This window comes from Pinus tabuliformis, chromosome Q, assembly GCF_031772625.1.
Source record: "Pinus tabuliformis cultivar Carrire ecotype Pingquan chromosome Q, CPIR1, whole genome shotgun sequence".
NCBI classification, from domain to species: Eukaryota; Viridiplantae; Streptophyta; class Pinopsida; order Pinales; family Pinaceae; genus Pinus; species Pinus tabuliformis.
Window position 1 is genome coordinate 468160266 of NC_142296.1, and position 72089 is coordinate 468232354.

Below are 72089 nucleotides of genomic sequence, written 5' to 3' on the forward strand. Positions count from 1 at the left end.
CAAAACTTGTTGAGAAGTTGTCTCCCCATAAGAATAACGCTCAATTTCCACCAACTCTATCATTAGTTCCATATAACATGTGTACCTTTGTGGTTTATTACTCTGCCTAAATATGATGCTGGGAGCCTCAACCTACTCTTGAGCCTCTTGGATTAGCCCCTTGACCCACTTGACCTTCTTCCTCCCTATGGCGGCTAGATCTCACTGATATATTTTCTCTCAGCCTGGTTTATCCTCCTCATCCTACTGCAATACCCTCTTTCCACTTGACTCTGGTTATGGCTGACTTTGAGGTGTTGGTTTTGCCTCCTATTTGAGAGTGAGTAGCTCCTCCTCAGGTACTGGAATCTACTCACGCTCTAAGGAAACTCTCAGAGCCTGATCCTCCTGGAATCTCACATCTCTCTTGAGAAATGTTTTCCTAGATCCTGGAAGATACACCTTGTATGCCTTAGATGTCTCACTATACCCCAGAAAGATACCCTTCTCTGATGTGGCATACAACTTCTTCCTGTCATCTTTGGATACATGAGAGTAGAACTTTGTGCCAATGATTCAAAAGTGTGACACATCAGGCTTCTTTCCTGTGAAGACCTCCTCTGGGTGTAGCTCATCCAAGCACCTTGTGTTGACTCCTTTTCTATAGAAATATTGTTGTGTTGCATGCTTCTTCCCATAATAACCTAAGCAGATCTTGATTATGCAACATAGCTTTAATTGTTCTAGAAATACTCTTGTTCTTCCTCTCAACCACTCCATTTTGTTAAGGGTTATGAGGTGCTATCAACTCTCTCCTAATACCTTCCTTGGCACAAAATCCCTTTAAGGAATTGGAGATATATTCTCCACCATTGTTACTTCTCACTGCCTTGATTTTCTTCCTAGTTTGCTTCTCTACCAAGGCCTTAAACTCCATGAACCTATCTAAGACCTCATTTTTATTTTTCATAAAATATATCCAAGTTTTCCGAGAAAAATCATCAATGAAAGTAACATAATACCTATTTCTCATTAGTGATGGAGAAGAGAAGGGCCCACACACATTTGAATGCACCAACTCCAAAATACGTTTGGCCCTACTGTCCTGACCATGGAAGGAAGATTTGGCATACTTTCCAAGTGTGTAGCCCTTGCACACTCCACTCTTGTCAAGGCCTCCCGTTGGTAATCCTATGGAAATTTGCTAAAGAATATTTAGCATCCTATGATGCAAGTGTCCCATGTGCTTGTGACAAAATTCACCTACATTTGCACATCATGCCTTGTTGCTCAAGGTTGCACTAGTATCTACATGCAACTTGTAGATATTTTTCACCCTTACACCTATCTGCTTCTTACATCTAGAAGCCAAGTGCTGGAGGTAAGCCTTACCTCTACTGAAGGTGACATCATATCCTTTATCCTCAAGGATAGCTACTAAAACCAAGTTCTTCTTCAACCCTAGAACATAGAGAAAATATTTGAGATGAAGAGTATTACTAGACTCCCTTTCAAAGCTGACAATACCAATTCCCTTAGTAACATAATTTCCATTATCTCTAAGCTCGATATTTACCTGCATATCCTTCTCATCCAGCTAGTTGAAATACTCTCGATTTCCAGTGATATGGAAAGAGGCTCCTGAATCAATATACCACGTACTACTCCCTACTGAGCTTTCCATGCAAGCTATCAATGAGAATTCCTTCTCAAATTGAGAGGCAAACTCATCTACCTCAGCTGATGCAACTACATGCTCCTTATTCGACCCCTTCTTCTTTTGATTAGGACACTTGGAAGCATAGTGTCCAAAAGTATGGCAATGGAAGCATTTGATATTACTCGAATCTATCTTCTTCTTGTCACCCTTTTGATTGTATTCGCCCTTCCTTTTCCTTTCTTGCATTTGACTTTACCTGCAAGAACAAGATTATCTTCCTCCTTCTTGACCTTGGAACCCTTGCCATTATTTCTAGAAGTCTCAACTAGCATGAGCCTTAGCTCCTTCTAGATGAAGTCACTCCATAGGTGTTGCCAATTCGATAACTTATCTCATCCTGTAATACTCTGAAAAAAGTGTATGCCAATATTTGCAAAACCCATTCAGATCCACATGCACTAGCTCTGTGTCTATAGAATTCTCTCCAATAGCTACTATCTCATCACAAGCTTCTTGAACTCTGGTGAGATAGGAAGTGGAACTCTCACCCTTATGCATCTTGATTGTCCTCAGATTCTCTTTGAGGACCATCTTTTGATTCTTGGAAGAATTCTAGTAGAGCTAGACTAAGGCATCCCACATTTCCTTAGCTATATTTTTTACTGCAACATGAGGGATGACATGATCCCGAATTCCATCCAGGATCATCCCCTTGGCCTTGGCCATCTGCTTTTTGAAAGCCTCAACTCATCTAGATATGAAGGTTCTCCAACACCTTTCTCAGTGAATTCCTTTAGCCCAAACTCGCCCGACAAGAACAAAATGTGGACCTTCCAAACATCAAAATTTGAGGAGCCATCCAATCTATCCCACTCTCTCAATCCCAATCCTGTGTGAGTTGTCATATTGCAAACTTGAAGACTCTTATGCTAATGGATTCTTGTTCAGAGCTCTGATACCATGTAGATTTTCAACAAAATTATGATAAGATGTTATGAACAATTTGAAAACAAATTTTATTTTCACACGGACACAAGATTTCCCTACCAAATAACAACAAAATATAACATAAATAATTTCACAAAATTCTCACAACAAAACATAATATTTTTCTAGGGAACCCAACACGGAAAACCCTAGCTTGCTTCAAAATTTTATTAAGGAAAATTGAGCAACATATCTGTTAGGTCCCTATAATACTAGTGTATTCCCTTATTATTATTGTAATTGTACCCCTTATTGTTATTGGTGTGCCCATGTTGTCCCCATATTGTTATTATTGTGCTCCATAGAAGCTCACTATTGTTATTGTTGTGCCCTTACATTATTATTGTTATGTCGGCTCTGATTATATTGTGACCCCTTAGACTCCTATATATAGAAAGGAGGTCTTGTCATTTGTATCATCCAAGAATTGTTCATTTGTGTAATGTAAAGGAGTTTTCCCCCTCGAAGAGGCTATGTTTTAAGTCGTTGATCTATCTCTTTCTTCTATTTTGTGAGTTGGTTGCATAACAATTGGTATCAGAGCTTTGGATTCTAGGGTTTCACTGCTTCAAACAGGTCATCGTGGAATTTTCACTATAACGTTTTTTTCTATGACGATTTAGAAGCAGAAATTAAAACCCATTTGAGACAAAATTGTGATAAACCACGGGACTGAATTTAAGATCTTGTCTCGCTATATTTTCAGAGATATGAACTGAGGACATTAGGGTTTTTACAGGCTCCTTAATTAGATCTCAAATAGGTCCCCTTGGGAAAATCATCGTAACTTTCTCTCTGAGAATCTGATTCAAATTTAGTAAGAAGTGATAGAAAGAATACTAACTGTAGTTTGTTGGGTATCGTTTTCATAGCCTAAGTTCGAAACAGTGACACGTGGCACATCATGCAAGTTCTCTCTATTAAACCAATCTATAATTAGTTCATCATAAGAGATTGGGCATAACTCTTTCTTCGGGAATCCAATTGCGATTTGAATTGTGGGGTTGGAAAGAAGACTCAGAGTTATATCACAGGCATAAATTTCAAAACTTGGAGATCCTAAATTATAGGGTTACAGTAATTTCAAGATCGAGATCATACAAAGTGAAAAAAAAAAGGTGTGTAGTTTGTTTTTTAAATCTGCATAAGCCTTGTTTGAGAAAGTAGTTTGAAGTGATTCTGTTAGGTCCCTATAATACTAGTGATTACCCCATTACTATTGTAGTTGTATCCCTTATTAATATTTTTTTGCTCCTATTGTCCCCATATTGTTATTAATGTGCCCCATAAAATCCCTCTATTGTTATTTTTGTGGCTTTATATTATTATTGTTAGGTCGGCCGGGTTATATTGTGACTCCTTAGACTCCTATATATAGAAAGGAGGTCTTGTCATTTGAATCATCAAAGAATTGTTCATTTGTGTGATGTAAAGGAGGTTTCCCCCTCAAAGAGGCTAAATTTTAAGGCGTTCAACTATCTTTTCTATATTTTTGTGAGCTAGTTTCATAACATTTGGTATCAGAGCATTGGATTACAGGGTTCCGTGGCTCCAAATAGGTCATCATGGAATTTTCGCTATAACTTTTTTTATACGATGTTTCAGAAGCTGAAAAAATCCCATTGGAGACGAAATCGCACTAAACCTCGGATCCGAATTTCAAAGCTTTTCGCACTATATTTGTGGAGATATGATTTGAGGAAGTTGGTCTTTTTGCAGATTCCTGAATTACATTACAAATAGGTGACTTTGGGAAAATTGTCATAACTTTCTCTCTGAGCATCGGATTGAAATTTCGTAAGAAGGTATAGAAATAGGATCGATTTTAGTTTCTTGTATATATTTTTTGGAGCCAAAGGTTGAAATAGTGACTCGTGGCACGTCGTACAAGTTCCCTCTACTAAACTAGTCTATAATTAGGTCACTGTGGGAGATTTGGTATAACTCTTCCCTGGAGAATCCAATTTGGATCAGACTAGTGGCATTGGAAAGAGGACGCAAAGGGCTACCATAGGTCGCAATTTCAGAACTGGATGATCTAAAATTACAAAGATACATCAGATTCAATATCAAGCTCCTACAAAGTGAAAAAAGGTGTGTAGTTTTTTTAAATTTTTGCATAAGCTTGGTTTGAAAAATTAGTTTGAAGGAATTAAAAGGGCATAGTAAAGCATTATTATCAATAATTGATGCCTCGAGGAAAGAAAATGCAAACACCTAGTAAGCAACCTGAAATCTCTAGCATGACTCATGAAGAAGAGGAAGAAATGCAACATGATATATCAAAATTATGAGACCAAGTGCAACAAGTGTCACTTGCACAAAAAGGAACAGAATCTAAGATGGATGGTTTAAAGAAAGATGTAGAAGCTAAGATGGATGGTTTAAAGAAAGGCGTAGAAGCTAAGATGGATTGTTTAAAGAAAGGCGTAGAAGCTAAGATGAATGACGTGGAAGCTAAGATGGACGATTTGAAGATAGATTTGAAGACAGACATGGAAGATTTGAAGATAGGCATGGAAGATTTGAAGACAGATTTAAAGACAAATTTAACAAAGTTTCTATAAGAAATGCTTACTAATGGTGAAAGGGTAGTAAAGGAAACTCATGACGAGAACAAAAGAAATGTTAATCATGATTTCATAGACTCTAATGTTGGATTAACGACCCACCATATTCCAAAAATCGATATGAGGAAGTTTGATGGCAAGGATCCGCAACATGGATATTACAGATGGAGCAATTTTTCAATCTCAATAATGTGCAAAACACACAAAAGGTACGTATTGCAACTTTATATTTGGAACCAAATCAGTTTGTATGGTATCAATGGCTTTGCTCTCATAAACAAATTATCACTTGGGCAATTTTTACGGAAGAATTGATAGCACATTATGAGGATACAAAAAGCAACACTTTTTTTAGCCAATTGATAAGTCTCAAACAAAAGGGTTCAATAATGGCATTGAGGAGTTGCAAAAATTGAACATAAGGGTAAGAAATATTCTAGAGGATCATATGATTGATGTGTTCATAGGGACTTTAAAGGTTAATATCCAACATGATGTTCGCCTTTGGGAACCTGATTCATTAGAGAAGGCATTCAGGTTAGCAAGAAAAATGGAAAGCAAAATTATGGCAACCAGGAAGCATACCACTCACAACTATAAAGATGGGAGTGTTATTGCCCCTAGTCTTCCACAACCTATAAGGTTGACACCACAAAGAGCAAAAGGGCTTTGTTACAGTTGTGATAGCAAATACACTAAAGGTCATAAGTGTGTTGAGATGAAATTATTCTACATAGATTGTGAAGAGGAAGAAGAAAAGGAGCAAGAAAGGTCAAAAGAAGAGGATATACTCCAGGAACAAAGCCTAGATAAAGAAGAAATGAATCTGACCATATCTTGTAATGCATTGGCTGGAATTACCACTCCTCAAACCATCAAGATAGAAGGACAAATCAAGAAGAAAAAGGTAATAGTGTTGATTGATTCAAGAAGTACCCACAATTTTATTCATTGTAAGATAGCAAAAGAATTGAATTGCTTCCTATATCTAGCACTAGAGTGTCAAGTGATGATTGCAAATGGAGGAATGATAAATTTCTCTAGAAAGTGCCATAATATCAAGCTATCCATGGGAGAATATGTATTGACTAGCCCAATGCTTTCCATTCCAATGGGAGGTGTTGATGTTGTACTATGAGTCTAATGGCTACAATCATTCGGTACAATAACTCTTAATTTTCAAGAACTTTTCATGAAATTTTCTGTAGAAGGAATGGAAGTTGAATTTAGGGGTATTGCAGGGAAACCAGGAAAGATAATCAGCTCTAACGATATGACAAAGCTTCTAAAAAAGTAACAAAGAGGTGTAATTGCACAATTATGTTCGCTAGATGTTTCCACATCTGAATCATCTATCTCTCCAGATCTCCAAAAAGCCTTGGACAATCATTCCAAGTTATTTGAGACTCCCAAAGGTCTCCCACCTATTCGTGATCATGATCATGCTATTCATCTTATTCCAAGAAGTTTTCCTCCAAACATCAGGCCGTATAGATATCCCTATGCCCAAAAGAGTGAAATTGAACGTATGGTTGCAGAAATGCTAGAGGATGGTATAATTCAACCTATTCAAAGTTCTTTCTCTGCTCCAGTAGTATTGGTGCACAAGAAGGATGGATCATGGCGCATGTGTCCAGATTATAGGGAGCTCAACAATCTCACTATTAAAGATAACTTTCCCATTACTGTCATTGATGAATTACTGAATGAATTGCATGGATCAATTTAGTTCACCAAGTTGTATCTTCGTTCAGGATATCATCAAATTAGAATGAAGACTAAAGACATTCCAAAAATAGCATTTAGAATCCATGAGGATCATTATGAATTTTTGGTCATGCCTTTTGGCCTTACCAATGCACCTTCTACATTTCAATGTTTGATGAATTCCATTTTCAAACCCTTCCTTAGAAAATTTGTGTTAGTATTTTTTGATGATATACTAATCTACAACAAGTCTTAGAAGGATCATGTTGAACATGTTGACAGGGTGCTACAACTATTGGAGGAGAAACAATTATATGCAAAAATATCCAAATGTTTCTTTGGAGTACAAGAGGTGGAATATCTGGGTCATATTGTATCTCATGAAGGAGTTAAGGTAGACCCTAGCAAAATTAAAGCAATTAAGGAATGGAAAATCCCCACATCCATAAAGCATTTGCAAGGATTTCTCAGGTTGACAGGGTATTATCACAAGTTTGTTAAGAATTATGGGAGAATAGTAGCACCTCTAACAACATTATTGAAGAAAGACGCTTTTTCATGGACTCCAGAAGCAACAAAGGCCTTCGAACATCTTAAAGAGGCAATGTGCCAAGCACCGGTCTTAGCTACACCAGACTTCATAAAAACCTTTATTGTGGAATGTGATGCTTCAGGAAATGGAATTGGTGTTGTTTTAATGCAAGACGAAAGACCCATTGCTTTTGAAAGTCATCCAATCAAGGGAAAGTTTTTACACAAAGCTATTTATGAGAAGGAAATGTTGGAAATACTACATGCACTTAAGAAATGGCGACCCTACCTAATGGGAAGGCACTTTAGAACAAAGATTATCCTTTGAAGAGCAACAAAAGTGGGTCACAAAGATGTTGGGTTATGACTTTGAAATCATCTACAAAAAGGGGAAGCAAAATGTGGTGGCAGATGCACTCTCAAGAAAGGATGAGGATGTGGAAGCATTGTTGTGCACCATTTCTATTATCCAACCAGATTGGATAAACGAAGCAAGGGAGGAATGGAAGAATGATGAAGAAGTGTGGGCACTTATTCGAAAGTTACAACAAGATTCTAGTACATCTGATACATTTAGCTGGCAAAATGATTCGTTATGGTACAAAGATCGCTTATACCTCTGTAAGAATTCCCAACTCAAACAAAAGATTCTTATGGAATTGCACACTTCTCCCTTAGGAGGGCACTCAGGATTTTTAAAAACTTACCGCAAGGTTAAGAAGGAATTTTTTTGGGATGGCCTTAAATTGGATATTCAAAGGTTTGTGGCAGAATGTTTGGTTTCCCAACAAAATAAAGTGGAAACAATTAAGACCCTGGGTCTATTACAACCTTTATCCATTCCAAGCCAACGTTGGGAGGAGGTTTCAATGGATTTTATCACAAGTTTACCCAAGTCTGAGGGAAAGAGTGTCATCATGGTGGTAGTTGACAGACTTACCAAGTATGCACACTTTTGTGCATTATCACATCCATTTAAAGCCAGTACATTTTCTACTACATTTATGGAAACAATTCAAAAGCTACATGGAAATCCAAAGATTATTGTAAGTGACAGAGATCCCATTTTCATTGGAAATTTTTGGACAGAATTATTTTCTTGTCTTGGTACTCAGTTAACTCATAGCTCATCTTATCATCCTCAATATGATGGGAAAACTGAGATAGTAAACAAATGTTTGGAAGGATATCTTCATTGCTTTGTATATGATAAACAAACACAATGGGTCAAATGGTTGCCTCTGGCTAAATGGTGGTATAACACTTCCTTCCATACAACAACAAAAATGACCCCATTTATGGTACTTTATGGATATCAGCCACCATCCATCTCATCATATTTAAGAGAAAATTATAAGGTTCAAGCAACGGAACATCACATCGAGCATCAACAACAAGCCCTCCAACTCTTAAAGGATAACCTCGTGTTGGCACATAGTAGAATGAAACAATAGGCAGATCAACATCGCAGCGAAAGAAGTTTTGATGTAGGTGATTGGGTATTCCTACGGCTACAACCATATAAACAAATGTCCCTCAAGCAAGCTAAGAAGGATAATAAATTATCACCAAAGTATTATGGTCCGAAAGGTGTTGCAAAAGATTAGTACGATGGCATACAAATTGGAGCTTCCTGCAGCTTCTCGAGTGCACCTAGTTTTCCATGTTTCATGTTTAAAGAAGGTGATAGGTGACAAGCTCCCAGTTCAAACAATATTGCCAGAACTTGATGAGGAAGGGAAAATTATATTGGAACCGGAAGCAGTCACAGAAACAAGAACTCGACAGCTACAAAATCGATCAATTTCGGAGTATCTCATCAAGTGGAAGAACTTATCTGCTGAAGATTCCACATGGGACGATGAGAATTTTATACAAAAGCATCCAGAACTACTCAATCGTTGAGGACAACACTTTTTTGAAGGAGAGGGGCATGTTATGTCCCTATAATACTAGTGATTACCCCATTAATATTGTAGTTGTATCCCTTATTAATATTGTTTTGTCCCTATTATCCCCATATTGTTATTATTGTGCCCTATAGAATCCCTCTATTGTTATTTTTGTGGCTTTATATTATTATTGTTAGCTCGGCTGGGTTATATTGTGACTCCTTAGACTCCTATATATAGAAAGGAGGTTTTGTCATTTGAATCATCGAAGAATTGTTCATTTGTGTAATGTAAAGGAGGTTGCCCCCTCGAAGAGGCTGAATTCTAAGGCGTTCAACTATCTTTTCTATCTTTTTGTGAGCTGATTTCTTAACAGATTCAAAGGGAATTGTGAAGAATAATTATCATTCATTGATGACTCGAAGAAAGAAAATGGAAACACCTAGTAAGAAACCTAAAATCTCTACTCTGACACATGAAGAAGAGGAAGAAATGCAACATGATATATCAAAATTATGAGACTAGGTGCAACAAATTTTGCTCTCACAAAAAGTAACTAAAGCTAAGATGGATGATAATGGAATGGAAGCTAATATGGATGGCATGGAAGCTAAGACGGATGGTATAGAAGTAGAACTTAAAGGAAACATGGAATATTTGAAGATAGATTTGACAAAGTTTCTACAATAAATGCTTACTAATGGCGAAAGTGTAGTAAAGAAAACTTGTGATGAGAACAAAAGAAATGTTAGCCATGCTTTCATAGAATATAATTTTGGATTGAAGACCCACCATGTTCCAAACATCGATATGAAGAAGTTTGATGGCAAGGATCCCATAACATGGATACTACAAATGGAGCAATATTTTTATCTCCATAATGTGCAAAGCACACAAAAGGTACGCATTGCAACTTTATATTTGGAACCCAATCAGTTTTTATGGTATCGATGACTTTTCTGTCATAAAAAAATTTTCACTTGGGAAATTTTTATGGAAGAAATGATAGCACATTATGAGGATACAAAAAGCAACACCTTTTTTAGCCAATTGATAAATCTCAAACAAAAGGGTTCAATCGTAGAGCACATTAAGGACTTTCAAAAATTGAATATAAGGGTAAAATATATTCCAGAGGAGCATCAGATTGATGTGTTCATAGGGAATTTAAAGGATAACATCCAACATGAGGTTCACCTTTTGGAACCTGATTCATTGAAGAAGGCATTCAGGTTGGCAAGAAAAATTGAAAGAAAAAATATGCCAACAAGGAATCCTACCACTCACAACTATGACGATGGAAGTGTTGTTGCCCCTAGCCTTCCACGACCTACCAGGTTGATATCACAACAAATGGAAGAAAAATGAGAAAAAGGGATTAGTTACAGTTGTGATAGAAAATACACTAAAGATCATAAGTGTGCTGAGAATAAATTATTTTACATATATTGTGAAGAGGAGGAAGAAGAAACATCAAAAGAAGAGGATACACACCAAGAAAAAATCCTAGAGAAAGAAGAAATGAATCCAACCATATCTTGTAATGCATTGGTCAGAATTACCACTCTTCAAACTATCAAGATAGAAGGACATGTCAAGGAGAAAAATGTAATAGTGTTGATTGATTCAGGCAATATCCATAATTCTATTCATTGTAAGATAGTCAAGGAATTGAATTTCTTCCTATATCCAGCACCAGAGTGTCAAGTGATGGTTGCAAATGGAGGAACCATAAATTTCTCTAGAAAGTGCCATAATATCAAGCTATCCATGGGAGAACATGTGTTGAATAGTCCAATGCTTTATTCCAATGGGTGGTGCTAATGTTGTAATATGAGTCGAATGGATACAATCTTTGGGTATGATAAATTTTAATTTTCAAGAACTTTTCTTGAAATTTGTTTTGGAGGGAAAGGAAGTTCAATTAAGGAGTATCACAGGGAAACCAGGAAAGATAATCAACTCTAACGGCATGAAAAAGCTTCTAAATAAAGAACAAGGAGGTGTAATTGCACAATTATGTTCACTAGAGGTTCCCACATTGGAATCATATATTTCTCCAGGTCTCCAAAAAGTCTTAGACAATCATTCTAGGGTATGTGAGACTCCCAAAGGCCTCCCACCTATTTGTGACCATGATAATGCTATTCATTTGATTGCAAGAAGTGTTCCTCCAAACATCAGGCCTTATGGATATCTCTATGCCCAAAAAAGTGAAATTGAACATATGGTTGCATAAATGCTAGAGGATGGTATAATTCAACCTAGTCAAAGTTCTTTCTCTACTTCATTGGTATTATCGCACAAGAAGGATGGATCATGGCGCATGTGTCCAGATTATAGGGAGCTCAACAAACTCACTATTAAAGATAAATTCCCCATTCTTGTCATTGATGAATTATTGGATGAATTGCATGGAGAAATTTACTTCACCAACTTAGACCTTCATTTAGGATATCATCAATTGATAATGAAGACTGAAGACATTCCGAAAAAAACATTTAGAACTCATGAGGGTCGTTATGATTTTTTGGTCATGCCTTTTGGCCTTACCAATGCACCTTCTACATTTCAAGGTTTTATGAATTCCATTTTCAAACCCTTCCTTAGAAAACTTGTGTTAGTATTTTTTGATGATATACTAATCTACATCAAGTCTTGGAAGGATCATGTTCAACATGTTGACAGAGTGCTCAAACTATTGGAGGAGAAACAATTATATGCAAAAACCTCCAAATGTTTCTTTGGAGTACAAGAGGTGGAATATTTGGGTCATATTGTATCTCATGAAGGTGTTAAGGTAGACACTAGCAAAATTAAAGCCATTACGGAATGGAAAATCCCCACATCCATAAAGCATTTGCGACGATTTCTCAGGTTGACATAGTATTATTGCAAGTTTGTTAAGAATTATGGGAGAATAGTGACACCTCTAACAACATTATTGAAGGAAGATGCATTTTTTTGGACTCCAGAAGCAACAAAGGCCTTTGAACATCTTAAAGAAGTAACGTGCCAAGCACCGGTCTTAGCTACGTCAGACTTCCCAAAAACCTTTATTGTGGAATTTGATGCCTCAGGAAATGGAATTGGTGTTGTTTTAATGTAAGAAGAAATACCCATTGCTTTTGAAAGTCGTGCAAACAAAGGAAAATATTACACAAAACTATTTATGAGAAGAAAATGTTGGCAATACTGCATGCACCTAAGAAATGGTGACCTTACCTAATGGGAAGACACTTCAAGGTAAAGACAGATCATGATAGGCTTAAATACTTTTTAGAACAAAGATTATCTTCAAAAGAGAAAGAAAAATGGGTCACAAGAGATGTTGGGTTATGACTTTGAAAGCATCTACAAAAAAGGTAAGCAAAATGTTGTTTTAGATGCACTCTCAAGAAAGGATGAGGATGTGGAAGCATTGCTTTGTGCCATTTCTATTATCCAACCAGATTGGATAAACAAAGCAAGGGATGAATGGAAAAATGACAAAGAAGTGTGGGCACTCATTCAAAAGTTGCAGCTGATCCTAGTACACTAATACATTTAGCTAGAAAAATGATTCGTTATCATACAAAGATCGCTTATACCTCTATAAGAATTTCCAACTCAAACAAATTATTCTTAGGGAATTTCACATATCTCCTTTAGGAGGGTATTCAATATTTTTTAAAAATTACGACAGGGTTAAGAAGGATTTTTTTGGGATGGCCTTATATATGATATCAAAAGTTTGTGGCAGAATGTTTGGTTTTACAACAAAATAAAGTTGAGACAATTAATACCCTAGGTCTATTACAACTTTTATCCATTCCAAGTCAACATTGGGAGGAGGTTTCAATGGATTTTATCACAGATTTACCCAAGTCTGAAGGAAATAGTGTCATCATGGTGGTAGTTGATAGACTTACCAAGTATGCACACTTTTGTGCATTATCTCATCCATTTAAATCTAGTACAATTGCTACTGCATTGATGGAAATAATTCAAAAGCTACATGGAAACCCAACAATTATTGTAAGTGACAAAGATCCTATTTTCACTCGAAATTTTTGGACAAAATTATTTTCTTGTCTGGGTACTCAGTTAGCTCATAGCTCATCTTATCATCCTCAATATCATGGGAAAACTGAGATAGTGAACAAATGTTTTGAAGGATATCTCTGTTGCTTTGTATATGATAAATAGACACAATGGGTCAAATGGTTTCCTCTCATTGAATTGTGGTATAACACTTCCTTCGATACTGTAGCAAAAATGACCCCATTTATGGCACTTTATGGATATCATCCACCATCCATCACATAATATTTAAGAGAAAATTCTAAGGTTCAAGCAGTGGAATATCACATTGAGCATCAACAAAAAGTTCTCCAACTCTTAAAGGATAAACTCACTTTAGCGCGGAATAGAATGAAGCAATAGGTAGATCAACATTGCAAAGAAAGAAGTTTTGATGTAGGTGGCTGGGTATCTATACGACTACAACCATACAAACAAATGTCCCTCAAGCAAGCAAAGAAGGATAATAAATTATCACCAAAGTATTATGGTCTGTACAAGGTGTTGAAAAACATTGGTACTATGACATACAAATTGGAACTTCCTGCATCTTCCCAAGTGCATCCAATTTTCTATGTTTCATGCTTAAAGAAGGTTATAGGTGACAAGCTCCCAGTTCAAATGATATTGCCAGAGCTTGACGAGGAAGGAAAAATCATATTGGAACCTGAAGCAGTCACAGAAACAAGAACTCGACAACTACGAAATCAATCAATTTCAGAGTATCTCATCAAGGGGAAGAAATTACCCGCTGAATATTCTACATGGGAGGATGAGAATTTTATACAGAAGCATCCAAAACTCAATCGTTGAGGACAAAATTTTTTTGAAGGAGAGGGTCATGTTAGGTCTCTATAATACTAGTATATTCCCTTATTATTATTGTCATTGTACCCCTTATTGTTATTGTTGCGCCCATGTTGTCGCCATATTATTATTATTGTGCCCCATAGAAGCCCACTATTGTTATTGTTGTTCCCTTACATTATTATTGTTATTTCGGCTTTGATTATATTGTGACCCCTTAGACTCCTATATATATAAAGGAGGTATTGTCATTTTTATCATCCAATAATTGTTCATTTGTGTAATGTAAAGGAGGTTTCCCCCTTGAAGAGGCTACGCTTTAAGTCATTGATCTATCTCTTTCTTCTATTTTGTGAGTTGGTTGCATAACAAGATCTGATACGCATACAAGATGGTTCCAATCTAAAAATACAATAATTTTCCTTCCTATCCTAGGTCTGAAACCTCTGCCTGATAGTTGACTTGCTTCCTCCTCCTATATGCACTAGAGTCTCTGATTTTCCAGCACAAAACCTTAGGAAATAATATCCTATTTCCTAGCACTAGCTGAGCTCCTATTAAATAGGGATTTACCCTATTTCTATGTGCACTCCAACGAGGAAATTGCCTTCCTCAATAATTTTTTCAAAGAACACTTGGCTCATTCCTCCACAAGATCTCTTGATAACAAACTCATGCTCAAGAATTGATTGATTAATTGTGTTCCTTTGATCAACTTATAAGCTTTTTGATTAGGCTATTGTTAATGAGTTTTCTAAATTAGGAGTTGAACTTGAACTTTTCTAATTAACAAAAGTCAACACACTTTAATTGGATCCTCCTAAAATTTAGGAGGCTAACTCCACTTGTTCATGCAGTTCCCAATTTAACTCACACTAGATGACACATAACTCATCCTCCACAAAGTTTCACTAGTCAAACATCTTCTTAAGCTTGTCCTGATCACTGGAACTCATACAAAACTAAGAATACCTCCAAATCAATTCCTTGAATCCAGATATAGATCAGGGAATCCATTCCTTCGATACTTTTCAACATTCATAGTACCATAAAAATTATGGAATCCATGTTAGTATCTTCTTTCCAAAATGCCACATTGCAAAATAAAATCATGTAGATTTGGCTCTTTCTACTCAGATATCCCAGTGACTACAACATGCATCAATGCATAAGAAACTTAAGCAAGTGGATTTGCAACAAAAAAAAAAAGATAAATCACACAGACAACTTCTTGTTTAATGGAATTTCTGTCATGGCAATAATAACCAAGGTAGTAAATAATAAGAACATGGTTTTGAATTTTGAAAAACATATAAATCTCATAATGCTTTATTTTTGTCGATTGAAAAACATATAAAGCTCAAATTGCTTTCTTTTTGTCCAATCAAATTTTTCACTATTTCCCCCATCCAAAATAGTTGCAAGCCAAACATTTTCTACTTACAGTGATTTGGCTTTTTTGTCCACTTAGATATCTAAATGCTAAAAGCTAGCTTTTTTGTCCATCTTCAAAACCTCTAGGACATCATTCTAGATTCCAACCCTAGAAATTCAAAAGTAATACAATAATCTATTCATGGGAGTATTATTGGATATTTATCATGTGTTGTTCTTTAATCCCTTTGGAGAAAGCCTAAAAGTTGGTTTTTGAGGCTCAATTTCATTGGAGCCTCCAAGAACAATTTGTCAGGGGCAAAATGTGGAGGGCCTAGTAGAAACCTATATTACATGGGAGTTCACTTGCCCCTCTCATTCTTGTGATGGATATGGTGTTGTAGGAGTGTGTGATTGACTTTGGAAGCTACACATCCAAGTGCTCCCAAGAATGTTCCTAACACTCATGGGAACACTCCCCATATGGTTGAAAGATTACTAATTATTTTCCTTTTTCTAAAAATATTGTGGACTATGTGAAGGCCCTAGTAGGCCCCAAACACTATGGAGGATGGTTTAGAGATTATAAAAAATCCAATCCATATTATTTGCATATTCCAATTGTCATCGACTCATTTCATTCATTTCTTATTAGGGTTTTGAGAATTTCTCATTGAAAGAAAAATCAAGAATAGATAGTAGAATTGTTTCTGTTTTAATTTTTAATTTTTATTTCATTACTTGTCATAGACTTCAACTCTATTTAGTTTTTCACTTTCCAGTATCTATTTTATAAATTAGGCACATGGCCTATCTTGTAAACATTATTGTATACATGTTATAACTCTTTGGTGGCGATGGCCTATTACATTTCATATCCTACACCTTCTAATCTGGTTCATAACTTTTATAATTTCTAGATGGATGATGTTATTTGGTTCAATTTCATTCCTATTCTACTTCATACTATTTCTTTTGAATTCATAACTTATAAATAGTTTAGCACTAATTCTTGAGACTTATACTAAATCCTTGATGTTCTAATCTACTGTGAATCACATTTCTAAGCACTTAATAATATTGTATTTCCTATTATTAGCATTAAAGTCTACATTGTCCCACAACTAATTTGGCATTCTATACATTTTTTTTGAAGGTGTTGGCACTAATTCTAGGAACTCTAGTTATCATAATATTCATTCCATTTGCACAACCATGGTGGATTATAAGGGGCTAACATGTTTTTTTCTTTTTCTTTCGGTAATTAGGGTGGGTGGGGTGGGGGCGATATCACCACCCTTGATTTATCAATGAGTTTGGTCCTATTGTACAAGCCCATTTTAATTGAAAATATATGCATTATAATATACAAAATGTAAATATATGTGTATAGAATGTCCCTAGGAATGCTTCACTCCCAAGTCCTTTTTGTAAAATATTTCTTTAAGAATCCTTCAAAGTTTGAAGGCCTCGTGGCTTTGCATGATTTGTAGATTTGAAAGTAAAGGATGATAAAGTCAGTATAGAGTTCATAGTCAAGTAATTGAGTTTCTTTGTCAATTCATGGATATTGATTACTATTGGTGGTTTTTGTGCCTATGTCTCGATAGCCTTGTGACCATTTGTTTCAAGTCATATATATTTTTTCTTAATTTTGATTATCTGGGCCTAAGGTCAAATAATTGAGATACATTGACATTATTCATGTATATTTTTTCTTGATTTTAGTTATCTGAGCCCAAGGTAGAATAATTGAGATGAATTGACCTTATTTTATGTTATGGTCTTCCTTCATTTTACATGAATACATTTGAATCACGATAGTGAGTAATTCTGTTTTGTTGCTACCTCATGCTATTTTCTTAGATTTAATTTTGTATTTTTTCTTAAATGAATTGTTCCCACAATTGTTGATTCTTGACCTGTTTGAGTGTTTTGAGTGCGAGAATCTTGAAAGAACCTTTGATAACACACTCTTGTGAAAAACCTATTTGGGAGAAATCTTTAGGGTATGAGGGAGTGTTACATGCCCCCATGGGAGGCACTCTTAGAAGTGCACTTCTCTATTGATTTTGGAATGAACATGAGGAAATTAAAGCACTCCCTAAGTGAGCCTAGAGGTTTCCTTGGGTGACTGAGAGTGATCTCACCATTAAAAAAATTCTCATGAACCATTCTTATGCTTAGTGAAATTGATTTTACAAAAGTTCACATTTGTAGGGTATTTTTCATGAGAGGCCTAAGGGAGGGTCTTAATATCCCTGCAACTCATGGCTATGGTTTATGGAGAACTTGGAGGGGAGTTTAAAAGATACCATAATCATTGTTGTTGAATGTATGAGAGACAAGCTCTGTGTATGCTCTTTCTTGTCATTTTTTTCCTTTGTGTTGAATGCTCTATTTTCATACTCTTCTAATTCCTTTTCCTTAATTGCATTGCATGTTTTTATCAAGATACATGTTGGGTATATGTTTTATTCTTACATATTTTAATGATGGTTCTTATTGGCAATACCAATGATGGGAATGGATTTGAGAATCTTCATGGTGAGGATGGCCCATTCTGTGGAGAGGGATTTTTGGCTTTGTGATATATTTAATTCCATCATAGAGGTTTTTGATATGTTGTTGACCATGGAATGGAGGAAACTTCTCCTAGAAGATGCTAGATTTCATTGCCATCCAAATGGCTCTAAGTGCAATTAGATGAAGAGATCTATGTTTTGATAGATTTATCTTCAAACCATTTCTTTTTACAGTCTAACTAGGATACCTCCTGCCAAGATTCTTGACCTCAAGCTACTGGAAGAATAGCCTTTGAGACCTCCTTAGTAAAGGATAGCTTCACGACTAAGATCAAGGATTGGAGAGAGTTGGGAAATCTACCTAGATCAAGGGGATAAAACAATATTTTTTTCCACCATTTTATGAATCATTGCAAGAACATTAACATTGTTTGGAAAATGCCAAAGGCAGATGGCATGATCGTTTTCTTCCATGACAATGCTCAGGGCACTTATCATTTCACAAATTTTTATGAAGAATAACAAAGGGTGACTATTGCAGAAGTGGTGCAAATGACGACACTTTTTGCCCAGTTTTGTCAATGTCCTTGGGCTTCTTTGATAAAGTGAGTCAAGGAAAAGTATCTCTTTGTCATGCTAGAAGTTGTTTGTATATCATTGATAAACATTTTTTGGTCTTTAAAGTAGGTATGGACATGGGAAAAAACAATTATGTTGAGATGTCTACATTGAAGTTCCTACTAAAATTGGCAGCAAACAAAGGGATACCTAAGATGGAGGTCTATGAGGATTCTAAGATGATCCAAAAATATATAAAAGGAAGCCACATGACAAGAACCTGAAACTAGAGCCAATTCTGGAACAGGTCAAGCTCATGGAACATAGTTTCTCTAGCATATCATTCCTTCACATTGATAGGGAACTTAATATATATGCAGATGAGCTTTCAAAGGGTGGTATGTAGTTGGTAGTCAACATTGAATATGTATTTTAGTATCAAAGTTACAAACCAGCTCACAAAAAGGTAGAAAAGATAGATCAACGCCTTAGAATTCAGCCTCTTCGAGGGGGAAACCTCCTTTACATTACATAAATGAAAAATTCTTGGATGATTCAAATGACAGGACCTCCTTTCTATATATAGGAGTCTAAGAGGTCATAATATAATCAGAGCCGACATAACAATAATAATGTAAGGGCACAATAATAACAATATGGGGACTACATGGGTACAACAATATTAATAAGGGATACAATCAAAGAGACATATTATAGGTTGAATCTTAGTTGGTAATTGAGGTCTAATTTTATTTCCCTAAAGAATCTATAGGAGACACACATTAACCTCTCATAAGGAAGACTATGGGGACTATTGCGTCAAATCAATGGCAATTAAGGGTTATAGAGGACCTTTAAGAAATGGTATTGAAGTTTCCGTGGACATTTTTGCTGAGGATTCAACGAAGGGTTTATCAAAGTAGTGAAAGAACTATTTCAAATAATCATCTTAATTTCTAATAAGAATTGAAGTATTTAGTTTCCCTAGGATTTCTGCTATGGTGAGATTGGCTTCAGTAAAGTTGTATGATTGGCCTCACTGTGTTTTAAGGACTCAAAAAATAATTAGGAATCTTTTGGGATCTAATTTGATATGACTGCTTGCATGCTTCAAAGTGAGTTACTAAAATTATTATTGGCATTAGTTTTGCAGGTCTTAGAGCTACAAGACAGTTCCATGAATTTGATGTTTTTTTGACCAGTTAAGTCAGTGGCATACTTTAGAGAGCCGGAGGTGTTATAGACATTTTTGTGCCTTACAGCATGGAGCATGAAATGTCAATAATCTGAGGGATCCAAAGTCCCTAAACATGTTGTTCTTACCCTTAGAGGAACAAGGTCAACAAACCACAGCACTGCAAATCAGTTCTCCACTGAAAAACACTCAAAAACAGGTCAATTTTGGATCAAAGCAGCTGCTCCACTAAGCATCTGCGCTGAATGACAAAAGCTCCATGGTGTACCTATGCTGCATAGCAAGTGCAACAAAGGCTACCTGTGCTGGGCGTACTTTGACATGTGGAGGAATCTTTTCTCAATGTGCCAGTGCCCAGGAAGCTTCCAAAATGACACTTGGATCAGAAGGTTCGCCTAATGATGAGTAAAGAGCTTCTAAAACTCCAAGTGGAAGGTAGAAACTCCGAGTGGACTCAAGGACTGAAGAACAACTGGAGTTGAAGAGGACAACAAGTCACACATCAAGCTGACTTATCTTCACTCCAAAACTCTATATAAGGATCTCATCCCATGGGATCTGGAGGCCGGAATTTTGTGCAAAGAATTGCTGTTGGTTTACAGTTGTGAGTATTGGGCGATTGCTTGAGGGAGGTGAAGAGGAGATTTCTTTCCGTCGGGAAGGTGATGCTGGATTGGACCTCTCACGGTTGTATCACCGCCTGAACCTTACTTCCTTATATTAATAAAGCATTTGAGGTTCTTCTATTCGCATGTTTTTCGATGGTGTATTGTTTTACTTGCGTATTTGATTTATGCTAATCCTTGAATCAATTATGAATGCATGCTTCTTGTAGTTTCCCATGCGGCAAATAGAGGAGATTGGATCGACCATTTGCGCAAGACATCGGTAAGTGGATCTCTTCCTTTCATCTCTTGCATGTCATAAAGAAGTAACTTTAGATAGCTTTGCTTCAGCTGTTGCTAAGGAACTATCACCCTTAGAGTGGGATAGGGTCATTCCGTGTTGGATACTTTTCCCCACAATAGACTGGCGACTCCGCTGGGGATCGAATCTTGTTGGTAGCTTGTGTTCCTTGCTATTCATTTCTTAAACAAAGGGAGTACCGAATCGAACTGCATTCGAGTCCTTCGAATGCAAAGTAGAGGGCAGCTACTCTAGCCCAGTGCTGGGCATGTTTATGATTTGAAGAGCTGGTCCACAAGGAATCTTTTTAGCTCTTTGTGATAGTGTTCATCTTCCTTTAATCATCCTCTAGTGTATACTTGACTGATAGCCTCTGATTTGGCCAAAAACCATTGATTTTTGAGCAAACTGTGACCCGGAATCTGAGAGAGACGAGAGTTGTCTCTTCAGTGCAGCTGCAGCAAAGACTACCTACGTTGCAACGCAGGTCCCGAAGGGGCTACCTGCGCTGCATGTCAGATTGACAGTGCAGCACCTGCGCTGATCCAGTTTTGCCTTGTGCAACTGGGATTCCCCACTGTCTGTTGCCCAGTTTTCAATATTGTTTTTGCAGCCTGTTGTCAACCTGTATACCCAGTTGAAACTACCTTTCTTTGCCTTCATTCCGCCTCAGTTGTATGAAGAAACCGTGATTGTTCTTATTGTATTTCTTGCTTTCATTCACAGTTTCCCGTAGCGAAAGTGAACTAGTCTTGCTATGACCTCTTGGATCTAGACCTGTGAGAAAGTGTCGTTGTGATTCTAAGAGCTAGTTTATTGTTGTTCATAGCTGCTTGAGCATTTGCTTTCGTTATATGGTTCGAATTTCAGTATTTCTTGTGTTGAAACGAGTGAATCTTAAGGTGTTCTTTTGATTATTGGACAAAAACTTGTTTGCTTTCTCTTGAAATTGAATTCGAAATTATACAACAGCTTTCTTTTTGTAATACATCAACATTAAGGAAGAAGAAAAGAAATACTTGCATTGTGCATGTGCATTTTGACAGTTTGCATGTCGATTTAGGAAAGTGCATCAGTGTGTGCTCTATGATCTGTTTGAAAAGATGATGTCTTTATTTTCCTTCAGTAGTTAAGATTTTCATAAGTTGAAAGAATTGAAAAAGCTTGCTTATCATTCTTAGACTGCATTTAGGAGTTGTATCATACATCACGTGGTGATCCATAAAGGCAAACTGCTAAGCAAGATCAACCTAAAAAGAACTGAATTTATCTAACAACGCTTTGAAACATAACGAAACACAGTAGAGGTCTAGGTAGAGACGTGAACCGGCGTCGTTAAACATAGTGACTGTCGATCTCTACGAAGGTGGGTGATTCCTCCTGAGGGACGATAGCACTAATACGGACTTGTGCCCCTGCGTACCGTCGCGTATATTGGGGGACCCCTATAGGAACAAAGCCTTTATCCATAGGAAGCCGTGTCGGCCGCCCTACTGATCGCGATGCAGTGAACACAGCATTCACGAAGATCGACCACTCGTACCGTAAAACGTATTCTGTGGTTTCACGAAAGGTTTGGCACACCCTCTGCCTAGAACTCCAGAGTAGTTTCTTTTGGCCTTTTTCAAACTCTATAACTGAAAAAGTCCATCCGAGCATTTGTCACTTCGGGCTCGTTAATACATCGAAGGAGACTAGAGTCATCTTTAGCTTTTTCTCGACTCTTAAAAAGTGAAAAAGCAAGTTGTGTCTTAAAAAGCGTCTAAAATTAATTCAATTCGAAAACACATTTTACCCTGTGCATTGTTGGTTGATCAAGTAATCCGCAATCGTGGAAGAAAGTCAATCGATGAACCGTCGTTCGCGGAGGCGTACGAGTCAACCGTCTTTGTCTCCGGAATCGAAAACAACCCGGGCAAAGCGATCTCGTTCAACTGGTTCCAAATCTCCTGTCAAAGTTAGAACAAGTGTTCCGACGACATCTGAGGTTCCGGTTACTCCAAACATTTCTGGAAACCCTGCCCCTATTGAAGAAGTTCAACAGCCCCAGAGGGACAGTAACACTGATCCTAGTCTGAGAGAAAATACTTGTGTTACTGAATCAGTTCCATCAGTGATCGGTTCAGAGAGTCTTGCTCCTCAAACAATTGTCGTCGTCGAAACAACCCCTTCTTTGGCACCAGAAATATTCTACGGACCTGACGGTCTTCCTCTTCCACCCGGTCTGATCGCAATAGAAGAAATTGTAGGAGATCCGCAAGCAGCTACTCCAACACATTTTGGAGCAGGGATCACTCTACTTCCTACTGCATCAGAAGCTAGCCTATCACCCAGAGAAGTTCCTGAAGAATCACTAGGAAATCTACTGGATAGACTCAAAATGTCTGAACAACCGTCAACATCTAGGACTGTGCCAAATGACACAGCGACAGCAGAACTCCTTACAGTCATTCCGACAATGTTCGCCGGCATACCATCTGTCCCTAACTCTCAATAGCTGGAGGGGGTCCCTTCGGGGGCCATGATGACAGTATGGTCTGTTCCTGTTTGTTCTCCCGGGATAATACCCGGTAACTCCTATGTTGGAACTCAACAAATTGATCCTTTCGGGAATCAGTTTGGGCAATCTGGTCCTCGAGGTGTAATAAATCCCCTCGGTTCCGGACCACCACCGTATGGGGGGCAATATGCCTTTTCGTTAACCCCTCCGGGAGGTTACCCATACGGGAGTTCACAACCGTATTTAGGTTATACTGGAATAACTACAAGTGGTTGGATACCTATGCTACCCCAGCAACCAAGAGTTGTGTACTCTATGCAACAACAGATGCCTGTGACGAACATCCCGACGACACCAACAATTGTGACTGTGTCGCAAGTTCAAACAATACTTGTTGCATGTCAACCTCAGTTTTCTCAGGTTGTAATGCAACAACCCTTTGACCCTGCAACCCAACCACAATCGCCGACTGGTGGGGCGACACAAGCACAAACGGGTACCCTTACCCCTCATCTTGGCCCAGTGGTAAGCATCGCACAACAACCAATGGTATCACAACCATGGTTGGTGCAGTATCAACAACCGCAGTTCCAGCAAGTGCACCAAGGTACCGAGCAGCAGATTTTTGCGAACAATGGACAACCGTACCTACAATACGGTCAAAACCAACCACTTTACAGTGGGGTAGTCCACCAACCGTATCAATCATACCAGCATCAAATACATTATGCCGGTATGCAAAGACCAACTGCTCAGGCGATCCCTTCGTATCCTGGGTACGCTTCGCCTAATCTGAGTCAACAGCTGCCATTCGTGGCAACTCTAGAGTTACCCGATTTACATCGGTTGACGAACGATCCGATTGCTTATGCCCCTTGGTGGCCAGCGATTCCTCACAGACTTCCCTCCGACATTCCTAAATTCAATGGAAATCCAGGTGAAGACCCGTCGAATCACGTCATGACCTTTCATCTATGGTGTTCATCGAACACTCTGAACGATGATTCGATAAGACTTCGCCTCTTCCAGAGGACATTGACAGGTCCGGCAGCTAAATGGTATATAGAATTGCCAAGAACCTCTTTCGACAATTTCAGCTCCTTAGCCACGACTTTCCTAACCCATTTTCAATTACCTATCAGGTATGAAACAGGAACCGAGATACTGACCAACTTCAAACAGACGACAGCTACTCACATATCTGATCATATACATGAGTGGCGTCGCCGTCATAGGATGGTGAAAACATACGTTCCTGATCAGCTATTAGCCGAATGGTTTATAAAGTCATTACTTCCGGCTATAACGGAAGATGTGGCCAAGGGGGGGGTCGTAACACAGGAGCAAGTGATTGCTCGTGCTCAATATTTAGACTTGGTATATACTCAGTCTGGCACGCTCTACGACAAAATACCTGATGCCCCCAGACCTGAATTTTCAATTCCTCCCCCTCCTAAATCGAATATTGACTCTCATGCCGGAGATGGCGTGATTGGCACTGCAAGCGCAAAGTCGAAAATGGCTTCACCTCAGAAAGCCCGTAAGACTTCAGATCGAAATGCCCATGAAGAGATTCTTGCTTCGGAAGTAAATGCCATATCAGCAGATAAAGGCAAAGAAACCAATCAACCAGGAAGCAAGAAGAAGCAAAACAAAGGGAAGAAGAAGCAACAGGATGATCCGTCACCTGAAAAAAATTCTTCGAACTCTCCTGAGAAAGGGAAAAAGAAATGGCCCTGTATGATATGTGACGAAGATCACAAGACATCAGAGTGTCTGTACAAAGTTGAGCTCAAGAGATTCTTTAAAAGTCCAAAGAACCCAGCTGTGTTGACAGATCCATTTCCCAATCCAGGTCAAAATATGGTTGATAGTGGAAATGCTTCCCCGTCGCAAGTGCTGATGTTATCGATCTCCAAGCAGCAGAATGATGCTTTGATTTCGACAAGGAACAAAGATTACGGGAATCCGCAACTGTCAAACGAAAAAGGTAAAGATCAACCTAGTAGTTCGACAACAACTTCGACAGAAGTTGTCCCACCCATAATGCCAGAATTAACGATAAAACCACCTAAGGGTGTAGTACACAAGTCGACTTGTAATCCTCGTGCCAGAGCGGCGCAACATTATAACATAGTAGAAGATTTGGCTCAATCGCCATCCGCTATGTCGACTCTAGAAGCACTACAAAATTGTCCATCCCAAAGGCAGGCATTGTTATCGGCAATAGGGGGGGTTGATCCTAAGGATTCCAATCTTGTGTCCTTTGATCACAAAGGGTACGACCCTCAGTTACCAGCTCAACTAGCTTTCCTTATTCAAGTGAAGGCCCTCAACAAAACTGTTCATAGAACAATTATTGACGAGGGGGCATCTACATGTATTATGTCGATGAGCTGCTGGAAAATGCTAGGGTCACCAACCTTGTCGAGATCTTCGACAACACTAAAGGCTTTCGACGGTAGGACATATACCCCCTACGGTATCTTAAGTAACTTGAAAGTTGAACTAGGTGGAAAAACAGTAGAGATTGATGTTGAAGTCATAGATGGGAATCTGGATTACAACATACTACTGGGAAGACCATGGATTTATGCCATGGCAGCTGTCGTGTCGACTTATTTTAGGAAGATCGCATTCCCGTTTGAAGGAGGGATTACGGTCGTCGACCAACAGAACTTCCTCCTTAATGGTTCACAAGTTACGGGAAGCATTCCCATGATCCATGAAAGCGACCATTCATTTCAAGATATAGGAGTAGGCCTGTTGAAAGACCCCACGATGATGGGGACTTTCTCGCTACCAAATCATATGTACATAGGAAATGTACCATTGGTGGCTACCTGCAACATGATATCTTCCACGAAGGTCGCAAAAGACAAAGTCATCATGGATCGGGCAATGGTCTTGCACCCGAGCCCAATCGAAATATTGTAGCAATCAATGTTTCAGGCATGGGAGGCGAGCCCAAATCAATGCTCGTGAAGCGTTTGGGTAGATAGGTCAGGAGAATGTGGTACCCCTTTGGATCCTTGGTCACGAGTGCATGCAAGTGACGAAGGAATCCTGCAATCAATGTGGATTGAGGGGGCACCATGGGATGATAACCACCATCGTTCCCTTCCTAAGGAAGATACTCAAGGCGACCTGTATCACCCCTCAGTATTTGAATTCCTAACGAATACTGTAAATACGGTGGACTCCGAGAGAAACCTATCCAATATAGAAGAAACTATAGCCATAAATATCTCGACCAAAACAGACATTGTAGAGAATATTTATGTCAGCAAAGGTTGTTCCCCTTCAGAACAAGAAATATATAAAGCTCTTTTCCGCGAATTTAGAGATGTCTTTGCTTGGTCATATGATGAAATGCCAGGCATCGACTCGAGTATCGTTGAACATGAAATTAAGATGTATCCTGATGTCAAACCAGTAAGACAACGGCTTCGGCAGGTACACCCCAAGAAGGCCGCTGCCATTAAAGCAGAAGTTGAGAAGCTTCTCCATGCTGGTTTCATCTACCCGGTTCCTCTAACCGATTGGGTATCGAATATTGTCCCTGTTATGAAAAAACAAGGAACAATACGAGTGTGCGTCGATTATAGGGATGTAAATCAAGCTTGTCCAAAGGACAACTACCCTACACCCTTCATCGACCAGATAATTGATGAATGCGCCGGATGTGAAATCTTTTCGTTTATGGACGGATTTTCCGGGTATAATCAAATTAATATCCGCCCACAGGACCAGTCAAAGACTGCATTTATTTGTCCGTGGGGCACCTTCACTTATCGAAAATTACCCTTTGGTTTAAAGAACGCAGGAGCGATGTTTCAGAGAGCAATGAATTATGCTTTCCATGACACCAAGAACATCGTTCAACCTTATCTTGACGATCTTCTGGCTCATTCGCAAAAGCGGACTGATCATCCACAGCATTTAAGAGCGATATTTCTACGTTGCCGACACTACAAGATAAGACTCAATCCGCACAAATGTGTGTTTTGCATCGGCTCTGGTCGTTTACTTGGCTTTATAGTCTCCAAGGATGGAATTCGTCTCGACCCTTGCAAGGTGCAGGCAATCATTAATTTGCCTCCACCTTCGAACTTGCTTCAGATTCAGAAACTCCAAGGGAAAGCAAACTTTCTGAGGAGGTTCATTCCAAATTACGCAGAACTTGCTAAAGGTTATACCCGTCTCCTGAAAAAGGATGTACCTTTCGTCTGGGACCAGGTTGCACAAGCTTCCTTTGATGCTTTGAAAGAAGCGCTAGTAAAAGCATCATTAATGTACGCCCCGGACTATCAAAGAGACTTCAACCTGTATCTGGCTGCAGTAGATACGACCATTGCAATGGTTTTAGTTCAAGAAGTCGACGGAATTGAACACCCTATATATTATTTAAGTAAAAACTTAAATGGTACAGAAAGTAAATATTCTCATGTTGAAAAGCTAGCACTTGCTGCTGTTCAAGCGATACAAAGATTTCGGCATTATGTCCTCTTCAGGAAGACCACCGTATTGTCAGATTGCAACCCCATGACTTATATACTGTCGCGACAGTTGCTTGGGGGCAAATATTCAAAGTGGATAGCTATCCTTCAAGAGTTTGATCTGGAATTTGTGAAATCCAAATCAAAGAAAGCTTTAGTTTTCGCAGAATTATTATGCGATCTCCCATCATCATCCAACGATGAAACATCCAAAGAATCGATCGTGGACGAAAGTTTGTTTCTGATATCAGCAAGTGATGAGTGGTATGGAGGTATAATAGTTTATCTCCAAACCCAAAAGTTTCGGCCAGACACCTCTCACTCAGAACAAAAACGCATTCGATACCAAGCAAAAGACTACATGATCGTCGGTGATACGCTTTACCGTCGTGGTGTCGATACGGTCCTGAGAAGGTGCCTAACCCATGAGGAGGCCGAAAAAGCCCTGAATGAATGTCATTCAGGCACCTGTGGGGGGCATCAATCTGGATATGCTACAGCACAAAGAATCTTACGAGCAGGATACTTCTGGCCAACCATGTTCAAAGATTGCATAACCGCAGTTAGAAGTTGCCATGCATGTCAGATTTTTGATAGCAAAACCAGAAGACCCCCCGCTCCTTTACATCCAATAATAGATGTGGGGCCTTTCGCCAAATGGGGCATCGATTTCATGCAATGTAACCCCACCTCGACCGGGGGGCATGGGTATATTATAGTCGCAGTTGACTATTTTAATCATGAAACACTGGTGAAACAACAGCCCTATTCTTTTTTAATCATGTAGTCGCTAGACTCGGCGTACCACAGGCCATAGTAACAGATCATGGATCGCATTTTCGCAATCACATGATGGTTGAATTAACTGCCAAACTAGGATTGTCTCACGACAGCTCTACTCCGTACTATCCGCAAGCTAACGGACAAGTTGAAGCGATCAACAAGGTCCTGAAGCACATGCTGCAAAGGATGGTGGGGGTTCACAAAAGAAGATGGCATTTGATCCTGTACTCGGCTTTGTGGGCCTACCGAACGTCGGTAAGGAATGCCACTGGGTTCACACTGTTCCAACTGGTATATGGCCTAGAAGCAATAATACCGATCCAGTGTGAAATTTCGTCCCTTAAACTTGCAATTGATCTCCTCCCCGGAACCTCGGAAGAAGAAGCTCGTTTTTGGGAATTAATCCAGTTGGATGAAACCCGTCGTGATGCCGCCTTGGCCAACGAAGCCCACAAGAAACGAGTCAAAGCGCAGTTCGACAAAAATGTCAAACCCCGTGTCTTCTCGGAAGGTGATTTGGTCTTGCTTTATGACCAAGAATCCGATAAATTGGGAGCTGGGAAATTCAAGTCCTTATGGATGGGCCCTTATATTGTTAAAAGTGTGTTAGCAAAAGGTGCCTACGAGTTGGTAGATTATGACGGAGTTCCACTGGCGCAACCCCGTAACGGGTTGTACCTTAAACGTTACTATGCCTAATAGTAACCTGTATGCTTTTGTTACATTTTTGTTTTCGCTAAAGCGTTTGTTCCGGTTTAAGCAATCCGCTTTTTACACTTATTGCAGATGTCAAATCCATTGGAACCGTGGGTTGGATATGCTGACGGAGCGAGTCGTAGTTCGAGGAACCTATCCTCTGCAGCATGGGCCATTTTTTACCCAAGCGGCGAGTTAGTGAGTTTCAGGGGAGTATGTATTGGTCAATCAAAAAATAATATCGCTGAGTATAGTGCGTTGATAGAGCTCCTCTCTGATGCCATCACCCATGGCATACGCCGGCTAGTCGTCAGGCTAGACTCACAGCTCGTGGTACTACAGCTCAATGGTACCTACTCTGTCCGAAATCCAGCTATTTATCGCAAGTTCCTAAGAGTTAAAATCTTGGAAAGACAGTTTGGATTTATCCAATATCAACACATTTCCAGAAACTTAAACACATTAACCGACTCATTAGCAAACTATGTGTTAGATAGACATTTGCAAAGTTGATAAAAAGAGAAGCATCATCGATGTTTCATACATGGATCACATAAAAACTGGAATAAACCCCGAAAATCAAAAATATATATAACTGTTTACAGTTTACATATAATGTTCTGTAATCAAGACAAAATCGGTCATACGACCCCAAAACTCAAAAATGGTTGGGGGGCACCCTAGCCTAGTGATGCTCATGATAACATGCCACAGCCTGTGCGATCATGCGCAGAAGATGAGACCATCATCTAGGAACACCAGCAGTATGTCGCTGCAATCGTAGAGGCAACTCATCGATCCGTACATCCGGAATCCCAAGGGTAAGACCCTCGACCTGTTCCTGCACAGCTGCAAGAGTCTCGGCCAAGTCAAGGTCACGGAGAATAGCTCTCCCAGGAGCCTCCCCTGCTGGGGCAGCGGCAGGAACTCTCGGACGGACTGCTGGACGGACGGGACCAACATCTGCATGCACACATGAGTTTGATTAGAGTCTTGATAGAGTAAAGCACAAGGACATTATAAATAAAAAATAGTAAACAGTGATAAGGTCAAAATATTTACCAAGATCACCCCACTGCTCGCCATCCGGTAGTACCAAATCCGGATCACCTCGGAAATCCATGCCAATATATGGATACTCAGAAAAAGCCATATCCTACCGCTCGAACCACCTAAAGAAGGCATCAGTAAAAGTAATCTGAGATTGACCTGCATGTCTAGCCATGTGGTCGACCCACCTCTGCATGCGTGGCTTAGTAGGAGATGGCAAGTCGAGAACAATGTACTGAGGTTGCATCAGGGGTATCTTCTCCAAAGCGAAGGCAGTCAAAACTGAACCGAAGCCAAAATTCTTCAGTTTCCCGTCCTTTACTTTGGTCAATTGGTTTTTCATCTGAACCAGTACTGCATCACACCAGTTAAAAACTTTCGGCTGAAGGCACTCCGGGGCGTGCTGCACATAAGACCTGTTGGCAACATGAGGGGATGCGCTGCCAGCCATCCTACAAATCGTGTACAGAATAGACTTGAGAGACCTGTCAGTGATATCACGGATAGAAACCTTGCCGTCTCTGCTCGGCTGGGATCCCTCCCTACAATACTGACGGATATAATCTTTCACGGAATCGCTCCCTCGGGCCGAACCGGACAAGGAAATGGGGGCACCCCGCCTTGACAACCCAGTCAAGAAGTAAATGTCCACTATGGTCAAAGGGATGGACTTGCCCCTAATCTGGAACACTTGGTTAACAGGATCCCAAGCATCAAGCAAGTACTGCAGTAAACGTATCTGTGCCCTCATGCTAGATATGCGGAAGAATTTTAGCAAGCCACAGTTTTGCAACGCGCTCATGGTAACAGGATCATGGGGGGCAATCATGTCCTCCTCTTCATGCTCTCGTTCTTGCCACGTAAGAGTCATTCTGCTCCAATAAACTCTGCAAAACAAACAAGAGGAGGAGTAAGATCCTTGACTCGGTAAAGAAAATGGCAAAATTCTCATGAAAAAGTATGCAACCAAAAAGTTTTTTGCGCCCAACGCAGGTGGGGAAGGGTCTCACCTGCGTTGGGAGACAAACTGCCTTTGAAAATGAAAACCCCCAACGCAAGTTTCGATATGGGGCACCTGCGCTGATGGCAGAGCGCCCTAGAGAAACCCCAGGGGCTCATGGGGGCAGGAAAACAAGCATAAAACTGAGAAATAAGACCATGAAAAGATAGAGCTAGGGTTTAGCTCCTACCTGGTGGAAATGGTGCTGAAAATCGTCCACAGAATCTCCTGAAATTAGCTGGTGAAAAATCGAGAGGAAGAGGCACCTCCAAAGCTCCAACAAACCAAATGCACATGAAATGGTAAAATGAGAGGTAAAAACATCTTTTAATTTCTTTTTACGTAGTTCAAAGTGAAATATTAGTATTTTTACTTCATGTTATCCGTTTCTAACAAGTTTGTTGCAGCAATTGATGAAACAGTACTATCTCTGGAAAAGAAAAACTAGTCATGGTAAAATATGAATTTGACCTTATCAAACGAGCAGTTTTGGCATAGTTCATGCTCGTTAAAAAATAAACGCAAAACCGAGCAGTTTTAACGCGGACTTCATGCTCGTTAAAAAATAAACATAAGCATGTGAGCAAGCTTCCCCCAGAGTTCAAGCTCATCCAAAAAAAATGAACCGGTAAATAACCATTTGAGACCGTAAATTCATCAGCCATAAAAGCCTTGGTCGTGTTTGTGCACCGTCACCTCCACTTTTCATTTGGCCGATCATTCACATCCACTTGATTGTTTACCTATTTTGAGGAACAGCTGCGAAGAGTGATTTCACTTAGCCATCCTTGTAATACTGCCGTGATTGGAAAATTCCAACCTGTACCTGGAATCTGCTGCTATCCCTGTTTATCACTCGTTCCTCAAAATACGAGTCTTCTTTGAGCTCTTTTCACTGACTCGTAAAATATGAAAAGTTTGCCGAGTTTTTGCCTTCCAGCTCGTTAAAAGGACCGGAAGAGCTATCCCTCCTCTAGATTTTAATCTTTTTGGACCTGAGGGATTATTGCACAAAAAGATCGAGCGCTTGTCTAGTTCGGCTCGATAAAGATATCGAACATTCATCCCTTCTGTATTGTTTTATACTTTTTCGGACTTAAGGGATTAGATGACGAAAAAGGACCCCTGGAGTCCACTTTATGTACCCTTTTCAGACTCTCTAAAGATGAAAAGGACCGAGTTGTCTTTGTTGCTGGGCTCGTTAAAATATTAGAGAGCGACAAACTTGTCTTTAAACGAGAACGAGTTTCCCTATCGTTAAGCTTGTTAAAACATAGCGATGGGCTTGCCCGATGGGCAGGTTATAGAACAAGCATATGTTATCCTCCTCAAGCTTGACAAAAATAAAGAGGTACTGGTCAGAAATGACTGGGGAAAATTTGGGAAGAACCTCAAAGCTTAATGGTAGCAAGTCGCTCTTGAACATGACACTTTTGCCTCCGTAAATATCGGGTTGGGTTATTATCATTCACCGGTACCTTCACCATGGTCTCGCCGTACCATCCATACATGGGGTAATGCTACCGATCCATCACATCAGTGTCGTTATATGTTCAATAGATGTCATTCAGAAAGTGTCAACCGGGTCCCATCCACTACCATACATCATCTTTTATCCTTCCATGACCGCCACCCTGAATCATATTTCACAGATCGTTTTCACCATCATCACTAGCTCCGTTCCGTGTCACTGATGTGGGATTCATTAAGGCCCTCCTTTGACGGATCACTTCTTGTTGACATCAGCTCATTATCCAAGAAGTTGATCTAGGAACACCCCCTCAGTACTTTGAAGCTTGCATGCCTCAATGGCAAGTTTCTCACTTCCGGCGATAGGTATACGTTAATGACCTTCGACCGGGAGACTTTGCATGGTGTTCGACGTCAGATCCTATATTCACGCCACGTGAATTGTGCTGCAGTACCTTGAGGGTCATCATCATTATCGGTGATTCCTCTCGTGCTTGTTAACAGTTTACATTATTGACTGGTAATCAAGCGATGTATTTCCATGTTCGACTTCAAGAAATTCTCACATGGATCGACTTGTACTAGAGTGAAGATCGGACAAGTTTGAAGACCCCGGATCTAGTTTCATCCATCCGGGCTGCGATATATATTCAGGAGATAAAAACATAGACGTGCAGCAGATGATCATCCTACTAAAAGGATGATAATTAAAAGCAGAGAATTATCAGTCTATTATCAGACGATCGTCTGTTTATGTACAACAAATGTATTTATAAAGCTGAGCATGGGAAATGCCCGCATCAGCTAGATCATGAAAAGAAAGTATGAAAAGATAATGTATTGTATTTTATTTTGTTACAGGTCACCTCCCGACGATTGAATGAACTTCAGATCCTCCTAATAAAGCATTTCACCCGATAAACGACCTCATACTTTAGGGGGCAACTGTTATAGACATTTTTGTGCCTTACAGCATGGAGCATGAAATGTCAATAATCTGAGGGATCCAAAGTCCCTAAACATGTTGTTCTTACCCTTAGAGGAACAAGGTCAGCAAACCACAGCACTGCAAATCAATTCTCCACTGAAAAACACTCAAAAACAGGTCAATTTTGGATCAAAGCAGCTGCTCCACTAAGCATCTGCGCTGAATGACAAAAGCTCCATGGTGTACCTGCGCTGCATAGCAAGTGCAACAAAGGCTACCTGCGCTGGGCGTACTTTGACATGTGGAGGAATCTTTTCTCAATGTGCCAGTGCCCAGGAAGCTTCCAAAATGACACTTGGATCAGAAGATTCGCCTAATGATGAGTAAAGAGCTTCTAAAACTCCAAGTGGAAGGTAGAAACTCCAAGTGGACTCAAGGACTGAAGAACAACTGGAGTTGAAGAGGACAACAAGTCACACATCAAGCCGACTTATCTTCACTCCAAAACTCTATATAAGGATCTCATCCCATGGGATCTGGAGGCCGGAATTTTGTGCAAAGAATTGCTGTTGGTTTACAGTTGTGAGTATTGGGCGATTGCTTGAGGGAGGTGAAGAGGAGATTTCTTTCCGTCGGGAAGGTGATGCTGGATTGGACCTCTCACGGTTGTATCACCGCCTGAACCTTACTTCCTTATATTAATAAAGCATTTGAGGTTCTTCTATTCGCATGTTTTTCGATGGTGTATTGTTTTACTTGCGTATTTGATTTATGCTAATCCTTGAATCAATTATGAATGCATGCTTCTTGTAGTTTCCTTTTCTTGTCTTGTTCGCAGGATCTCGTGTAGCTGGGCCCGTGAGAAGACTTGGAGCTGGGAGCGAGCGGCAAATAGAGGAGATTGGATCGACCATTTGCACAAGACATCGGTAAGTGGATCTCTTCCTTTCATCTCTTGCATGTCATAAAGAAGTAACTTTAGATAGCTTTGCTTTAGCTGTTGCTAAGGAACTATCACCCTTAGAGTGGGATAGGGTCATTCCGTGTTGGATACTTTTCCCCACAACAGGAGGGGAAATTCTTATTCTTGCTTTAGATTCCTTCGGGAAGATTACTAGTGTGGAATTGGGTTCACCTAATATGAAAAAATAAATTGCTTGGATGTGTATTTGAAGACTCAGTGAAGAACTAAGATTCTATTATGGGAATTATTGGAATTTTGGTATGTGGGGAGGAGCCTCAATCGAAGAAAATCTAAAAACTTGGTGCACAAAGTTGTCTATTAAAAGATAAACCCTCTTCCTTTCTTAGTGGCATGGAAAGTTAGGTTTTCTTGAAATGCTCAATATTTTTATGAGAGGTGCATATCTACCTTCAACATGTAGTTCAAAGTTTGTTGATCCTTGATCTTAGTCATGCAGCTATTATAAAATTTTCCATAATATTACTGTTTCTTGATTTTCTTTGATATAATTCTTTTACCTGTCACCAAAGCTTCTAGTCCCTAACACTTACTTTCCAACATTTATATTCTTCCTCTATTGCTATGTGACAAATGTTGATTTTGTAGCTTAGAATCAATACCATATTAAAGTTTCACATGCACATATGTAGAACACTTGTAATGAGAGGAGGGACATTTGATATAGTATTCAATGTTTAATTATTAATACACAATGATATATCCATGAGAGAGAGATGTAAGGTAGACCAGTGCCACTGGACAATGCAGCCATAAAGAAAATAAATGTGAATTAAATGCTTAAATCACTTCATAAATGCTTATAACTCAAAAGTACTCAATATCTTCCAGTGCAGTTTTGGTAGGTCATGTTGGTGGTTGGTACTAGACTTACATTTTGTGTTTCTTCAAGGACAACTTCATTAGTGTGAAAATATTCTTGGTGACTCGGGTTCCTTGTTTTTATCTCACTTCTTAGTTAGGGCTTTGACCTCCTAGATGCTAATTGTGTAGCTTGGCATCATTTCCATATCAAAATTTCACTTGTACATATGCAGAACACTTGTAGAGAGAGGAGAGACATATGATGTATTATTCAAAGTGTGTAATTTATCCATACAGAATGATATATAGGTGAGAGAGAGATGTATGGTAGAGAAGCAACACTACATAATGCATCCATGAAGAAAGGACATATGAGGATTTATGAGAGCCTAAGATTCTAAGCCCATACCAAGTATGGTATAATTCTTTTAAGGGACCATTACATATCCTGGTACTTATTGGATTAATACCATGATTTAAGCATGCCTAGAGGTTATAATGAGGGATATTGACCTGCAAGCCATCTTACCTTCAACTATATTAACTATGCCACCTCAATTCATTGAGTAGCAGATAAATTGGAGTTACCATAACCTTTACCTTGGGAGATTCTAAGTTGAAGTTTGGGTTGGTATGCTCTTAGTGTTCAATTCTAGACACATTTGTTAGTTTTTGTTGCGCACAAAGAAAATAAGATGGAAATAAATTAATTATTGTACTCATGGTTGGCTTCGTTTATATGCAAACATCAGTTTGTAAACAGTCTTTGTGGCCTCCAATTTCACTTCCTGCATACTTACAAGGTGCCACCTTGCTAGGTATAAGGTGCTATTACAGAAATATTTATTTTACTATAATTTTGTTTCATGTAATGATTAGTTATGCCAAGTACAGTCAACCAAATGATGTTGTTGTATTGTCACTACAAAAACCTAACATTAAAGGTGTTGATATGAAAATATTTCTTTTACCATAATTCTTGTGTATGTAATGATTGTTGATGCCAGGAACATTGAACAAAATGATGTTGTTGTATGTGATATGTTTTTGAGTCAGCTTCGTTGTATTGTCACTCCATAAATCTAACGCCAAATTCTTGGTCCAAGGACCTAAATGCTCTACAAGTTTTAGGCCAACCCTTGATTGAAGGGCATGTACATACTACATTCTATGCATCCAAGATTTACTTCACCTAGGAATAAAAATGTTTTTGACAATCTATTTATTCCATTACCTACCCAATTGTATGTGAGGTCCCTAAGGCTTCACAACAATTGTACCATTTATGGCTGACAATAACAATTCAAGCCGAGCCAAAATAAACAGAGTATTCTCCTTATGTTATCAAAAATGTAAGTGTATGTTTTTAGGTGCCTCCCTGTGTGTAGAATAGACCTCCTTGGGGCTAATCAGGTCTGAAGTTTGGTTTCTTTGGAATCTCTTTCTATACCTTTAAGTTTCCTCTTTATGTTTAACAAGAAAAGTAGAAAATGTTGTAAGACTATGAGTCACCACAAATCAACTTTCTTGTTTAATATTTTCCTATAATTGAAAGGAACTGTACTGCTTATCTAGCAATTAATGAGTCACTTTTGTGGAATTGTTGATGGTGTTGGACCCACCAACATGTAAGGGGATATCCTTGATAAGAAGTCTGAATTGGCCTCAGACCATTTGGTGTAGGAGTCCCAGCAGTGAGTTGTATGGTAATGCCTTGACCACGATTTCACACAGAGGAAAGTAAGATAACTTTGTTAGTAGTAAGGGTGTGATAGTTGCGGTAAGCCAAGGAAGGTGCATGAGAGGTTCTAACACACTCGGGGTGAGCTGATTTCGCCCCTTGGAAACCTATAATAGTACATGGCTTGGAAGGGAACACACGAGCAAAGGTGCATCACAAGCTAGAAAGCAATCCAAAGTGATGGTCAAACCAAAAACACATTTTAGAAAGATTCATACATACCTATACAGAATAGTCCATACATGCATGCATAAGAAAACAAATACATATATCATTTAGAGTAAACTAGATAGCATAGAATACAATACAACATATGCATGAAACATGATGGCTCTGTTATATTAAGTGTAAGTTCCAGTCATACAATACATCCATGTACAACCACTAGTTCCAATAGTGGAACATTACAGCCACAACCGCCTGCTCCTCCAAAGAGATGTACTAGCTCTGCGTAGTGGAGAAGCCAAGGCTCGTTACAATACTGTCCAAGATTTCTCTAAGATACTCCTATCGAAGCTTGGCAGACCAAAAGCCTTTACAATGAGTTTTATAGTTCTATTTATAGCAAAGGGTGGGGTGACTCTTAACATTCCCCTTTGTGATAGTTCATCTACCCTCATGACTCTTCATCTACTCTATGATTGTTACATCCAACTATTGACACTTGAACTTCCACTCAACACGACGTTAGATTATAATGCACATGCTCTCATGTGAGACAAAATGGCTTGAGAAAGCCATGCAAGACATCACTGACACTCGGTCCGTTGTGGTGAGACCAACTCTTTAACATGCTTATGATGGTGAAGCTGGTGAGCTGATGCCAATCTTGGTCATCCGTGATGGCGTGCATGCACCCCATGGTGACATATTGCTGAAGCGAACTCTTATTTCCATTGCATCTAGGTGCATTGGTGTGGCCCCTTCATCCAACTCATCTGCTAGCATGCACATGGTCTTCTTGGTGCAACCAAATAGGCAACACACTGATGCATAGTGTCTCCGCAGATCTTCCTGTGTGTGTTGGTGGTCATGTGCATAAACCGTCAACTACATGCTCAGCTCTAGTCGGAATTTCTTCTTGTCTTCACCTTAGTGAGTGTACTGAATGGGTTGGATCACATGCATGCGCACAATGAAATGCATGCTGCTAAATCCCTTGCATGCGATCAACAACATTGCTCACCGTGTCTGCTCTGTTTCAGCTACTAGGATGGATCTATAACTTGTACAGGAGCAGTTTCATCTGTGAGTGCATGTTGCGCCTCCTACTGTTCCTGTTCCTAGTGCAACTCATTCGCTTGTCTCTGCAACTTATGTTCTTACTTGAGTTGCTGCTTTAGCACATGCAACTCCTTCTTTATTTCATTCTTTTTCTTCACGCAATCACGTCATCACCTCATAGCCTGAGTCTCCAAAGTTTATTTCATCATCAGTGGATCTGCTTGAGCTTTCAACTTTGTTCTGCCTCCGCGTTGTCAACAACATTCCTCTTGCATTCGTTGCATCTGGTATGCTTCCTTCAGCTATTTTTCATGATGTTTCTCGTTGTGATGTTGTTGTCGTCATACCTTGATGTCCTTGTCTATGAACAACTTGATGTCTTTGTGAGTAGGAAAGCTCATAGACACTTGATTGACTGCATCCCCAAGTGTGCTCTGAATGGTGTCTTTGACTCTACTCTCTAAGAAACCATTGTACATGTGCTATTGAGAGGTAAATGAACACCTGTGATACCTAGAGACATGGAAACACTCATGGAAAGCAATCTTTCACTCGAAAACCAAAATGAATTTGAGAACTAACTTGCAACATACCTGTGTGACTGATCATGAAGGTTGCACAATTTTGTCGGGAGGTCGAGGGACTGACTGCCAAGACTGCGCGAGGCACAGTCTGGGCTACTAGAAGGCTGACTGACTACAGGAACTACGTAATGCATAGTCCAGTTTCGCTGCTGACTGCTGGAATTGTGAAATGCGCAATCTCAGCTAGAAATGACTACAGGCTTAATGACTGCATTACACAATTTTCTGGGCCAACAATCACTCTTCATCATAAATGTGCAAAATAGTCCTCGAGGACAGTGCCTGGGAAGAAATTCACATTTCTGGAGAGGAAGACAGAGCCTTGCTTCCCTAGTTTGCGCAATGTTGTCTCAGTGAAGGCAGATTCTGGGCCAAGGTTGGCCAAACTCGCTGACGGGCAACTGAAAGAAAATATGACAATGAATGCATGGCGAAACTAAGTGAAAGAAGAAGTGATTGACAGTGCATGCAAACATTGAATGAAATATTCAGTAAAAAAATCAACATGCATGTGGGAGAAGCGAGTCGCCGAATTGACAATTGTTCGTGCAAAATAGTTTCATGCATGTGAAAATTGAAACGGTACTAGTACAAGCTAGTATGTATCAAAATGACAGCAAGATCTCATTAAAATCAAGAAGATAATGTTCACATGAAGCAAAACACAAAGAGCGCCAGAAATACAACACAAGACATGGAAAGTGGGCTTACCCCAAAACCACTAAGTTGAATGTGCCGATAGCTCCTAGATGTGATGTGGGATTTCAAAGTTGCAAGATTGATGTGAGGAATGACATATGTAGCATCTGGTTGATAAAATCGAGGTTGTGACACACATGCCACAAATATATGGAAAGCGACACATGGTGGGAGGTTTCTGAAATGATCCTTGCATGCAACCTCCAACTGCCAAAAATAGATCCCTGAAACAAGGGATGCCTTTGCATGCTACCTTGGGAGAAGCAACCCATGCATGAAATTCTGTTTTTCTCGGTCCTAGAGGGAATCAGTCAGATCATCTCCACATGTAAGAGACTGCTCAACTACTGGGAGAAAATGCACATTTCTGGCTGGGAGCTCGACTGGCTGCTTAGAATATTTGTGCAATTTCTGGGCAGAGTAGCTGACTGCTGCCCAAATTTGTGCAATTTCTGGGCAAAGCGACTGACTGCTACCTAGATTTGCACAAATTCTGGGCTAAGTAGCCCAACTGGGAAGGATTGCACAATTTTCTGGGTGAAGCTTGAACAACAGAATTGCACAATTCCGGAGCCCAACAGGCTCCAGTTAGGATTGCATAATTTCTAGAGCGAAGGCTAGTTGGCCTCCATATTTGTGCAAATTCTTGAAGGAGTTGCTCAGCTTGTTGCTGGACCAAGTTCGGATGAACAAGCTGTGAAGGGAATGCATCACGCTTTGATCAAAAAGCTATCTTTCTACAAGAAAATCACTGGAGCTTGTGTACTTGACGAAGCAAGACATGCTGCTATGAATGTTGGTAGGGAGGCTCTAAAACAAAGCTAAGGAAAAATTTTGGAGGGTGGTTGTAGCCACTACAACAGGAACCTATTTTCATTGCTTTGTCATATGAAAAGGCATCCCATTGTATTATTTTCCATGCTTCCCATGCCTGATAGGATGCATGATTTCTTTATCCATCATAATAATTTACATTATAATTGACACATTTGTAATGCCCAGACACTGGTGTTGAAAGACTAGATTACCAAATAATTCTAGTTGTGTCAACTATGAGTCACCTAGACTATTCTGTACCTAGAATAATATGAGCCCACAAAGGAAATGAGGAATTTGGAGAGCTAACTCATTTGATTTCATTATCTGATGTGATTGAAGATGAACCAGTCTATGTCAATGCTAAACAATACCGTGGAATTTTGTAACGTCGACAATCTCGAGCCAAAGTGAAATTATAAAATAAGCTCATCAAAGTAAGGAAGGTAAGGAATAGTTGTGTTTATGATTATTTCTCAAATACCTAACATTTTTGTTCAAGATAGTGTTGCATTGGAACATTTTAGGGCCTCTCACTCTCAGTTTCTCCCCGGACCACTCCTAGGACCCCACACACACACACGTTCTAATAATCATATGTATGGAATTCTCCTCAGTTGGCATTGTTCCCTAGATTTTTTGGGGAAGGACCACTCCCTGGTGTCAGAATCCCTGCTCCTTTAAAACACTGGTTCAAATGCACTCTCCCTCATCCTCTTTTGGCTAGCCAAATTGTATTGATTTCATCTTTTGAAGTAATCATGTCAACATATTTGGTTATTGATATGCTGACATGTTTTCTGTCTTTTAATGTATTTTTTCTCATACTATGATGTCTTCTCTTTAGCCTTATCTCCATGAATCTTGGCATCATCATTAAATGTGAAGAGTAAGGGGATGTGGTGATTTCTTCCTCAATAAAATATCGCTGGAGACAAAAAGGGTTAATGCTGATAATGGGAAATTAACAGATAGACAACATGCACAGGTTGTTAGTTCATAAAGCACTGAATCTTTGCAGTCTAAAAATGGAAATATGAATCTTTAGAGGTATATGGTAATTTAGTGTTGTTAGGATAAGAAGTTGCATGCATGTCAGAATCAATACCTGATGAAACAGGTTACAATTATACTAAAGGGAATGAAGGGTATCTTTACCACCATGCTAGTTTACATTTTCATTTTTTGGGTTTCAGTCCTCTTTCGGATGGATGTGGTGAAGTAGAGAGTGGGCAAGGTAGAGGATATAACATAAAATGGGTTGAAGCAGATGACTATTGTGATCCAAAGAAAGTTTGACATGAGTTTTATTGGGCTCTCATTTTCTTCAGTATCATGTTTCATATAATTATAACACTAGAGTATGGGAGACATTTACTACAATTCAAGGAAAGTCAAACTTATGGTATTGGGAGGGGAGAAAATTGAACTAAATCTTGCATATTTACTTTTTTTTCCCAATGTTATCATATCAGAAAGTAACCCATTTTAGGTTTCTTTTCGGATTATGATGTTTGATGTAAAAATATCTTGGAAGCTTTGGTCATATCCTATGCATTTGAGAGCCTGATTATGGAAGCAACCAGATATAAGATCTGCTAGACTTAAGCATGTTTCTGATACAATGCTGACTATTAGTAGTACTATTATTTAGTGTTTCGATGTTTCTTCAATAAATTTACCTACACCATCTGGTATTTATAAGAGGGAAATCATTCTTGTCTTGTTATCGTTAGACAATTGATCATGTCATGATTTAAATTAGAAAGTATTTTATTTAGGAAAGTATGATTAACACTATGATGTTTGTACGGGTTGCTATATCCATATATTCTAAGACTACAGTGGCATACATAATTACCATAGTGAGTGGATGGTAATCAAAGAACTAGACATGCAACAAAAGAGTAGTTCTCTTTTTCAAAAACTATCTCATGGCATGATTAGTACAGTGAAGAATTAAGTATTTTGTGTATTGTCCATATATAAGCTTGACATAGCTACTATTTTGGGGAGTCAAAACACTTTCATGAATTTCATTAAACCATTCATTTTCTTCTTCCAGTTGTCCTCCTTTATACAACCCTTCAATCAGTGTAGTATAAGTTACAACATTAAATACTATACCTTTTCTAATAATTTCATCATGGATTATGTTTAGCTATTTAATATTTCCCTTTATGCAGTTGATCTCCACAACTGCAAACAAAATCATTGATGTAGGAACCAATCCTTAGTATAAAATTTGAAAGATAAGATTATTCACTTCCTCTACCATTCCAAGCTTAGAAAGTATGTTAATGAATGAACTTTAGCTATCCATGTCAAGGAGAAGACCATGTTCTAGCATCTTATTGTGTAGCTCGGTAACATTTCCAATGATTCCCTTCTGAAAATTAGTTTCAATTAAAACTTTATAAATTTCAAAGCTTTTTTTCATTCTCCTTTGATGAATTTGTTGTAGGAGGTAGTTGGCATCCTTCAAATTACCTATCTTGCAAAGACCTTTGATAAGTGCATTATAAGTTTTAATTTGAGGCACAAAGCCTCCTTGTGAAATGAGATCATTCACAAGATCAAGAGCCTCTGACACTCTACTTTCCTTGTAGTGCCCATAAATAAGTAAATCATAGGTACAAAGGTCAAGAACACAGCTTGTTTGATGGATGGCTTGTATAATTTTGGGGGCTTCTAGTAGCTTACCCCTATAACAAAAAGTTTCAACAACATAATTCCAAGTATTAGTAGGAAAAAATCCCTTTCTTGCAATTCTTTAAATATTTCCATCACTAATTCTAGTTGTTCCATATGATCTAAAGCTTTAAGAATCATATTGCAACAATGAACATCACTTGCAAAGACTTGTGATATGTCAATGACTTCTAGCATCATTTGACGTTGTGCAAAAGTCTTTTTCATCTTGTTAAGCACTATAGGTACTGAATAACCTAGATATGTAGAAATTAATGCCCTAAAAATGCCCAAAATTGAGGTTTGATCCTTGCATGCAATAACGAAATGATCCATTACAACCCGTGCATCATTGTACAACTTTTCCCTTATCAATATATGAATCAAAGTAAAGTGAACTTGTATAATTTGCTAAATATGTTATTTCTCTAACCAGCTGAAGAATTGCAATGCCAATCCAACATTATCTTGGATTTAAAGCAATACGTGAATTATAAAACATGGAATCAATTTAGATGACAATTCCTCTAACATATCGGTTGTTCCCTTTTTTTTTATAATATGAATTTATCAATAAATTGATATTATAAACAAAAGGTAAATATTAAACCCCAGGAATATGAACCCTTTAACTAATAAACCCAATTGATTGAAGATATAAACCCAAGAGAATAATAAACCCAATGGATTAATACTAAAACCTCTAGGGACTATGACCAGAATGAAATAATATTAATCCCAAGGGAATAACGATATAAACCAAAGGTATGCAAACCCCAATATAAATATCATAAGCCCTAAAATAAAAATGGTTGATACTATAAGCCCAAGGGAAAAATAAACCCAAGGAATTTAAGCTAAAAAAGGAAAGGATTATAAACCCAGAGGAATAGTATTGAACACAAGGGAACAATATTAAACCCTTGGAATATGAACCCAAGGGATAATAAACCCAAGCAATTGATATTATAAACCCAACAAAACAATAATAAACCCTAGGAATATGAACCCTCACATTAATAAACCCAAGATATTGATATCATAAAGCTAAGAGAGCAATAAACCCAAGGGATCAATACTAAAATTGCAAGGGATTATGAACTCGAAAGAATGATATTAAACTGAAGGGATTAGTATTATAAACCCAAACTATATAAATCCAAAGAACCCATGATTTATATTATGAACCCAAGGGAATAATAAACACAAGGGATCAACATTAAAAACCAAGGAATTATAAACCCAAGATAAATTTTGTAAATTTTAAAATAAACATTCTTGATATTATAAGCCCAAGTGAAGAATAAACCCAAGGGATATATACTAAAAAAACCAAGGGATTATAAACTTAAAGGAATAATATTAAACACAAGGGAATAATCTTGAACCCTAGGAATATGAACCCTTACACCAATAAACTCAAGGGATTGATATTGTAAATGAAAGGGAACAATAATTCTACCATGGCTAATTTTCATATTATGACAATGGTTGACCATGATTGACCATCTTTTACCACAATTTATCATCAACCATGCTTGACCACTATCGACCATCATCAACGATGATTGACAGTGAAAACCCAAGCAAATAATTAACCAAATGAATTAATACTAGAAACCAAATGGATCATAAATGCACGAGAAAAATATTTAACCCAAGGAAACAAGATTAATTCCTATGGAACAATATAACCCAACATATATAAACCCCATGAAAAAATATTATACACCATCTAATAAATGTGCAAGTAGATCACTGGCCATTGTTGATTTTCATTTTTATACAATCTTTTGTATAATAGAATGATGGACCATGGTCAACCATAAAGCCTAACGTTATTATCATAAACGTATAGAACATCAACACATTGCAAACCATTAAGACATTAATATAATACATTAATAATAATACAATATAAACCATTAAACCATGATAAACCCATTAATACATTAATATTAACACATTTATATCAATACATTATAAACAATTAATAAATTTTAAAGCATTGATACATTAATATCAATACATCAATATATTAATAGTATAAACCTCAAGACTATTAATATAAATGTCAAGAACATTAGGCCCCAACATTAATACTATAAAACTCAATAGTATTTTCATAAATGAAAGACATAAAAAAACCAAAGGGGCCCATACAACAAAACCCAAACAATTATGAATCCAAGAGAACAAAATTAAACTGAAACATTGCCATTGGAGCATAGGAAAAAAAATGGAAAAATTAAACAATATGTATTCTGACTGAACACAAAGTTGGGACAGGAAAGGAAAAAAACACATCTAAATTGAATACATTGGATTCAAAGAGAACAACACAATAGGAAATTTGAAGACCAGTCATATAGAATTTTATACATAACAACAACAATGAGAAAAAAAATTGATTTCATTGAAATTGAAACTAAAGAAAGGAAATTCAAATTAGAAAATATTTGTGTTGTCTTTACATCAAAGAATTCCACTATGAAATTGAACTTTAAACACTCCATCATAAGCCATATATTAAAGAGCCTCTTCCAAAACACAAGCAGACCAATGACAAAAGCAGCAACAATTCAAATCAATAGCATAGTGATCATGACCCTTCACACTCTTCAACTAGTCGCTTCTTGTTTTCCTCCCAGATTTCCTCTAGTGCACAAGCAACAAGTATTTTACATCTGATTTCATTTCATCTAACACACGAATATGCTCATAAGAAAAAGCAGAATGGAAGCCAAGTTTTCTATCAAGACTTTTCCAAATATATGCAAGAAAATTTGTTGCTCTAGCAATAACATGCACCGTTGAGGCATAATAGAAAACATCATTATTCTCCATTTTTGCATTTCAATGAAAAGCACAAAATTGAAATTAGTACACACACAAAGTTATATATATATATATATATATATATATATATATATATATATATATATATATATACTTGAAGAAAAATATCAAACGCAAATCCACAAAAAAAAATAATGACGCATAAATGTAATTTCATTGGAAACAAAAACAAGAGAAAGAAAAAGAGCTACGATTTAACTGATTAAACAACAACAACACAACAAAAAATTAAGGTCTCATGTATTTTTTCCTAATTATTCAATATATTAACTTTAACTAACAACAAATCTATTCAAATCATTGAGAAATAGAACAAACAACTTTTTGATGTGCGTATAATTTATTGCAAGTAACAACAACAAATACAAAAAAATATGCATGTTAATTTCAAATCGCACCAAAGCACCAAACTATAATAAAAATAATTACCTCAAAATGATATTGAATTCAATCGTTCCTCCTATTTCTTCCTTAGTGTAACATATTCACTATATTCATTTTTGCATAACGTTGAAAAGAAAAAGGTGGTGAAATCCATAAACCATCAATGGATTTCACTCTTAATATAGTTGTAAATGTCAAACCCTGTCACTCTTTATCTCCAATATCTATAGTGGTTCATTGCAAAGTCATTCGCTATGATTTGTGTATAGTCAATGCCCATGCTATTTTCAAAGGCATCTATTTAATAATATTCCCTCTAACGACAAGTGCTAGGGGTACAATGTTCAGGAATCCCTGTCAAATAGAACACTAGTGTACTTTTCAAAAATAATTGTAGCAAACTGTGGATGCTGCGGTGTATTTGAACGAAGTGCAAAGAAGATATCTTCAATATATCCAAGTGCAACATTAACCAGCCCAACCTCAACTCACAAATTACGAATAAGAATGACACACTCTCCATGACACAATAACACTTCACACTCCAAGACATCATCATCATTGTCGGTTATTTTAGTTCTTCTAGTACAATCTACAACACATCTTGTAATAGGAAAATTTAATTATTTAAGCACTTTTTGATTGTGCAAATTGAAGAGACTATACGTTGCAAACAAGTGAATTGAAGAATAAAATACACTATTTTCTTGTTGATGTATGCAACTATCAACACGTGCCATAAGAAGATCCCAATTAGATAGAAAAGGCCCGGTTAAAGGACTGCAAAAATATGCTTGTCTCACATCATCTCCTTAATTCCTATAAATTTTATCCAAAGTCACAACAATGTTGAGGCTTTTCCACAATAGTTTCCCTATTTTTTTACCTACATACAATGGTTTATCCTTAATATGAGGTAGCTACGCAAGGTCATCCACAAGAATCATGCACCTACCACCAAAAGCATAATCCTTGTTTAGTAAAGGCGTCTCGCAAATGAGAATCTATCTGTATGAATAGCCTCAGACCTAAAAATCTCATTTCATCAGTCAAAATATAGCCAATGTACCTCATTTATTCTTGAAACACTTCCAAAGCCTTCCCAGTCAATAATTTCATATATTATATAAGAATTTTCAATGTGGAGTGTATTATTTTGTCATTTATATTAAAATAAACTATACCAGTTGGAGCAAGAAACAACAATGGACTTCTAATATATGTTGTCGAAGCAAAAAGAGCATGATAAATACAATGAATAAGAGACGACTTCCCGATTCTGATGATTCCTTGAATAATCATTTTCAAAGGATCACTATTTCCACCATTAACAAAATTTTGAAAAACAATTTCAAAAGAAGCTCATTGTTTCTACAGTAGAGAGGAAGGTGACAAAATTGTGTTCCCAATTGAGGTACAATTAAAAAAACCCACAGACTGTGCATAATTTATAAAATGGATAGCTTGTTCTGCAATAACATTTGACACCATTGTGTCCTACCAATTATAATTAATATAAAAGTGCCTTCTACCAAGATTTTCAAGGTTGGAAATGTTTACATTACTTGGAGGGACTCTTCGGGAAAAAACTAGTCACTCTTCTAAATCTCGATCAACATTTTCTTCATGAACAAGGGTCTCAACATATTCTTCAATTCCATCAATTGAAAAAGGAGCTCGATTAACATGCCACACTTGATATATAAAATTCCTCCAATTATCAATGATAGTTTCAGTTGAAAGCCCAATATCTGAAGTAATGTCACGAAATGGCATGTATAAAAGCAACTCAGTCCAAAAAAGATTTTCATGCTCTTCTGAATCAACATCGGGAACAACAAAAAATTGCGGCCAAACATGAACAATAGCATGGAAATATCATGGTCTCCATGGTTGTTACCTCTAGCTGGCATGAAAACTCCATAATCTTGTTGTTTCTATCAAGGACAAAAGTTCCAAAACAGGGGTTGGGTTTCATAAACCTAAAAAAAATTGTTACCACACACAATTTCATTAGAATGTAGTGATAGATATTGGTATACTTTCTTCCCAATGTTCAGTGGGAAAAATTTGTGACTGCAGACAATACGAGGTATCTTTAGCAACATATGGTAGGTTCCTTGAGCTCTGATGTCATGCTCAATAAGCGTTTCAGCAACGGACCTTCTATACGCAGATAATGCACGAGCCTCACATCCACTTTCACTAGCAACTCTTGTAAAAATTTCATGATAACTTTCTGATCTTCTCTTTGCCTTCGAAGCATATTTTGCAATATATTTCAAAATTGCATGTCAAGAGACAACTGGTTAACAATGAACATTTTCTCGCCACATTGTTAAAAGATCCACATTGTCAACATTTAAACGGTCATCATTTTGTGTCGGTTCATATTTATTTTTCCCTTTTTCATCCATGAACAATGATGACTCATCACGAACATCCCATGGATCATCATGGTGACATACAAGGTGGTGAGCCTTGGTATTTCACCAAGAATTTTGCAACTCCCAAGGGCTCCTCAACTCAAATTATCAAGCCATGGTTTGTACAACCTTAGAGGTGATATTGTTATATGTAAAACAGATTGGATTCCACTAATTCCACCCTCAGTCATGAAATTATATAAAAATTTCTTAGAGACCATTCCTCCTATTGAATTAAAATGAAAGCTTGTTGATGAAGGTACAATAGAAATATAATTCTACCTATGAAAGTGTAAATTCCATTTAATCAACTTGTAGATGCTAAATAATCAATTCATGAAAGAACAAGGGCTAATCTACTTGTAGAAAGAAAGTTATCTTATCTTGCAAAATCCATCAAACTACCAAATCTACTTGCAGAAAGGAAGTTATTTTATCTTGAATAATTCATCAAACTACCAATCACAATTGCATGTATCATCTACCTAGTTCATACTTTCTTGAAAATTAGTAGCCTACTCGCATCATACTTGTGATAAAAGGAACTAATTCTACTTTGTTTTGCAGTGAAGAAAATGAATGGTTGGAGTGGCCTAGGAGCTTCCCTTGATCATCAAATCACAGCTAGGGTTCATTATTCATCTTGAATGAGCTAAATTTGTAGTGGGGATAAAAAATGATGAAGGAAAGTGGTGCTACAGGCTTGCTATAGGTGGCTATTATGGGAGGTCCTGTATTGCTACAAGAGGGTTGTAATGCTATAGGAGGGGTTCCAAGTGTCTTTTGAGGGTGCAAATGATGTCTTTAGGGCATAAATAGATGTATAGAAGTTTAAGTAAATGAAGGGAGGTTGGTTTGAGCCCCGTAACCAAGATGGGGACCTCTCATAGGTCTGTCTTGCACTAGGATGAATTCTCATGGTATACTAGGAAAAATGACTTATGGAAACAAAGTTTTGGGACAAAATTGAAGGTGGAAAGAGAAGATGAAGGAATCCAAGGTGAAAGTGGTAAAGGTTCCCTTCCCTGGAGATCAACACAACCCTACAATAATTCACATGCATAGATCCATTGATCATTAACAAAATGAGATAACCTATGATGGGAAAGATGAGTTGAATTTAAATAATATCTATTTTATGCCATAAAACTAATATAATCACTACACTGATGTGTAAGCTACAGAAAGAAAATGTAAAGAAATAACTAACATTCATCTATTTTCAAGAAATCATAAACACAATATTTTTGGACTAAGGTTTTGAATCCTTCCACTCATTCTCCCATAAGAGAGGTGAGGAAGAGGCTTTCAAACACATGTTTTTATAGCTTAATCTATACTGAAATGAAGGAAACTATGAATTTATTGGAATTAAGAAAAAAAAAAAAGTAGAAAAAGAGGGACCAAAGCCTCTGGGTTGGGCCCAAACCTAAGGGTCTTATCCCTATGAAACTAACTCATATGCAACTTAAAATGCAACTTCTCATTATAAAAAAGTAAATCTCTCATACATGACATAAAATTTCAAAGTGACAATCTCAAGCTTCAAGCTCTATAACTACGCCTAACTACACAAAAAATTTAAATCCTAATGATATTTTCTTCTTGTTTATTTATACAAAAGGGAAATTGATAGAAAGTACCTTGGAAGTAGGAGTGATTCCCTCCTTCATCTCGTAAATGGTGGATCTTGTTCCTCCTGAGCTTCACTTGGACTAGGAGTCACTCAGCTGCCAATGAATTTGAACTAGTGAGAGAGGATGTTATGATCCCAAATTGAGTTAGGGATTTAAGGAGGTGGAAACCCCCTATATTCTCCCCCAGTTGTCTCCATCGAGCCCCTACATATTAATTGCCTTAAAAATGCTTCTTTCTCCTGCAATTAAATTGCATTAAGCCACATACTATGACAAACACATTTTACTCCTCTTACTAAGCATAATATAACAAAAAATGTGAATTAATGTGAGAGAAGGATATTTTTAAGGTTGGAGGATGGCATAATGATCTTCAGAATATACCCATTTATGGGACTCATCATCACCCCCCTACTAAAGGTGTTGCTCATCCTCTGAGAAACTCATTCATCCATGTGAAGCTATTTCATGGCCCTGGTGGCCTCCTTGACATCCCAAGGCTTCTTAGATGGTGTGCCCTATTGTGGGTAAAAACCTACATTCCTTTCTATCTTTGTCCACTCTCTTTGCTCTTATGATTCATCTCTTCCTTCTTGTAAGCCTGGTAGTAAGACTACACTGAGTTTGAGTCCTATCGATCTAATTTTCATCCTTTTCATGATTCTCTTGTATAATGGTGTTCTCTCCAAGGCATTCCTTAGCCTTTCAGGAGAGTGATATTCTCTGATTTGTAGAATGTGGGGTAAGGCATGCCATATTCTATGGAAAGCTTGCAAACTTTATGTTGCCAACATTCTAAATGTGTCTTCAAAGTGTAGAATGGCTTGCTCTTGTGTAGCAATGCATTTGGGTGCTAAAGAAGCATCATTGGAGATGAGGCAATGATTGCTAATGACAGCCTTAGGGCTCACTAGCTCTACTTTGATATACAAGGTTTCCTTCTCATCCTTTACCATTACCTTTTTCACCTGCTAGGCCCTCATCTCCTCATGAGTCAACCAGGATGCTAAATCCATTAGCTACATGTCTCCCAATATTGATCTGGGATCCAAAAAATTCAGATTTGTCAAAGTGAGATTATGCATATAGAATTCAACTAACTTTTCCCTGTCTTCCATATCAGTTTGGTTGCAAAAGTCAATAAACTGCATGTAGTCCTGAAAAGGAAGAGATCCATATTGTGTTAGATTTTTGATTTGGAACTGCAACCACTGTTCTTTGAGGAAGATAGCATAAGAATTTTGATGGATGCCTACATTATAGGGCCTCCATAGAGAGAATTGCCATGGTAGAAATTTGTGTTTCTTTCTCCTGCAGCCTCTCTCTTAAACTTGTGTTTTCTGCTTATAGCTTCTCCTTCATAATAGACTCCCTGAGTCTCAAATCACTTAACTCCTTACCCATTTCAAAACATTTCTCCTCCATGAGGCCCACATCTTCTATATTATTGGATTTGGAAATTTTCATCCACCTATGGGTTCTGCCTCTCTCCATCTGTAGATCGTAGAGGAGTGGGATTGCAAAATTTTCAAGGATAATCCTTCCTCCTTCAACAAATTTGCAGTAGGACCCCAAGTTAGGTTGTGGGCTAGGCTCTTGGAGCCCTTGTAGGTCTTTCCCAATTTCCTTTTAGGTGGTGGATTCCTTTTGTAGATTTATCTTATGCTCCTATAACTTCCCGTGTTTTTCCTGTAGCAGACTCCACCCCTCCTGTAGAAAACCCTCTCTCTCCTGTAGCAAACCATGATCTTCATGTAGCTTCTCTTTTTCTACTTTCTCAGAGGTAGAATGTGTCCTTGTCTTCTTGAAGGTGACTCACCTAGTGGTGGGCCTACTCACAGATTCCATGGGTGTTTTGGTTTTCGTTTTACGAGGAGTGACCTCCTTAATATTTCCTTCACTGGGTCCTATTTCTTCCTTTTTACTTAATGACTCATCAATAATGATAGGAATATTTGTAGTATTTTGAGGATTCCCTTGTCTAATTATGGTGCTCTTCTTGGTTCTGAAACACATGGGACCTTGTCTTGATTGCTTCCTCTTGGGCTTGACAAGAGTGCCCCAATGTAGCTAATGTTGCAACTACTTTGTTTAGTATACCTTGGAGATAGACTTGTTTGATGTGGTTGTTCTTCTGCTCCTTGGGGCTTAGAAGTATCCACAGGGCTTACACTTTCTTCTACTTTACTGTCCACCTCTTCTCCTTTGATTTATGCTTCTCCTTCCTCTATCTCTGTTGCCTCTTCCTCCTTTATTTTTGCTTCTTCTTCTTCCTCTATTTTTCCTTCTTTACCTCCTATGTTAGAGCCTGGTGTCTCTGTAGGTGTGATGGTTTGGGTTTCTATGAAAGTATCCCTATCCATGTGTCTCTAGAGGACCCTCTCTATCATATTATAGAGTCATAATGGTATTTTTGCCTGTTCTCATCATTGGATTCCCATCCTAAAGCTTCAGATGCACCTCTTGTAGCATTACTCGACCTCCTGTAGCAATACGGGTCCTTCTTGTAGCATCACAAGGAGGAGGTGAAATTCAAAATAATTTCTAATGGGATGGTGGAGAGAGATGGTCATATGAGTGGAGAGGATGCATATGAGGTGTATGTATGGAAGGATTGATGAGATGTGGTGGGATTTGTCATGTAGCCATGAAATCTGCCACTATGTATATTCCTGCAAAACGCAAGAAAGGTTAGTAGGCATGGTATAATATTCTTCCTTTTGTTCTTCTTTCTCTCTATTTTTTTTTCATTGTTTCTTGAGACAAACATGCTACCTATGAGGAGGTTTTCAACCTACATGCATGCCCTAGGTGCCTCAGAGGAGGTTTTCACCTAAGGATCTTAATTATTTTTTTTCTCTTTTTTTTTTTGCTTCTCGGCTACCTTAGAGAGGTTCTGAACCCTCGATTTGGCCTCAGATGCCTCATAGATGTGTTAATATAGGTTGTAAATTGTAATTGATGTAAATATGGCATTGACCATGATGGAAAACATTATTGAGATGCTAGAATGACATTGATGGATATGCCAAGTCAATAATGAAGAAGTGCCAAGTTCCAAGTGCCATTCATGTACCTTGATGATCTAGGAGCTCTTGATGACCTTTGAAATGACTTTCCTTACCTTTGATGGTATTGATGATCTTATGAAGCCATAACCTTATATTTCCTTACCTCCAATGATGTTGATAATGAAATACTATATGATGATGATGAAAGACTACATGCTGCATATGATTGATGACACATCACTGCACTATCTTGGGGACATGATGACATTTATGAGCCTATGATCTTTGATGAAGAAGCCTAACAAAATGAAGCCATCCATGAAGAAGAAGCCCTACACTTTATTTCTGCACTCATACAGGACCAGTCACATTAAAAATTATTTTTCACCTCCTTAAAGGCAGAATTTTTCCATGAGACCTAAACCGTCATAAAGAGAATAATATTTCCTTTCCAGCGAGCTATTACTCATCCCGAAACTCCAAGTAGTTTGGGAGATATGAATTTTTTAAGTTAAAGAAATTGTTTTGTCCTTGAGCCAACCAATGCAAGCCTACTTATGTCGGCCTACTCCAGAGACGTGTCCCTTTGTTCAAACAACAAAATGTGTATATATAGAAACAACAGACCCTCATTTCATTCAAGTAATTTGGTGGTTTTTTTTTAGAGTTAAGAGATAGAAGAGGTAAGGAGGCCGAGGAGGGATACTTATGTGGTTTCATGGAGCAGAAAATTAATACCCATGGGGGATTCACCTAGTGAACCTCTAACATATCATGTGGAATCGTGGCATATTAAACAATACCCTTAATTTTGGAAAATCCTTCTAAAAATCACATTATTTAACCCCTTACCAATATGAACCAAATATAGCTTCCCAATTTAAAAAACCCCTATTTCACTAGATATTGTAGGTATCCATTTTTCCATTAGAATTTTTTATACCCCTTTATATTTTTTCATTAACTTTAAGCTCCATTTTTTATATTTTCCAATATAAAAACCCTTTACCCCCTATATATCCACCAATATATTATGTCATTATTTCCTCAACATATATCCCCCAATATGAACCCACGTGGTATGATATTGCTCCCCCAGTGAAGCCCCCATGTTTATACCACGTATTTTTATACTAATATATTTTTTTGAGTTTCATTTTTTTGTGGAGAAGGACTCTTGAAGTAACCGAGACCTTAAGAACCTTAGCTAAAGTAGAAGAGAAGGAATATTTGATAGTTACATGAAGACTTGGATCTGTCCCTGTGACAAGTATGTATGGACAACATTGTAGGGGCTCAAAATTTCTTAACAGAACCTTAGTTTAGGGAAGTTATGGGCCATGCAAAGTCTGTAATAACAACATAGGAGGCTGAGTTAAGGCTCAAAGGAAAGCAGGATAGTGCAAACGTTGAAGCAATTTTAAGGCTGCATTAATGGCTGTTGCAATGGCACAGGAAGCCATAACTAGTGAGCTGCAAAACTCAAAATATAGGGCAGAAAACAGAGTTACAACTCAAGCATAAAAGGAAGATTGATACCCCTAATATGAAGAATATTTGTGCTAATATTTTTAAAGAAATGTTTTAGGAGTTAAGTGGAATCTCAATTTTGAGAACATATCCTCAAGCCTTGAACTTGTAGCTTTATACCTCAGCTCGGATTTGTGTGTCAGCTCAGATATAAGGCTCATATTACTTATAGATTTGGACTGTGAACAAGGAGCTCGGGTGTTGTTTGGAGGAGCCTTATTAAAGGAAATCTTGATAGTATTTTGGACAAACTTGTGACACCTTTGGAGCAGAATTTTGGAATATTTTTTTAAGGCAACAACAAAAGTCTAGTATTTTGGATAGTTGACACTTAAGGGAGTCTGGGTATCTGTTGAGAAGCATACTCCACCATATATTTTTGAGCAGGCCTAGAAATTTTTTGAAGTCACCTTAAAGAAACTGTTGAATAGATTCTAAGAGAAACCTTTGAGCAATGGAGCAATCTTAAGAGATCATTGTATAAGCCTTGAAGGTTTGGTGAAAACTTGATATATAAAGACAACTTAGAGATGATCTTGAAGATCTCCTTGAAGTGAAATTTGAAGAACCTTGTTGAATTGTAGTGGAGTAGGCCTTGGGTTGAACTAGTTCGAAGTACTCTTGAAAGAGGGTTGATTGTGAATAAATCTTCTAGAAAAGTCTTAAGAGTATACATCCTTGCCCTTGGAGCGGATTTTGAAGATTTGTGGATAAGCCTATTGAAGACACATTGAGAAATTATTGAAGACATATAGAAGGCTTGTGGAAGCTAATATTGAAGGAATCCTTGGTGAATATGATGCATCTCTGAAGCCATCATGAGGTGACCTTGGAGAATTTGCTTGGCTACGATGAAGTGCAGTGGCGATACCTTCTAATTGATAGGGTTGTCATTGATGATGTAGTGTGGAGACTACAATGAAGTTGAAGGTTGACACGGCTCGGTGAAGAATACTTGGGGAGCCATGAAGTACAACCAAACGTATCTTGAAAAAGGAAAGCTATAGGATTGGTTTCCTTGGAGTTGGTGCTCCTAAACTCAAGGTTGGTGCCTTCAATAAGATAGGGTTGAAGACCTAGAGTTCGGAGCCTCAATAAAGTCCAAGTAGGTGCTTAGAACATCCTAGGTTGGAGCCTGGGTGTCTTCATCAAGAGTTGGATCCATACTTATATTGTACTTGATTCATTGTAAATATTATATTAATAAAAGTAGTTATTTCTATTGATCATTTTGTGTTCTAAATATAAGTGATATAACTGATAAAAGTAACAATTGACATTAGGGGAATTTTGAGGTCTAAAATGTACCTCCTAAGGAAATTATAAAATAATAGTGGAAATAATACAATAAGATTCGGTTACATCATCAAATGTCAAAGGGGAAAAAGGAAAAAACTACTTTTTCAGCTTGTATTTTCAACTTATCTTCCTATGGGTTTACTCAAATTTCGAGTGACAACACTCGTTGGATGCATAATTTGATTCTTCATCCAAGGAGTACCCACGTTACATACTTTTTTATGGACCTTACTACACAAAAAATGAGAAATACATGAAAAGAGTGATTGCAATCATGTTTTTTCATGTATTTCTCATTTTTTGTGTAGCAGGCTCTATCGAAAGTATGCAACATGGGTACTCTTGGATAAGGAATCATTTTTGGCATCCAACAAGTACTCTTGCTTAAAATTTGAGTAAAACCTTAGGGAGATAAGTTAAAAATACGAGTCAAAAAATTTGTTTTATTATTTTATTATTTTTTAATATTTTTTACATTTTTACTCCAAAAATGGTGAATCATCCCCCATGGTTGACATCATCATATTGAATCCTATTTGTTCTTATAAAGTTTATTTTGGTTGTAAATTTTTGTTAGGAGGCCCATTTTAGACCTCAAAATTCCCCTAATGAAAGAAATATTGATTCACCCCCCCTCTCAGTATTTCCAACGATTGGTATCAAAGCCATTACCTTCACTCAAAGCCTAACAACATGAAGGTTGATCCTTAGAACACAAATGGTGAATCCAAGGAAGAAAGCCTCCAATCCTCCTAAAGTTGTCTCTTACTCAACCATGAAAACTGAAGACAATCAAATTGAGAAAGTTCAAGTGTTCAATGAAAACTTTGATGTATGGAAGGCAAGAATGAGAAATTTCTTAATGGCTCAAGGCATTGGCGTATGGGAATCAATGATTATTGATAGCGCGATGGATGGTGAATCCAAGGAGTACAATACAATAGCAATAAATACAATCTTGAATGGGTTACCAAATTCTATCAAGGTTAATTTGGAGAAATGTTAGTCAGCAAAAGGCCTATGGGACAAACTTCATGATCTTCACTCAAAAGGAGAATTGATCACTAATCAAGAAGATGATGTATTGCAAGAAGGAAATCCAAGGACCATCAAGATAGTTGAAAATGATGACAATAAGACTAAGGGATACCTAGTATATGAAGAGGATGAAGATCATTTTAAAGAAAATATCCTTACTAAACTTATGACTGCCATGGGAGAGATCATAAATTTGAGAAAGGAAAATGAGGAACTTAAGAAGAAAGCACTAGCTGGTGACCAATACCAAACAAGGAAGGAATTTGACCTTGTCAAGCTTCAAGTACAAGAAAGAGATGAAGAGCTCGCCAAGTTTAAGGAGGAATTTCATCAAAACAAAAGAAAGCACCATGAAGAAGTCATATCCATGACAAATCAATTGGATAAGGCAAAGAAATGGGAAGATACCTTGTCAAGTCACCTAAGAGATTGATCAATACAAGGTAGAGGTCTCCTCTCTTAAATATCAACTAGAACAAGAAATAAATCTAGTACAAGGAGCTGAGAAGACAATGGAAGCAATGACAATCATAGAAGGCCAGGTTGATGAAGCAGAAAAGGAGAGAAACACCATGATATGCCAACTATAAGAAAAGGATGATGACATCACCAAGTTAAAATCAGAAATCACTTCGCTTAAGGCCCAATCATGTGAAACAACCAAGATGAAGGAATAAATGGAGATCATTTTATCAAAGAAGGATGAAGAATGCAAGAAAATGAAGGAAGAAATTGTCTTTCTTAAAAATGAAGTTGGCTTGCTAAATAAGAACTTGAAAATTTCTCAAACCCTAGATGACATCCTAAGTCATCAAAGGTCTTCCCTTGATAAATCAGGTCTTGGCTATTCAGGTGAATCCTCAAGCAAGAATGATAATGCTTCAAACAACAAGGATGTGAGGAATCATAGAAGAAACTTTGATGCCCCCAACAAAGGCAAGAGTCAATTGACATTGGAAGAAATCCTACACGAAGAAGAAATGTAGATAATGTCAAGAATACAAAAGGCGATGAATATTATCAAGGAATCACAAGACATAAAGGCTTTAGAAGTACATCAAGGAAATATCCATCTCCCAGGTTCCAAAGTTTATTTCTTGGTTATTTTTATTCTTGTACAAACTCTGGGCACATGGCAAAAGATTGTAGGGAATATCACAAAGATAAATATAATGGTCCCTGTCAATCTCCAAGAATAAATTTTGCAAGAAGTCATGAATTCTTATTCATGAACAACATAGAGTTTTTCAAGTGTCATAACATTGGACATATGTAATCTGAATGTAACTTGACTTGGCTCATACACAAGCTAGAACCATGCAAGAGAAGAAATCTACACAAGTATGGAGAAGGAAGCAAATATAATCTCAAAATCTCCTGAACTCTCGAGCCAACAACAAATGTTGTTGATTTGATCTTCGACAATCTAAGCATTTGATGGGGAGACTCTACCAAAAGGAAGATCATGCGTACAGTTAGGGGGAGCTTATGATGATTAGGCATTCTTGCAGAAGCTATTCATGGATGGATCCTATGAAAACATTGATGAGTCATATTTGGACATTCATAGATCATCTCTCAGGAACACTCCATTGAAGACATGATCTCTTAGAACTATTATTGAGTACTTCTTCCACTTGTTTACAAGACAAGAAGTTTCCATGAGCTAGAAGAGTTTATGCAGGCAAGGGGAGTTGGTTCATGACATGAAGAAATACATCTATCATGGACCATATTGCTAGAAGGAAGAGCACCATGACAGGGAGGTAACATACCCATGAATATCTACTATTCATGAAGAAAGGAAGAAACTTGACAGGGGGAGGTATTGGACACCCCATTTTCCATTGATGTCAAAGTGGGAGAGAATGTTGAAATGGAAAGAATATTGTCATCAATGAAAAAGGGGGAGACTATTAATCTAGGTTGTCATTGATGTCAATATGGCATTGACTAGGATGGAAAATATTCTTGAGATGCTAGAATGTCATTGATGAAGATGTCAAGTCACTAATGAAGAAGTGCCAAGTGCCAAGTTCCATTCCTGTACCTTGATTATCTAGGAGCTCTTGATGACCATTGTAATGAATGTCCTTACCTTTGATGGTCTTGATGATCTTATGAAGCCATAACCTTAGATGTTCTTACCTTCAATGATCTTGATAATGGAAGACTATATGATGATGATGAAAGACTACATGCTGCATATGATTGATGACACATCACTGCACTATCTTGGGGACATGATGACATTTATGAGCCTATGAGATTTGATGAATAAGCCTAACAAAAGGAAGCCATCCATGAAGAAGAATCCCTATACTTTATTTCTACACTCATACAGAAGCAGTCACATTAAAAATTATTTTTCACCTATTTAAAGGCATAATTATTCCATGAGACATACACCATATTAAAGAGCATAATGTTTCCTTTCCAATGAGATATTAGTCAGCCTAAAACTCCAAGCATTTTGGGAGATGTGAATTTTTTAAGTTAAGGGAATTGTTTTGTCCTTGAGCCAACTAGTGCAAGCCTACTTATGTCGGCCTACTCCAGAGACGTGTCCCTTTGTTCAAACAAACAAATGTGTATATATAGAAACTGAAGACCCTCATTTCATTCAGGTAATTTGGTGGCCTTTTCAGAGCTAAGAGACAAAATAGGTAAGGAGGCCGAGGAGGGATACTTCTATGGTTCCATGGTGCAAAAAAATGATACCACATATTTTTTTGCTGATATATTTTTTGAGTTTCATTTTTCTGTGGAGAAGGACTCCTGAAGTAACCATAGCCTTAAGAACCTTAGCCAAAGTAGAAGATAAGGACTATTGGACAATCACTTGAAGACTTGGATCTGCACCTGTGACAAGTATGTATGGACAACATTACAGGGCTCGAAATTTCTGAACAAAACCTTAGTTTAGGAAAGTTTTGGGCCATGCAAATTTTGCAATAACAACATAGAAGGAGGTTGGTTTAAGGCTAAAAGGAAAGTAGGATAGTGCAAACATTGAAATTTTTTTAAGGCTACGTTAAAGGTGAAGAGGCTCATCAATGGGTAAATTATATGGACCTTAATGCACCTCCAACTTACTAAAATCAACTTTTCTCATAATTCTTTACATGTTTCAATTATATTTTTCTTATTGAGGAGAGTAAAGATGAGATGTCATGTCTAGTGGTCTAATGCACATTGATTGCAGGTTTTGGAGCAAATTTTGGCTGATTAAAGTGCAGGAACTCGAATGAAGACAAGCAAGAGGGATTCTAGGAGATAGGATCTCCCACCTTAACTCCTCACTCACTCGAAGATTCCTCAATCAAATCTCATCATCTTGGAATTGCAACCAGCTGAGTCATGAAGTTCAATGGTAGCGAAGCCAGTGATAGTTGAAGACCAGTTGATCTTGAGATTCAGAGTCAAGCCTCCCTACATTTAAGAAAGTTGTTGGTAACTTGAGTTGTATAAATAAAGAGGCCTAGAGCCTCATTAGAATTTAGTTTTTTTTGTGAAAGTTAGCTAAGTAGTATTTTCGATTTGAAGCATTGTAACCAAGCACTCGTGTGTATTTCTAATATTTTAATGAAATTGAGAAGCATTCCCTTGATCTAGCACTGAGTTGACTTAGAGGGCTCAAGCTCTTGGGTTAGGGCCCAACCCTAGAAGCAGAGGTTCCTCTTCTTGTATATGTATTCTTCGGTTATATTCATAGTTAGTTGCTAAACTAATTTTGGTGTTGTTAATTGGCAAATATTGGTAGGGTTAATTAGTTTTCTTCCATTTGTGGATAGTTCTAACAGTAGCATTATAGTGACAAGAAGATATTCCAAAAAGGATGATAGCAAGTGATTTTCACTTCATTTCTCCCTTTCAAGGATCATGGGTTTAGGAACACTTCCCATACAACCAAAAAAGACATAATTCTTTCTTTTTGCATAATCTAGGGTTTCCTACTAATTAGGTCATTATCTTTCAGTTTCATAAGATAAGCTGCAATTGGCATTTCTGATCTCTTAGGATTTTCATTGATTTCATATCGCTTTTGTATTGGTTTCAAGCACTTCCACTCATGAACTTAGCAAATAAATGGTGACAACTCTCTTTTCTTCTATTTGAATAAACTCCTCTTATTTTTAGATGAATTTAGGATAAATGGAAACAATGATGTGTGTTTTTGTAGGAGTTTCTATATTGAAGGAAGACCTCATCTCATCAGCCTCATCCAAGCCATATCCACCCATGCTTGCCAAAAGTCAGTAAGGTCTCAATTAGATTTCTTGTTTTTATGAGGAAAACTTTCCATTTCCGTTGAGGAAATACAACCATCTTAAAGCTTTGGCTTGAGTTATGAGTAAGTGCCTACCACTCCCATGCCTTATTCCATCCTTACTCACCTTTTCCAAGCTCCATCCCACCTTCTAGACCACTCCCTAAGCGTTCGGCCTATTACTGTAGTAAAACAGGGGATCCTGTAGGTGAACTAGTACATCTTGTAGACATCTTGTAGGAAAACCTTTAGCAGCTTGTTTTGAGCCTGAATTGAGGAAAATCATCACTAAAGCTAGGATTAGGCCCCTACTTGACCTCCAAGCCGTCAGAACCATTGTACTCCTCTTCCTCCACACAGTTCCCTCCAACAAAAGAACCAAGAAAGATTAGCATATACATTTTTCAGGCACACAATAGTTAGTACTCTCTAAATCAGATTTCATGCTTAGGTTAGTTAAAACCTCACATGTATGAAAGTAGGGTTATTTTGCAAGCAAGGTATGTTAGCAAGTAGATAGATGATTTCATGTTATTTTGTAAGAATTTTTTCAGTATTTCATTCTTGTAATAGGCATCATTTCTTTTCTTCCAATTAGGCTAAATTTCCCCTCTCCAGTTGGTAAATAGACTTCCTCTAGTCAATAGAAGGTTGGTTTGAGAAACCCTATTGGTATATTGCCCCATCTCATCAGTGACAAAGAGTAGACCAATTACATCTATTTGTGTATACAACATTGTCACCTCCAAGTTTGTACGAACCCCGAGTCGCTGAAGTAAAGTCGATAGCCCCAGGAGTTGCAACATCCTTGCTACAATACTGGTTCTCAACACTTCTTTGGCGCCGTTGTCGGGGAGGTGTATGAGTAGATGTGATTTTTTCTTTCTTCCTTCCTTTTATTATCTCTTTCATTCTACAATTAGTTCCATTCAGCGAATAGTTGCAATTTAGTTATGTTTTCTTTCAAATTCTGAAAGTAGTTTAAAACTCTAAAAAAAGAAAACACTCCTTTCATGCCTCGTAGGAATAGGGATAACTTAGGAAAATTTTGCCAAATACCCCCACCACTTCAAACAGCCAACCTTCCCTTGTCTTTGGTGGCTGTGAGCTAGAGGATCCCTTAGGCAAACAACTAGAGATTTTTGAAGAGCCTATAGGGGAAGAAGAACAAATCATTCCACCAACTGACACAATGGCTAAAAATAGAAATGAAAGGGGAGATACGGAAAGAGTTGAGGGTGATTTTCCCATCAGGGAAACTAATGGGGATGCTAAGATGAAAAACATAAGTCTCTCTACTCTTCCTCACTTCCATGACCTGACCTCAAAATATCCAGATAATTTTTTGTTTGAATTTGCTATCATATGCAAAACTTATGATTACACCTCTGATGATCAGAAGTTGAAATTATTCCCATCCACTCTCAAGGATGCTACCCTACACTGGTTCAATGGTTTACCTCAGGATAGTATCACCACTTGGGCTCAGATGAAACAATATTTCAACAACAAGGATAGGGACTACTGCAGGTCCAAAGATACCAAAGAGGAAAATTTTAAAATGACCTTGGGACATGATGAGTCCTTAGAGGATTATGAGGAAACATTCCAACTCAGCTACAAAATGGCCAGGTGCACCCTTGGTCCCGAATCACTTAAGTTAGTCCTTCTCAGGGGGATCATGGAAGATCTCCTAGAAACCCTAAACATGCTTTCAAGAGGGTACATCTACTAGTTACCCTATGATGATATCAAGATAGTTTTCAAGAATCATTCTAGGGTAGCTAGAAAGAAGGGTAGGGCTAGTCAAGCGGTGGATAGTTCATCCTCTTCCAATACATCCATAAAAAGTGAAATTGGGAACATGTTGGAAGACTTTAAGAGTGAAATGATGCAAACCCTTTCTTTGCAATTGGACACTATGTAGATAAAGAGAAAGGAGGAGGAAGCAGCGAGAGCATTAGCCATTTTCTGCCCTGGATGCACAAGGAGGCACCCTAGGAATGAATGTCCATTGAACCTTGTAGAAATAAGCTCGATCTATGAGTAAAACCACTCCACAGACAAGTGCCTTTCTCTGTCTGGATTAAAAGTTGTGTATCAGGGAACTTAAGGGGCGACTGAACAACTCTGCTACATAAATCAAAGGAGGCCTCGGACCTTGACCATACTAGCAGGTCATGTAAGTGTCATCCTATTCATATTACAACCCTAATAAAAACACATTCATTCCCCCTTGGTGCCCCCCTGCTCATCCTTCATGGTCTACACCTTCTCCCTAGACTTTTTCACATCAATACCATTCCCAATCAGCCAACCAACCATTTCAGCCATATACTCCTCCACAACCTCAGTGGAATGCATCACCCTAGGGGTGGAGGTTGCCATACAACCAAGCTATAGCTCTATTGCCTTCACCCCCATCTCAACCACAACTCCCACACCTTGCTCCACCTAAACAACCTTAGATGCCTACCCAACCAAACCTAAACCCGAACAACAGACAGGCACAACAGGTCTACAGTGGAGAAACGTCCTACCCTACCTATGCTATGGACATTCAGGAAATTAACCTTAGGTCTAGGAGAGTGCTCCTGGGTAACCAACCTCCATCTCCACCTAGGGAGAGTGAGGAGTAAAGAGAGGAAAGTGTACCTAGAATTAATCCACCCCCCTTTCCTGAAAGGTTAACCCATCTAGTCCAACACAACTTAGAAGAGACTGAACTTTTGGGTGAGTTGAAAAATTTGTGTGTCAAAATCCCGCTTCTCCAAGCTATCAAAGAGATGTCCCCATCTACAACAATCTGATAAAAAAGAAGTGTTTCAAACATTGATCAAGGTGAAAGAAAGACACCCCTACCATTAATTTCATTGGAAAGTTGTTTGAATTTATGCTGGCGCAGGTAATTTTCCCAAAGTATCTAGACCCTGGGAGTCCTATAGTAGATGTACACATCAATGGCACCATTATTCCTCATACCTTGATTGATCTTGGGGCTGCCATAAATGTGATGAATAAGGACACTATACTCAAGCTAAATCTCCATGGATCATTAAGGAAGACCATGATAGTCTTGCAACTTGCAAACCGATCCACAGTAGCTCCTGAGGTAATTGTTGAGGATGTGATGGTCTCCTTTGATTCCTGGGAATACTCTGCTGACTTCTTAGTTCTCGAGCCTAAGACCAAATTCATTGGTTATCCTCTCATCCTTGGGAGGCCTTGGTTAGCCACTTCCGATGCCTACATAAGTTGTAGGGATGGAAATATGACCATAAAAAATGGGCATCTATCCAAACAATTGGCCTTGTACCCTCCTGCTCAACCATCCCTAGAGAATGACTTACCTTTATGGCTAGAAGAGGAGGAAGAAGATGAAGTCTACTCCTCCAAAATATATACCCTAGAAACTACCATAGGAGGAGGACAACCTGATGAAGATGACTTGATTGAACACATCCTCCAAAATCAAACTCCCAACACCATGTCTCTAGAGGAAGTAGTGAAGGAAGCCAAAAAAATCATCGGATTGATCTATGCCCAGTTGACTCAAACCCTACTCGTGTCAAGACAATAGAATTCGTCCCTAAAAGAGCATTGAAAATCAACCCCTCTCTCTCTATACACCAAGAAAAGGAGTTATGTAACATACTAAGAGAGAATTTTTATGCCTTTGCTTGGAATTAAAAAGAAATGAAGGGAGTGCACCCTTCGGTGTGTACTCACCACATTTACATCAAGGAATTTTGCAAGCCAGTTTGCCAACCCCAAAGGAGAATGAATCCATCACTCAAGGATATAGTCAAAGAGGAACTGCAGAAGTTGTTGGACACATGATTCATTTACCCTATCTCAGATAGTGAGTGGGTGTCTCCTCTGGTGTTGGTTCCAAATAAAAATGGAAAGTGGAGGATCTATGTGGATTACCAAGAGCTAAACAAAGCCACAAAGAAGGACCATTTCCCTCTACCTTTCATTGACCAAGTATTGGATGGTCTAGTAGGAAAGAATCTCTTCTCTTTCTTGGATGGATTCAGCGGATGCAATCAAATAAAAATCAGCCCAGAGGTCCACGATAAAACCACCTTCACCTATCCTTGGGGTACTTTTTCTTATAGGGACCTTCCTTTTGGTTTATGTAATGCCCCTGCCACTTTCTAGAGAGCAGTCCTGAAAATCTTTGCAGAGCTAGTCTGTGATGCAGTATAAATTTATATGGATGATTTCACCCCCTATGGGTGTGATTTCCAGGAGGCTCTCTCTAACCTGGGAAAGGTGTTAAACAAATTCATTGAAATGAACTTATCCCTTAGTCCCGAAAAATGTGAATTCTTAATGACTGCAGGGACTATTCTAGGTCACTGAACATCCCAGGAAGGACTGCAAGTAGACCCAAATAAGATAGCCATCATAAAAAGGGCCCCTAATCCATAGAAGCAGAGGGATGTTAGAAGTTTCTTACAGTTAGCCAGATATTATAGGAGATTTATAAAAAATCTAAGTAAGGTAGCCTCTCCCTTATTTTGATTATTGGCCAAAGACTCGGAATGCTTATGGTCAGAAAACTACCAAGAGGCCCTAGAAACCCTAAAAGAAAAATTGACTACTGCACCTATTCTCCGAGGCCCAAATTGGGCTCTTCCTTTTCACATTCATGCTGATTACTCTCACAAATCTATATGAGCATCTCTAGGCCAGATAGTTGACAAGCTACCTTATTCCATTTACTTCATCAGCAAGAATCTATCGAAAACCAAGTTAAACTACACAGTAACTCAAAAATAGCTCCTATCTATTGTCCATTCATTGAATAAATATAGGCATTACATTATTGGTTATCAGACATTTGTACATACCGACCATACTGCAATTAAATATTTGATGAAAAAACCTGATGTAAATGCCCAGATTATTAGATGCTTACTTTTATCACAACAATTTGATCTAACTATTATTGATAGGCCTAACAAAGAGAATGTAGTTGCAGATTTTCTATCCATATTAACTTTGCCTCTAGGTGAGCAAGGAATGGTTGATGATCAACTACTAGATGAACATTTATTCACCATTTCAGTTCTCTCCCCATGGTTTTTTGACATAAAAAACAACTTGGTATCTACACAACTCCCTCCAAATTGGTCCTCCAAGGAAAAGAGCAGAATCATAAGAAAAAACACCCCATTCACTTCGATTAGGGGAAATCTCTTCAAGATGGGTCTAGATCAACTTCTGAGAAGATGGGTCAGGTAGGAGGAATTTTTTGGCATCCTTCTGGCATGTCATTATGGGCCTTGTGGAGGTCAATTTGCAGCCAAAAGAACAACATTCAAGCTACTACAAGTTGGCTATTATTGGCCCACTCTCCACCAAGATGTAAAAAGGTAACCATCCAGTGTGATCGGTGCCAAAGGATGGGGAAGCCTACTCCCAGGAGCAAAATTCCCCTGTAAACTCAAGTGACTTTCGAGCCATTTGACAATTGGGGCATGGATTTCATTAGGCCCATTAACCCTCCATCTAGACAGAAGAATTACATCATTGTGTGTACTGACTACTTAACAAGGTGGGCTAAAGAAAAAGCTATCAAGGTAGCCATAAAAGAAAATGTGGTTGAATTCTTGAGGGAGAATGTGTTTTATAAGTTTGGATACCCTAGAGAGTTGGTCACTGATCAAGGTAGTCAATTTACATCCCACATGATTGAAAATCTGCTAAGCCAACATTATATCAAGCATAGAAAGTCCACTCCCTACCACCCATAGGCTAATGGGAAAGTGGAGGTCACCAACCGAGCATTGGAACATTCTGACCAAAGTCATCAACAACAACAAAAATGATTGGGCAGACAGATTGGTGGAGGCCACCTAGGCCTACAATACTACTTGGAAGACCACCACTGGTTTCACTCTTTATGAGCTAGCCTATGGGAAAAAAGACCTGTTGTCGATTGAATTTGAATACAACACCTTAAGGATGGAAGCACAATTGGATTTAAATTTCACAAGGGCACAACAATAGATATTGCTCCAGCTGAATAGGCTAGATGAATTTAGGATGCAGGCCCTCCCGCACACAGAAGTGACTCAAGTACAAAGGAAAATTTGCATGACAGAAATATCAAGGAAAAATTGTTTCAAGAAGACAATTGGGCCTTGTTGTATGACTCCCGTACAAATATTTCAAAGGCAAGTTATTGAACAGAAGGTTGGGACCATATGTGATAGAAAAGTGCCATGATAATGGCACTGTTCAAATAAGAACCATCGATGCAGAAGATATCCCTTTGCTTGCTAATGGGTACAGGTTAAAAGTCTACAAAACTTCCTTATCAAAGTAGGAACTCATCATTAGCATTAGCAAGGCAGTGATGGTGATTGAAGAAGTCTCAGCTTCTACCTCACCAAGTTCTTAGAGAAAAGAAAAAATAAAAAGAGAAAAAAATAAAGAGACCCAAGTGAAAACCTCCATGAGGCACCTGAGTCCAACTTTTGGGTTGAAACCCTCTTGAGGCAGCCCAAGAGTATTGAAAAAATAAAATAAATATATATGGGTGATAACCTCTTTTGAGGCACCTAGGGCAGGAAACTAGGATGAAAACCTCCTTTGAGTCAGCCTAGTTGTCTTTCAAAAAAAAAAGAAAAAAAAAACATACAAAAATAACAGTTATGTTTTGCAGGTTTGCAAGAAGATAATGAGCACAGGATACAGAGGACAATAGACCCTACAACAAACTATGTTTTCCTTCATCCATCTCATCTCCTCCATAATCCCCATGTTCTTCCATCCATACTCAACTCCAAATTACAACTCCAAGTAATTCTATGTTTTTTATAGGATTCCTCGTAACACTACAAGAGTTTCCTATAGGTATTCCAGGAGGTATTGAAAAAGTACAGCAAGGGTAGTCCAGTGAAAAAATGGTGACACAAGCCTATTTTGGAATATTAAAAGAGCCACTGACCTCACCACATGTTAGCCAACACCCTTCATGACCATGTCACCCCTGTATCCATAAAAAAAATCAAGTTAGAAAATATAAAAAAAAAAAAGAGAAAAAAAAACATCAAAAAGGGGCATGCCAACAGCAACGTACCTCACCTTCCACTCCATAACCACATCTTACACTCATTCCAGTACCCTTTCAAATTTAGAGCAGAAAAAAGATGCGGAAATTCAAGAAAAAGGTAGCTATAGGACATCCTGTAGGAAATCCTGTAGTAGCCTATCCTTAAAAAAAGGCCACAGAAACTCCAACCCACCTTCAGCACAAGGACTACAGGAATGAGGAAGCTACTCTAGATCTCAGTAGCAATAAGAAGCCCATCAAAAAAAAAAGCCAGCTCCTATACATCATCAAAAGAACAAATCATCAACAAAAGAAGAAGAAAAAAACACAGTTGAAGAATATGCAGCTAGGTCAAGAACAACAAATTGATACCACTCTCCAGCATGCATCAGAAAGGTGAAGGACCAACATGTATGTCATCTCAACAATACTCCCTCATAGGTATGAATATGATTAAATTGTAGGAGTATCCAAGAAGTTGATTTTATAAGCGAAGGTGGCCAGTTAACTTGGCCACCCTCGGTCAGATAATGAGAAGAAAAAGGGTTAGTCAATGACACACATGGGAAGGTCACATAAAAAAAGGGGGGAATGAATAAAAAAAGTGGTTAAGTTACGAAGAATAAAAGTGGGAGATGATTACAAGGAAAGGTGATATGATGAACTTGTAGTGGGACCAACGGTCCAAAAGGAGGTATTTGTACTCGAATAGCTAGCACATCACTCAATGAAATCATCCAAAAATAGAAATAATCATTGACTCCCATGTGAAGTATTGTTTATTTTGAAATTTTGAAGGCAAAGGCAACATCGAGGAATCATCAAACAAAAAAGTTACTCCTGGCCTCCTTGTAGTGAGCACCTATAGGAAATAGTTAGCACCTACAGCAAAAAAAAGAGCACCTACAATAAAGTACAGGAAAGCTAGAGGATATAGAGAAATTTAACACACAGAGTTGTAAGTGGACATCGAGGGCCATCAATTCAAGAGCTCTCATCACTAGAATATAGAAAAGGGAGGTAGGTGCCATACCTTCTATGTTTCTCATTTGTAGAAAAAAATCCTCATTTATTTTAAGTGTTTGCAGTACGCATAAGGGTAGATAGATTTCTATGAAGGTCAATGAAGGATAAACTCTGAAACCTCATCATCTACAAAAAGTTCTTAATCTATAGCCACCCAAACCTCGTTCAGACAAAAATTGTGAGAAAAATATGATAGGAGGTTTCAACAAAAGAGAGCCCACCAACAAAATTAGAATACACTAGCATCCTCCTATGGTAGAAATCCTTACAAGGCATCAATGGATGGGGTTCTTTGAGCTACTGAGGGGATACGATGATGATGTGGCTAGAGAATTTGAAATGTCACTCATACCTCTCAGTAGAGCCAGTGCCATTGCTGTAGTGAAGGGTTTGTCGGTAGAAATTAGCCCTAAGCATATTAGCAGGACAACTACACTCCCCCTAGGGTTGCAATGGAGAAAGGTGGACAAGACTAACAACACTCTTGCAAAGAAAGGTTTTTTTCTTGGAAGGAGAAGAACCAATTGAAGACAAAAATGGGGTTAGAAGGGAAAGAATTCCATATCCTTGGAATGAAGTAAGTTACCACATCATCAAGTATATTTCCTGTGAAGGAAGATATAGTGTAGTGTATGGGTATCATTTTAGAATCCTCCATGAGCTAAGGTTTGGAGGGGAGACACCTCCTCATAACATACTTAATGTACCTTATTTTCCATTACAATCAATCATAGACATGAGAATCAAGGTACAAGAAGGGAAACATTAGCAGCTAGCACATCATGGCTTGATCAAACTCATCCTAGAAGATGCTCTAAACAATTTAATAGTCCCTCTTGCAGGTCAACATTTCTAGATCTGCAGGAAGAAGGTGCAATTTGATCCATTGAGTTTGACAGAAGCCCTACTCCTAATGAGGAGAAGAAGAAAGAGAGGATGAAAAAGAAGAAGAAAAAGAGGATAAAAAAGAAGAAGAAGGAGAGGATGAAAAAGAGGATGAAGTATAGAAGGATTAACAAATTTCTGAAAAATAGAGCAGGGAAGAAGAAGAATCACCAAGGGTGTCTTCATAGCATATAGAGAAGGAGGCAACAACAGCTATAACTGCCCTACGTACACCTGTCAAATCAAAGGAAAAGAAACAGAGGCAAACTCCCCTTTACTTCAGAACAAGGAAGAACAACCATATTAAACAAGGAAGACCTCAAACCCCTACCAAGATTCCAATTATCATAGAGGACTCAACAAAATAACAGGAGAAATTATTCCCTCTAGAGAAGAAGGAAGAAGAAGAAACATCAAGACATGTTTCTCCTAAGTCACCTATCATGTATGTTAGGAGACCAGTCACCAGGTCAACCTCAACAAAATAAGTTAAACCACCTTTGACCCCTTCACAAAAATGGAAAGTTATCCTAGAATAAACAAAGTAAGAACTACAATAAGCAAAAACGATCCTACATGAAACATAGTCAGAACTACAGGAAGAAAAAACGGTCCTAGAGGAAACCCTTTCAAAGCTGTAGGAACACAGAAAAAATATTAGGAAAGACTGCAAGGGCAAAGGGAAGGAAAAGGGGAAGAAATTACTCAAGAAAAAATAGAAGAATATTCCCAGGAGCTGAAGGAGCCTAGCCCATAGCCAAACCTCAGCTCCCACTATGGATTCATTGAAGGAGGTAGGGTGATATCACAAAAATCTGCCATTCCTCTATTATTTGAACTTTAAAAAGAGAGAGAAAGAACACATCAGTGGATGAAAATTGCTAAATCAAAAGGGGTGGAGGATGTAGGCCTCATGGAAGAGAAGCTACAAGAAATGGGAAGAGAATTAAGTAGCATAAGAGATAGGGAAACAATGATGAAATCTCAATTAGAGGCTGAGAGCACATTGCTAAGGAAGCAGCTACAAGAAAAGGAAGGCTAATTGGAAATTATGGCAAGTTTATCCATGGAGGAAATTCAATGCAGGATGCCAGCAAAATCATATGCCTTATACCTCAAAGAATAGTGGCTACAATTTTAGATATGAACCCTATCACAAAGAAAAACTATGCCTTGCCAAGGCTACAAGCAATTCATTGAACTATGTGACCAAAGAACCTTGGAGGATAGAGAAAAAATATCTGAATTATACCTACAAAATTTAGCTCTGATAGATTTAAATGTGTGGGACCCCAATCCAAAGCTAGGGGACTTACAACTAATGGCCTTGGCATCTTGGATGAGTCATGAGGAAGCCAGAGCTACATAAATGAAAAGGGTATTGGAAAGAGAAGAAGCAGAACCCCTTTTCATCAGAGCAGAACAACCTAATTCA

The 72089-nt window shown here is 38.1% G+C and overlaps 1 pseudogene; it reads left to right on the forward strand.

Moving 5' to 3' along the window:
- Window positions 1-24771: 24771 nt before the first annotated feature.
- Window positions 24772-41828, forward strand: LOC149220223 (nuclear transcription factor Y subunit A-2-like; annotated as a pseudogene).
- Window positions 41829-72089: the final 30261 nt, after the last annotated feature.